The 72,089-nt window shown below is 41.4% G+C and overlaps 1 protein-coding gene across 1 annotated transcript; it reads right to left on the reverse strand.

The window, feature by feature from the left end:
• Positions 1–13,459: 13,459 nt before the first annotated feature.
• LOC124115124 (mothers against decapentaplegic homolog 6-like) lies at positions 13,460–52,422 on the reverse strand. Its single transcript, XM_046475952.2, has 4 exons — positions 51,457–52,422; positions 50,466–50,525; positions 47,478–47,549; positions 13,460–16,948 (listed from the first exon to the last, which is right to left on the reverse strand). The coding sequence occupies exons 1-4, from the start codon at positions 51,851–51,853 to the stop codon at positions 16,416–16,418; spliced, it is 1,062 nt and encodes a 353-aa protein (XP_046331908.1). The 5' UTR covers positions 51,854–52,422; the 3' UTR covers positions 13,460–16,415.
• Positions 52,423–72,089: the final 19,667 nt, after the last annotated feature.

Genomic DNA, 72,089 nt, shown 5'->3' on the forward strand with positions numbered 1-72,089 from the left:
CCAGGACAGTCAGCTTTATATGACTGTTCAGGTATGAATATACACCAGGACAGCCAGCTTTATATAACTGTTCAGATATGAATTTACACCAGGACAGCAAGTTGTATATGACTGTTCAGGTATGAATTTACACCAGCACAGCCAGCTTTATATAACTGTTCAGATATGAATTTACACCAGGACAACCAGTTTTATATGACTGTTCAGATATGAATATACACCAGGACAGCCAGCTTTATATGACTGTTCAGGTATGAATTTACACCAGGACAGCGAGCTTTATATGACTGTTCAGGCATGAATTTACACCAGGACAGCCAGCTTTATATGACTGTTCAGGTATGAATATACACCAGGACAGCCAGCTTTATATGACTGTTCAGATATGAATTTACACCAGGACTGCCAGCTTTATATGACTGTTCGGGTATGAATTTACACCAGGACAGACAGCTTTAGATAACTGTTCAGATATGAATTTACACCAGGACAGAAAGCTTTATATGACTGTTTAGGTATGAATTTACACCAGGACAGCCAGCTTTATATGACTGTTTAGGTATGAATTTACACCAGCACTGCCGGCTTTATATGACTGTTCAGATATGAATTTACACCAGGACAGCCAGCTTTATATAACTGTTAAAGTATGAATATACACCAGGACAGCCAGCTTTATATGACTGTTCAGATATGAATTTACACCAGGACAGACAGTTTTATATGACTGTTCAGGTATGAATTTACACCAGCACAGCCAGCTTTATATAACTGTTCAGATATGAATTTACACCAGGACAGCCAGCTTTATATGACTGTTCAGGCATGAATTTACACCAGGACAGCCAGTCCATAGCAGTTGGGACATGAATTTACATTAGGACAGCCAGCGCATAGCAGTTGGGTTATGAAATACTCAGGACAGCCAGTCCATAACAGTTGGGGTATGAATTTACACCAGGACAGCCAGTCCATAACAGATGGGGTATGAATTGGTACTAGGACAGCCAGCCTACAACAGTTGAGATGAATTTCCACTGGGATAGCCAGCCCATAACAGTTGGGGTATGAATTTCCACTAGGACAGTCAGCATATAATTTTTGGGTTGGCCAACCAGCTTTATATTACTGTTCAGATATGAATTTACACCAGGACAGCCAGCTTTATATGACTGTTCAGGTATGAATTTACACCAGGACAGCCGGCTTTATACGACTGTTAAGGCATGAATTTACACCAGGGCAGCCAGCTTTATATGACTGTTCGGGTATGAATTTACACCAGGACAGACAGCTTTGGATAACTGTTCAGATATGAATTTACACCAGGACAGCAAGCTTTATATAACTGTTCAGATATGAATTTACACCAGGAAAGCCAGCTTTATAATACTGTTCAGGTATGAATATACACCAGGACAGCCAGCTTTATATGACTGTTCAGATATGAATTTACACCAGGACAGCCAGCTTTATATGACTGTTCGGGTATGAATTTAAACCAGGATAGACAGCTTTAGATAACTGTTCAGATATGAATTTACACCAGGACAGAAAGCTTTATATGACTGTTTAGGTATGAATTTACACCAGGACAGCCAGCTTTATATGACTGTTTAGGTATGAATTTACACCAGCACTGCCGGCTTTATATGACTGTTCAGATATGAATTTACACCAGGACAGCCAGCTTTATATAACTGTTAAAGTATGAATATACACCAGGACAGCCAGCTTTATATGACTGTTCAGATATGAATTTACACCAGGACAGACAGTTTTATATGACTGTTCAGGTATGAATTTACACCAGCACAGCCAGCTTTATATAACTGTTCAGATATGAATTTACACCAGGACAGCCAGCTTTATATGACTGTTCAGGCATGAATTTACACCAGGACAGCCAGTCCATAGCAGTTGGGACATGAATTTACATTAGGACAGCCAGCGCATAGCAGTTGGGTTATGAAATACTCAGGACAGCCAGTCCATAACAGTTGGGGTATGAATTTACACCAGGACAGCCAGTCCATAACAGATGGGGTATGAATTGGTACTAGGACAGCCAGCCTACAACAGTTGAGATGAATTTCCACTGGGATAGCCAGCCCATAACAGTTGGGGTATGAATTTCCACTAGGACAGTCAGCATATAATTTTTGGGTTGGCCAACCAGCTTTATATTACTGTTCAGATATGAATTTACACCAGGACAGCCAGCTTTATATGACTGTTCAGGTATGAATTAACACCAGGACAGCCGGCTTTATACGACTGTTAAGGCATGAATTTACACCAGGGCAGCCAGCTTTATATGACTGTTCGGGTATGAATTTACACCAGGACAGACAGCTTTGGATAACTGTTCAGATATGAATTTACACCAGGACAGCAAGCTTTATATAACTGTTCAGATATGAATTTACACCAGGAAAGCCAGCTTTAATATACTGTTCAGGTATGAATATACACCAGGACAGCCAGCTTTATATGACTGTTCAGATATGAATTTACACCAGGACAGCCAGCTTTATATGACTGTTCGGGTATGAATTTAAACCAGGATAGACAGCTTTAGATAACTGTTCAGATATGAATTTACACCAGGACAGCAAGCTTTATATGACTGTTTAGGTATGAATTTACACCAGGACAGCCAGCTTTATAATACTGTTCAGGTATGAATATACACCAGGACAGCCAGCTTTATATGACTGTTCAGATATGAATTTACTCCAGGACAGTCAGCTTTATATGACTGTTCAGGTATGAATATACACCAGGACAGCCAGCTTTATATAACTGTTCAGATATGAATTTACACCAGGACAGCAAGTTGTATATGACTGTTCAGGTATGAATTTACACCAGCACAGCCAGCTTTATATAACTGTTCAGATATGAATTTACACCAGGACAACCAGTTTTATATGACTGTTCAGGTATGAATATACACCAGGACAGCCAGCTTTATATGACTGTTCGGGTATGAATTTACACCAGGACAGACAGCTTTAGATAACTGTTCAGATATGAATTAACCCGAGGACAGCCAGCTTTATATTACTGTTCGGATATGAATTTACACCAGGACAGCCAGCTTTATATGACTGTTCAGGTATGAATTTACACCAGGACAGCCAGCTTTATATGACTGTTCAGATATGAATTTACACCAGGACAGCCAGCTTTATATGACTGTTCAGGTATGAATTTACACCAGGACAGCCAGCTTTATATGACTGTTCAGATATGAATTTACACCAGGACAGCCAGCTTTATATGACTGTTTAGGTATGAATTTACACCAGCACTGCCGGCTTTATATGACTGTTCAGATATGAATTTACACCAGGACAGCCAGCTTTATATGACTGTTCAGGTATGAATTTACACCAGCACAGACAGTTTTATATGACTGTTCAGGTATGAATTTACACCAGCACAGCCAGCTTTATATAACTGTTCAGATATGAATTTACACCAGGACAGCCAGCTTTATATGACTGTTCAGGCCTGAATTTACACCAGGACAGCCAGTCCATAGCAGTTGGGACATGAATTTACATTAGGACAGCCAGCGCATAGCAGTTGGGTTATGAAATACTCAGGACAGCCAGTCCATAACAGTTGGGGTATGAATTTACACCAGGACAGCCAGTCCATAACAGATGGGGTATGAATTGGTACTAGGACAGCCAGCCTACAACAGTTGAGATGAATTTCCACTGGGATAGCCAGCCCATAACAGTTGGGGTATGAATTTCCACTAGGACAGTCAGCATATAATTTTTGGGTTGGCCAACCAGCTTTATATTACTGTTCAGATATGAATTTACACCAGGACAGCCAGCTTCATATGACTGTTCAGGTATGAATTTACACCAGGACAGCCGGCTTTATACGACTGTTAAGGCATGAATTTACACCAGGACAGCCAGCTTTATATGACTGTTCGGGTATGAATTTACACCAGGACAGACAGCTTTGGATAACTGTTCAGATATGAATTTACACCAGGACAGCAAGCTTTATATAACTGTTCAGATACGAATTTACACCAGGAAAGCCAGCTTTATAATACTGTTCAGGTATGAATATACACCAGGACAGCCAGCTTTATATGACTGTTCAGATATGAATTTACACCAGGACAGCCAGCTTTATATGACTGTTCGGGTATGAATTTAAACCAGGACAGACAGCTTTAGATAACTGTTCAGATATGAATTTACACCAGGACAGAAAGCTTTATATGACTGTTTAGGTATGAATTTACACCAGGACAGCCAGCTTTATATGACTGTTCAGGTATGAATTTACACCAGCACTGCCGGCTTTATATGACTGTTCAGATATGAATTTACACCAGGACAGCCAGCTTTATATAACTGTTAAAGTATGAATATACACCAGGACAGCCAGCTTTATATGACTGTTCAGATATGAATTTACACCAGGACAGACAGTTTTATATGACTGTTCAGGTATGAATTTACACCAGCACAGCCAGCTTTATATAACTGTTCAGATATGAATTTACACCAGGACAGCCAGCTTTATATGACTGTTCAGGCATGAATTTACACCAGGACAGCCAGTCCATAGCAGTTGGGACATGAATTTACATTAGGACAGCCAGCACATAGCAGTTGGGTTATGAAATACTCAGGACAGCCAGTCCATAACAGTTGGGGTATGAATTTACACCAGGACAGCCAGTCCATAACAGATGGGGTATGAATTGGTACTAGGACAGCCAGCCTACAACAGTTGAGATGAATTTCCACTGGGATAGCCAGCCCATAACAGTTGGGGTATGAATTTCCACTAGGACATTCAGCATATAATTTTTGGGTTGGCCAACCAGCTTTATATTACTGTTCAGATATGAATTTACACCAGGACAGCCAGCTTTATATGACTGTTCAGGTATGAATTTACACCAGGACAGCCGGCTTTATACGACTGTTAAGGCATGAATTTACACCAGGGCAGCCAGCTTTATATGACTGTTCGGGTATGAATTTACACCAGGACAGACAGCTTTGGATAACTGTTCAGATATGAATTTACACCAGGACAGCAAGCTTTATATAACTGTTCAGATATGAATTTACACCAGGAAAGCCAGCTTTAATATACTGTTCAGGTATGAATATACACCAGGACAGCCAGCTTTATATGACTGTTCAGGTATGAATTTACACCAGGACAGCCGGCTTTATACGACTGTTAAGGCATGAATTTACACCAGGACAGCCAGCTTTATATGACTGTTCGGGTATGAATTTACACCAGGACAGACAGCTTTGGATAACTGTTCAGATATGAATTTACACCAGGACATCAAGCTTTATATAACTGTTCAGATATGAATTTACACCAGGAAAGCCAGCTTTATAATACTGTTCAGGTATGAATATACACCAGGACAGCCAGCTTTATATGACTGTTCAGATATGAATTTACACCAGGACAGCCAGCTTTATATGACTGTTCGGGTATGAATTTAAACCAGGACAGACAGCTTTAGATAACTGTTCAGATATGAATTTACACCAGGACAGAAAGCTTTATATGACTGTTTAGGTATGAATTTACACCAGGACAGCCAGCTTTATATGACTGTTTAGGTATGAATTTACACCAGCACTGCCGGCTTTATATGACTGTTCAGATATGAATTTACACCAGGACAGCCAGCTTTATATAACTGTTAAAGTATGAATATACACCAGGACAGCCAGCTTTATATGACTGTTCAGATATGAATTTACACCAGGACAGACAGTTTTATATGACTGTTCAGGTATGAATTTACACCAGCACAGCCAGCTTTATATAACTGTTCAGATATGAATTTACACCAGGACAGCCAGCTTTATATGACTGTTCAGGCATGAATTTACACCAGGACAGCCAGTCCATAGCAGTTGGGACATGAATTTACATTAGGACAGCCAGCGCATAGCAGTTGGGTTATGAAATACTCAGGACAGCCAGTCCATAACAGTTGGGGTATGAATTTACACCAGGACAGCCAGTCCATAACAGATGGGGTATGAATTGGTACTAGGACAGCCAGCCTACAACAGTTGAGATGAATTTCCACTGGGATAGCCAGCCCATAACAGTTGGGGTATGAATTTCCACTAGGACATTCAGCATATAATTTTTGGGTTGGCCAACCAGCTTTATATTACTGTTCAGATATGAATTTACACCAGGACAGCCAGCTTTATATGACTGTTCAGGTATGAATTTACACCAGGACAGCCGGCTTTATACGACTGTTAAGGCATGAATTTACACCAGGGCAGCCAGCTTTATATGACTGTTTGGGTATGAATTTACACCAGGACAGACAGCTTTGGATAACTGTTCAGATATGAATTTACACCAGGACAGCAAGCTTTATATAACTGTTCAGATATGAATTTACACCAGGAAAGCCAGCTTTAATATACTGTTCAGGTATGAATATACACCAGGACAGCCAGCTTTATATGACTGTTCAGATATGAATTTACACCAGGACAGCAAGCTTTATATGACTGTTCGGGTATGAATTTAAACCAGGATAGACAGCTTTAGATAACTGTTCAGATATGAATTTACACCAGGACAGCAAGCTTTATATGACTGTTCAGATATGAATTTACACCAGGACAGCCAGCTTTATATGACTGTTCGGGTATGAATTTAAACCAGGATAGACAGCTTTAGATAACTGTTCAGATATGAATTTACACCAGGACAGCAAGCTTTATATGACTGTTTAGGTATGAATTTACACCAGGACAGCCAGCTTTATATGACTGTTCAGGTATGAATTTACACCAGGACAGCCGGCTTTATACGACTGTTAAGGCATGAATTTACACCAGGGCAGCCAGCTTTATATGACTGTTCGGGTATGAATTTACACCAGGACAGACAGCTTTGGATAACTGTTCAGATATGAATTTACACCAGGACAGCAAGCTTTATATAACTGTTCAGATATGAATTTACACCAGGAAAGCCAGCTTTAATATACTGTTCAGGTATGAATATACACCAGGACAGCCAGCTTTATATGACTGTTCAGATATGAATTTACACCAGGACAGCCAGCTTTATATGACTGTTCGGGTATGAATTTAAACCAGGATAGACAGCTTTAGATAACTGTTCAGATATGAATTTACACCAGGACAGCAAGCTTTATATGACTGTTTAGGTATGAATTTACACCAGGACAGCCAGCTTTATAATACTGTTCAGGTATGAATATACACCAGGACAGCCAGCTTTATATGACTGTTCAGATATGAATTTACTCCAGGACAGTCAGCTTTATATGACTGTTCAGGTATGAATATACACCAGGACAGCCAGCTTTATATAACTGTTCAGATATGAATTTACACCAGGACAGCCAGTTGTATATGACTGTTCAGGTATGAATTTACACCAGCACAGCCAGCTTTATATAACTGTTTCAGATATGAATTTACACCAGGACAGCCAGCTTTATATGACTGTTTAGGTATGAATTTACACCAGCACAGCCGGCTTTATTTGACTGTTCAGATATGAATTTACACCAGGACAGCCAGCTTTATATAACTTTCAGGTATGAATATACACCAGGACAGCCAGCTTTATATGACTGTTCAGGTATGAATTTACACCAGGACAGGCAGTTGTACATGACTGTTCAGGTATGAATTTACACCAGGACAGCCAGCTTTATATAACTGTTTCAGATATGAACTTACACCAGGACAGCCAGCTTTATATGACTGTTTAGGTATGAATTTACACCAGGACAGCCAGCTTTATATGACTGTTCAGATATGAATTTACACCAGGACGGCCAGCTTTATATAACTGTTCAGGTATGAATATACACCAGGACAGCCAGATTTATATGACTGTTCAGATATGAATTTACACCAGGACAACCTGTTTTATATGACTGTTCAGGTATGAATTTACACCAGCACAGCCAGCTTTATATGACTGTTCAGATATGAATTTACACCAGGACAGCCAGCTTTATATGACTGTTCAGGTATGGATTTACACCAGGACAGCCAGCTTAATATGACTGTTCAGGTATGAATTTACACCAGGACAGCAAGTTTTATATGACTGTTCAGGTATGAATTTACACCAGGACAGCCCTCTTATAACCGTTAAGGTATGAATATACACCAGGACAGTGACATTTATGGATTTATTGTTGTGACAACTTGACCCTACGAGATATATTTTATTACCAAGATGAATGAACCAAAGACCAACCATGGCATATTTAGTAGGAGAGTAAGACCTCTTGTAAAACCAAAAGAAAATAGAATTATTCAATTAATTTTCATACAATTTTTAAGCTGATCTTATATAATATACTTGTATTACTTTTAATCGTTTCGCCTCAAAAAGCAAGTGGTATAGACAGTAAGCGTTACACTCACCCTCAACACTTGGTCTCCATGTCTGGACTTGATACATGTGGCCAACATGGTGGTGTAATGCCACGTCAACCCTTATCAGCTGGTCATGGGTTCAAATCCAACACTCACCCTCAACACTTGGTCTCCATGTCTGGACTTGATACATGTGGCCAACATGGTGGTGTAATGCCACGTCAACCCTTATCAGCTGGTCATGGGTTCAAATCCCACACTCACCCTCAACACTTGGTCTCCATGTCTGGACTTGATACATGTGGCCAACATGGTGGTGTAGCAGTTAGGGTGGGTATAACACTGCACCAGGACACCTGGGCAACTGATCTTTGGTCTCCTTGTAACAGATGAAGTGGGATGAAATTGGGTTTAACGTCGCGTCCAAGATTATTGCACTAATATAGCTACGTGCATGAACGTGTGTGTCTGTGGCTGCTTCTACTAGTCCGGACCAATGCCGATTTATAGTGCCAGCTCACTGAGATACCATGCCACAGTTTAACATGAATACTCCACTCAGACAGAGTATACCAACTCCGAGCCGACCAGCCCTTGTTTTAGCCCCTTTATGTGGACAGCCAGCAAGGGTAACAACAGGTACCATCTTTTTCCTTGTAACAGTGTCTATCTGGGCTCCCTGGTTATATAAACTAGTAAATATACCAAATACCCGAGGACTGCTCTAAATATAAAGCTTTGATATGATGGCGAAGCAGCATTTATAAGGTTGGTCACACCCTGGTGACAACCCATCAATGTGCAATGAATGGGAGTGTGTGCTGCAATCTGATTGGTTGAACATAAACATTGTTAAATGGGAATAGAACCCAATATCTTCTCTACTTAATTACTTTTCTTGATAAGCATACCTTTTCTTTTTCTCAATCCAAAAAGAAATTTGAAAATAAATGTGCCATTAGGCTTGGTGAAATGGATATGCAGTATGCACTTCAATTTAGGTTTTTTCACATTCCGTAAACCAGGATGTTTCAGTGATCTTGGATATTACACCATCCATGGAGTCCTGATGTCATAGAACTCTGGCATCATGTCGGTCTCACAGCTGTCAGAGTTAACTTAGCGAGTGATACGGGTAGAATTTTTACATTTTTGTCCAAAGTGACACTAAACTAAATGTAAACAACACAAGACATATTTAAATTCACATTTTTGTTTTATTTCATAAATTTGGGGGAATCACTGCCCCATAACGTTCAGTAGTTTGAGTACTGACAGTTGATTGGTTGACTGTACAGATGCTACAATCCGATTGGCTGAAAACTCCCTCACTGCTGACAATACAATAAATATAGCACTAATAACAAGTTGCCATTTGCTTCTTCAGTCATCAGCAATCTTACTTTACATTGCCGTGTAATGCCAGCAAACAAATAAATATCAACACAATAATAACAAAAATACCGCCTTGTTTTACCAATGTCTTAACAACTGATAGCTACCCAATTCCATGGTTCCTAACTCTTGTTTTAATAAACTGCTATTGGTAGAGAAGAGAATTAAAGCTTTGGCGAGGTAGAGTATTTATCTCAGTGTGGACTCAAGTTGGTGCAAACTTTTAAAACAAGTCTGAGCCTGGCAAATCAACACATAAATAGAGTGAGTGACGTTGGTTTAACGCTGCTTTAAACAGTATTCCAGTTATATCACGGCGTGTCAGCTTAATGTGGGAGCAAAGATCAAAGTAGCGCAGGTCTTGGACATTTACTACTTCGGTGAAACCCACCAGCACGGGTATGGTGCTGACAAACCTTGAAACATATTCAGGGTGAATCCAAAATTGAACCCACAATCATAGGTTTCTGGTATGCCTAAGGGAGGCAACTCTGCACAGCAAATTGCAGCACCTTAGACAACCTGGGCCCCGCGCCCCCCTAGACCCACACATACACACATGTTCCAGGTTTTCTTGACACAACTGATGACAAGGATTACATCATCTACATGAATATCTGGTTGACTTTGATATAAGACATAAACATGTAATACATGCAATTTAATGAAGAGAACAGAATGATCAATTGTTGGCCATACCTTTTTCTTTGAACAGTGATCTTTATCCATTATCCATGAGAAAAAAGTAAACAGATTTCTGAATTAAACACAATTCTTTACTTTGCATGTTTTCTCTTTGGGCCTGGATAGTTATTTCGAAAATAAAAACATTAAGTTTCATTCTATAAAGATAGTTTGGGGTCAAATGTTTGAAAATATCATCATTGTTTTAATACTTGTAAAATAAAGTGTTCGCAAACAACAAAATAAAGTTTGACCATAAGATACAGGTATGTGGTTTTGAGGTCCTCAAGTCCGCTTAAATCTCAGAATCTTCAGAATAAGTAATTTTGATCACACAAAAAGAGTTATTTGTAAACATTTTTGTAAAATCATGTAAAAGTGATTTTATTTAAACAATATATCAAAACTGGCAATTTCCTTGAAATAATCAATCCTTCTCCAAGCTTAATATGGATGAGGATGTTGTCTATAACAGATATAATTCTTTTAAAGGATCTGATGAACACGATGAAAGTTTTGAGATGACTCCAAATGGGATGATCAACATTTGACAGTACAATAAACACCAATACAAGCACAACAAGCTTTGTATCAATACAAGGTACAAGACTTGTACCAACACAAAGTGTTGCTTACTTGTACCATGCTTGTATGAATACAATGAGGTACATCATTTGAATGGGAACAAGACTTGTACAGACACAAGTGTTGCTAATTGGTACCATGCTTGTATGAATACAATGAGGTACATCATTTGTGTAGGTACAAGATACAAGATACAATGAGGGAGTTTCTGGCCATGCTTCTCTGCCACCAGTACTGGGAACCCTGTGCCAAGACACCACACACCACGGGGGCACCACCGCCGCCGCCACACTTGAACCATCTCATAACACACTGACCTTCACATCAACTTAGAATGCATATCAATAATTGTTATCATGCATATCAGCTGTTATCTTGCTGTTAAGCCTCATGAATGCCTGTTATCCTCGTCAATACTTCACAGTCTTGTATATATTACGTTCTGGTATCATAGGATAAGATAGTTAACAAGTATGTAAAGTATTGACAGTGGTCTGTTGTGTATTCTGTACAGATTTTCATCTCCATATAAAGCACAAGTTTCATCTGGATACTTCATGTTAAAAAAAGAACAACTTAACAAACATTGAACCATCTCATGCTAGCATCCTTTTATCACATCTTCAAATAAACTTTAAAAAGTCAGATCTTTTCTGTTGGGTCTAAATTGTAATAAATATTGACATTTTCAAGATGAAAAGCTCAGAAACAATACATACTGTTGCATTCAAGTGCAGCCGCAATCAACTGTCCTGCCAATGTTTGGCTAGGGGTAAGATTACAGCGGAGTTATCTCCCCTGACCCAGGAGCCAGCAAGTCTGGCCTCTCCCCACGCCATTCAAGAGTGCAACAAACAACATTCCGGAGATAGTTCAAGTGTAGCGGCATTGTCTGTACCTTCAGTAGCTACTGCAGCTCTCTCACACAGACCACACTCTACAGCACTGCCAGCCAAACAAATAAATAGAACACAAAACAAAGTAACTTTAGGCAAATACTGGAACAACTAGCATTTAACTTTAACCTGACTCCACCTGGTCTACTAAATGCGCTTTTAAAACAATCACTTAAAGATCAGCCCCTAATTACAATCTGACTACTTTCAATGCTGCAGAAAGATTGTATTCAAATTCAAACTTTTAAAACAAAAACAATATTTTCTTCCATTCAAAAGATAATTAAAAATCAAATTCTGTTCAAATGTGAAACAAAATATACACAATGGCCTGTAAATTCAATTTAATTTTCTTTGTATGACTTAAAAACGAAATATTTGATGTAAGTGACTGCTGCCAGTTTTGCCCCCTAAAGCCTGCTAATCCCCTTCCCCCTGCCCAATCCCAAGCCTGCCCCCTCAAACCACGGGGGATCATGAAGCTAGCTCTATAATATTCTATTGTGTGAGTAGTCCATCATTTCTCTCACATCACTAGCCAAACATTTCACCCAAGACCCATTCTCCTGCAAATGGTTTTCCCTTATTGAAATATGAAAGCCATGTAAGACAGTGAACTGGCGGACGAGGAGGCCCCACACTAACTGCAGGCAATTCACTGTGAGGGGGAACAAGAGGCTTTCACAACAAGGAGAGTCAAGAAACCCAAAGTCATTGTCGGGAGTCACTATCAGGTAGTCCACCAGCGGGGAGATGGAGGAGGATTGGGGGGGGGGGGGGGGGGGGGGTTTCTAAATGTGTCTCACATGATGGAGGGCATCTTACACTTACAAGCAAAACTTGTCATATTCTCAGGCAAATCAGTCCATTATATTCTCAGATAAATCTGTCTATCAGTCTGTTAGTCTAGGTAAATCTGTGTCATATTCTCAGATAAATCAGTCTGTCATATTCTCAGGTAACTCCGTCCCTTCATACTGTCTGGTGAATCTAACTGTGGTGCACTCAGGTGTATTCAGGAACCTACTACTGACCCACCTGTATGATCTCAATTCTCAGAGTACATCTGTATTCAACCCCAAAACTTGCAGAACAATTCTAGAGGACAACATTAAACCTCCATGAACTACTCTTCTTTCAATTCAAAAACAAACATCATGGTACACATGAACTCAACAATCCCAGATATTAAATTTTTAACACAGACTTGTCCCTTGAAACATCTGAATGATAAATGAGGCCATCCAATGTTCAGTACTTTCATGTCGGACCTATAGAAGAGTGGAAACTGATGCCATTCAGCTAGTCAAATAGTGAAACAATCAAGACCAAATGACCCTCCCGTTACTCATACCTATGTATTTCAAATAATGTGATTTCAACATGTAAATATTTTTCAAGAGATAATGCAAACAAAGCTGTATAAAATATCCACCTACATTGACCAACTACATGTTTGTGTGTCTTTTTGCAAGAATCTAGTCAGCCTGGCGCAGGTCCTCTTAATCCCTGTAGATCAAGAGCCCTCATAAACTGCAGGAGACATCTATTCCTGCTCAGTCACCTTCTCATATTGTCCTATTTGCATTTAGGTTTCACGATCCCTGCTATCCAATGTCACTTTAAGTTGCGAGTTTCACCTGATCATGTCCCAATATGCAGATAGCAGATATAGATTTGCTCAAGTGGCTGGCTGGAGCATGGCCGACATCTCGCTGTGTTACCATCACTGCTTAATTATTCTGAAAATCTGTCATCTTGGGGAGAAGATACAACCTGGCTCATAATCTGCTGTGTTAGACTTCAAACTGCTTCAGACTGATCTCATTATGAACGGCCTTCTTAGGACACAACTACAGCAAACATTCATCTTACACCAGAATAAACTGAATTAAATTCATCATCACATCCACTGGACATTCAGCTCGATCTAGTGTAGCGCAATATCCTCGATGACCAAAATAGTTATATCATATTGTATATAAATATAAATTCTTGATCTGCACTGATAAACCTGCTCCTAAGCATCTACCCCTCCCCTCCCCTCCCTGGAGACACGGGGACAGAGGTCTATATACCTCCACATAAAACTGTCACCCTTGCTTCTCCTGCCCAACCCTTGTCACCCGTCCTCATGTCACCACCATCCTCCGTCATCAAGGCACCTAGTCACCAAGGCACCTATGATCAAGTCAAGTCACCAAGGCACCCATCGTCAAGTGTTCCCCCACCCGTCGCCATCACATCATCCCCCTCTCGCTGTCCCCATACACCGGCTCCCTCCCTTCCTCCCTTATGCTGGAAGACAACTGGCAGGTGAGTCCTGCCTGCCCTCCTGGCCCCATGTCAGTCACTGACCCTCCTGAACAGGGTTAACTGTCCTGTATCCTGTCCAGAAGCATCCTCTGACGATGAGGTTAACACAGCCAGGTATCCACACCAACGTCAGTGGCCAGTCCCCAACCAGCCAGGATCCTCTAAGCTTTCCCTATTCATCATTAACAATACTAAAACATTTTCTTATAGCTATCACTAAGAGGTATTAGATCCTTTTAATTCCTATTATGAAACCTTCTGTGCGTATCATTTGATTTCAGCATTACTTTATGTGTTAAGGAATATGGAGTCCTCATACATTCTATATTTCTAAATATGAAACGTTCCAGCATTTGCCGTAGTTACCATGAGGCCAGCCTGGAGGTAGCAGTGCTGTGCAGCCAGTCTGTGTGAAGGAGGCAGTCCATTTCACCATGCACACACCGTGCACCAACAACATCGAACTCATAACAGTTGCTTTGTACAATGTACAAAAAAAAACAATTTTCAAAATTTAAAATTCATTCAAACAGTTTTATCAAATCATTTCAAATTTGGACACCTTCAGCCACAATTTCTCTTACAGCCCACCCATGCTGGTGCCCTTGGGTGATAGGCAGAATGTGGCTGCCCCACCCCTCGGGGGCCTGCCGTGTGTGTGAGGTAACAAACATATAACATAGCAGTAACAGAACATTGACGCCAGCTAATGAGGTAGATTCATATTAAAATGCTGCTAAAACGTCAACAAACAGCCGAGTCAAGACTACAGAGGAAATATTATCATTAACACTGCAGTCTTTTGTAGTAAAACTCCTTGAAACTCCATCGGGAAATTCTAATCTTCAAGCACATTCATGACAACAATGACTTGAAGTCAGTTTTTCCCAATAACTTTTGAAAATGGACCTGTCAAATGGGTAGCATCTAAAACTCTTAACACAACACATGTAAAACAAATGTCAAAACAAAACAAAGCCTGATGTTAAAACCTTACCAAGTCTTGAATCGGCTGCTTGTGAGAGTTAAAAATACTTGCACATTGTCTCAGGTAGCGTTCCCATGGCAACAAAAACATTCCGTTACCATGGCAACCTTCAAACATAAAACTTCCCTTGGAAGTGTAGTAGAGCTGAAGAGGGCATAATTGAATTACACAACTCGTGTTGACAAAGAATTGCACACCATTGGTCTTGGCACAACATTCCCACAATTCCATATCTATTTTGTATTTCAACAGGATAAAAAGTGCCAAATGCATTGCACTTCTGATGTCATAAATTACATGATAAAAATGTCTGGACCGTATGTACAGAGACACGTATACACAGGCACATGGTATGCTTATATAAAATATTTATAACTGGGCTCATTTGTTTTTGCCCTCCGTTCACGTACCATTTCTTGGACCACTTCAGGCCCAGTTAATTTGATTTCTGCATATATACATATTTCATATAGGTATGTATGTAGGTAGTTCAGTATTCAAGGGAGGTAACTAGTATTTTCTTTTCCTGCTTCCGCCTGGGCATCTGTTATTGCATGATGGGAAATATTCACGATTTATAACACGGCCAGTTGACTTGTTTTCTGCATAGCGAGATGTACGTGACCTTGACATTGACAAAGAAGGCACTTTGTATGGAAATGAGGCTGGCGTCATCGGCCTGATCCACGCCCACCTCTGCACCATCATTTTATGCAGGTTTTTTTTCGGATACTTAAATCGTGGGCAAATCCCAATTTTCCACTTCTGACCCTGTCCAAGGACAGGGCCACACTGAAATGCTAACAATAATCCAGTAAGCAGTACGTTAGACCCGTTTCTTTCCGAAGACCCCAAGTGGGGCCGCCATTTTGGTATCATGCTATGGGACGCAGCTTGGAGGACCTGGGCCATGGAGGGTCAGTTAGGACCAGATGAGGTATCAGGTCCTCCTGGTGAGGAGGACTGAAAGCCGAGGCCCACGCAAGCCTCATCCCATGCACAATCATCACAAGCCTCCCCTGGAGCAGGTGCTTCTTCACCCCTGGGTGGAGGGGAGGGGGACACTTTTAGTTTGAATGCCCAGAGTTGTGACGCAATTCCAAGACCTTTCGGTCCCAATCCTAGCCACTATCACCTGTTAATGTTTAAAAGTATTTCCACCCAACATGGACATGAAGTCACAAACTGGCGGGAGTAACACGGGCCCCATCCCTTGGCAAAACTGATCCGAATTGAGCTTGGGTCATACGGCCCATCGTACTGCAGGGGGTCACGAGTTCGTTCCAACGCCTCCGCCTCCTCATAGTCGAACATTTTGATTGAATATCCTGGCATGACTTTCCGAACCACTAACATCCGAGAATTGGGAAGTTCCAGCGTTGGAGAGTTGACGAAGATCGGAAAGAGGGAGCGGTTATACACCCACACACCGTCCCCCTCCTGACTGAGGATAATACCAAATCCTATCTTCTCTCGAGTCCGTCGCACAGATTCTAAGTTCGAGTCCTGTTGTAGTATCTCCAGACACATGCCGTCTCCGTGTGGCAGAACTTGGAAGATGCTAATGCTGGGTTCGAATACTGTGAAGAGTCGGCCAACGCGTTGCCGCTGCTCCCAGTAGGCGATGTTGCACCAGTGAGGGCCGCTCATGGCATTCACGCTGTCTGAAATACACAGAAGAGCACAGTCAGTACAAGTCAAGATGAATAAAGGCTACAGCATGTGGCTATGGATAATAAGACTAGAACTGTGTGATAACATAACATACAACATGGTGGACAATACTGATACAGCCACAAAGTGGATAGGGATACACACTGGTGAGTGAGTGAGTGGTGGAGTGAGTGAGTGAGTGACGGAGTGAGTGAGAGAGAGAGAGTTAGAAAACAAGCATGAGAATGGGTAGATTATTATGCTGTTTTTAGCAATATTCCAGTTTATATCACAGCAGGGACACACCTGAATTCAGCTTCACATAAAGTGAATAGAGATACATCAGGAAAGTGAATAGAGACACAACAGGAAAGTGAATAGAGACACAACAGAAAAGTGAATAGAGACAGAACAGGAAAGTGAATAGAGACAGAACAGGAAAGTGAATAGAGACACAACAGAAAAGTGAATAGAGAAACAGGAAAGTGAATAGAGAAACAACAGAAAGTGAATAGAGATACAACAGAAAAGTGAATAGAGAAACAACAGGAAAGTGAATAGAGATACAAAAGTGAATAGAGATACAACAGAAAGTGAACAGAGAAACAACAGAAAAGTGAACAGAGATACAACAGGAAAGTGAACAGAGAAACAACAGGAAAGTGAATAGAGAAACAACAGGATAGTGAATAGAGAAACAACAGGAAAGTGAACAGAGATACAACAGAAAAGTGAATAGAGAAACAACAGGAAAGTGAATAGAGAAACAACAGTAAAGTGAATAGAGATACAACAGAAAAGTGAATAGAGATACAACAGAAAAGTGAATAGAGATACAACCGGAAAGTGAATAGTTAAACAACAGAAAAGTGAATAGAGATACAACAGAAAAGTGAATAGAGATACAAAAGTGAATAGAGATACAACAGAAAAGTGAATAGAGATACAACAGAAAAGTGAACAGAGATACACCATGAGAAGTAGGAGAAGAGCCTAACACTACCACACAAGACGACGTTTGAACGACTGACAGTAGCATACCTACATACTGACCAAAGAGCCCAACAACATGCACGCTGGACATCACTCCCACATGAGATACAGGGACCAGTCCACACGGACTGAAGACTTCCCCCATCCCACCCCCAGGTGGTATTGCCTTCCACACTTTTGTCAACTTTTACAAATTTATTCTACATCAAATTTTTGCTTTTTCTTGCCAAAACAATAACACGGAAAAACAACAAGTTTATAAACTATTTTATTTGCTACATAATTTTCCTAACTGTATCCAAATCGTTGTGCTATTGTCCTGTGAGATGCGTGTGGAAACTGTTCAACCTGCCCGGCCATCACAGATCAAGGATCCAGCTAGTTCAAGCCAAGGTATTCAAGTCCTAGTTTCAAAGTTGAAAGTTACAACATTTCCTGGATGAGATCGTAACACCTAGTAATCACACATTCTTGTGAGGAACAGAAGACACAGGCTCAGAAATTCTCCAACAAACAGACAATGTATGAATCATTTTCTTGGTACACACAGTTTGAACACTCAAGTTAAACAAGCAACATCTTCAATGTGCAATAACTCTGTCAATAAAGTATTTTTCACATAATAAAAATAACACACATTTAACTTAATCCACATTCTTCAATACTACAAAAGTTCTGATCATGTTAATGAAAATATAACAGCTTGTGTTATAATGAGTGAGAGGAGTGTGTCCCAGCTTGCACGCTATAAGAGGGCGACATAAGGGAAGAGAAGAGTGATAGCTACGCGACAGCGAGGCACCAGTCTGCAATAGGGTCTAGCGCTATCAGTGAATTTGAGACAGGGAACCTCAATGCTAGCTCTACTCCTAAAAGCCACAACGCTTATCACTCCCTGCCCATCGCAAGGAGCACCCCATGATGAATGTATACCTCAAGCCGGGTCTATTTGAGGAATGTGCAGGAGGGCCAACTTAACAGCTGCCAGCCAAACCACAAAGTCTATATCTCCTTCAAATATTTTCCTTGTATATCATAAATATATGATTTGGTGGATCTTGAATAATAGGTCCGGTATGAATTTGAAGTGAATACTGGTGGTTTGGGAGGTGTGATTGTCGAGGCCTGCGACCTATCCGCCCTCTCGGAGGTTGGAGTGGATCGGCCCGGGGAGCCACAGATCTGTGTATTCTCCAGCAGGCTGAGAGCAAGGGCCCCAGTATGTGTGCTATTTTCAACCTTTTGCCGATCCAATGTTAAAACTCACAATTAAACTCACGACAAACTTACAACGCTTTTTCTAGGAAGAGTTCTTTGGTTGTCCCAAATCTCAGGTTTAAACATTACCACACTGTTTTTCACACCTCACTTTCATATTGTTGATTCTCTCATTAGAGAGTGGGTGATTTCCTTCATCTCGTGCATGGTCAACGTTTAATTGTTTATTTGAACAGGGGCATATCTGAATGATTCTTAAACTCTGCCTCACCAGTAGGTCCACATGTTTGTTGTTTCTACCAGATACTTACATTCCATCTGTAGGACAGAGCATCACACAAATCACATCTCCGCCTAGTGTATACCTTCCATAATTTCATTCATGCTAACTACCGTGACTACAGTTCAAACACGGCTGTGTTATTAAACACGTAACTTTTTCAACCAAACAATGAATTATTTCCACATAATCGGTAGGTTACTTGGAGGGCTAGGATTAGTGTCTAGGCCGACCCTATCCTTGCATTGATAAGAAATAAAATATATACCGCTGTAGCGCCATATTGTAAAGGTGAAAGCCATTGTGCAGTTAATGATGTGTATAATAACGAGACCCGGCAATGCACATAGTGTGGATTCCCACTGTACACAGAACACTGTCTCAGGCAGGTCTATATGGCCTGCGGCAAACACAGGCATGAGGGGCCATGTGTCGTCGCTGGGGACCACTTATGACACAGGCATGTGGGTCCACGTGTCGTCACTGGGGACCACTTATGACACAGGTATGTTGGGCCATGTATCGTCACTGGGGACCACTTATGACACAGGCATGTTAGGCCATGTGTCGTCACTGGGGACCACTTATGACACAGGTATGTGGGGCCATGTGTCATCACTGGGGACCACTTATGACACAGGCATGTTAGGCCATGTCGTCACTGGGAACCACTTATGACACAGGTATGTGGGGTCATGTGTCATCACTGGGGACCACTTATGACACAGGTATGTGGGGCCATGTGTCATCACTGGGGACCACTTATGACACAGGTATGTGGGGCCATGTGTCATCACTGGTAACCACTTATGACACAGGTATGTGGGGCCATGTGTCATCACTGGGGACCACTTATGACACAGGTATGTGGGGCCAAGTGTCGTCATATTCATGATATATCGTTAATTTGTGACCCATTTCACAATGTCATGATTGGCCAACCACATGGTATAATGCCTCAAAGTAATTCTGTCACCTTTAACATGAATGTAAAATAAGATATATTCTAAAAAGAACCACATTTTGAGAATTCAAAAAAGAGGAATCTCCTGAACATTCTCTAGCAAAGGCAACACATCCCCCGTTATATTCTGTATGCCTCCACCACCATGACCTACAGTCCAGTTCATCTGATATGGCCCCGATGGGCAGGCCAGCAAGCAAATTAAGTCTCCGACAGAGACACTCCTTAGACAGGCTCCACAACATCTAAACAAAGGCCAGCCATGACGGGGTTTGAACAAGGGGGTCGTGGGCTGTAGAAACATATTATAAAACTGCCTATGCCGAGGACTTGAAGTTGACCTGGAGCCTCAGTGAGTCTCCGTCTAGACCTTGTGATTGTTAGTTGACTGCAGTCCCAGCATTAGTCAATATAATTACATACATCCCCCACCCACCTCCCCTTGTCATCTACAGGTTATTTCACATGTCGGCCCAATACTGGCCTTACAGACTTGTTATGGACACATGTGATGGCCAAATACTGGCCTTACAGACTTGTCATGGACACATGTGATGGCCAAATACTGGCCTTACAGACTTGTTATGGACACATGTGATGGCCAAATACTGGCCTTACAGACTTGTCATGGACACATGTGATGGCCAAATACTGGCCTTACAGACTTGTCATGGACACACGTGATGGCCAAATACTGGCCTTACAGACTTGTCATGGACACATGTGATGGCCAAATACTGGCCTTACAGACTTGTCATGGACACATGTGATGGCCAAATACTGGCCTTACGGGCTTGTCACGGACACATGTGATGGCCAAATACTGGCCTTACAGACTTGTCATGGACACATGTGATGGCCAAATACTGGCCTTACAGACTTGTCATGGACACATGTGATGGCCAAATACAGACCTTACACGCTTGTCACGGACACACGTGATGGCCAAATACTGGCCTTACGGGCTTGTCACGGACACATGTGATGGCCAAATACTGGCCTTACAGGATTGTCACATTTTGATCCTCGAAAAGATCTAAGAGCTAAGATGATCATCACTTCCCAACTTTAACATAGACTCACAACAATAATAGCTCTAAGATTGCTTAGTGGAGCGGGGCCCTGGGCGGACAAGCTTGCCACGGACGCATTCATACATCAGGTCCATGTGAATTGCTTACACCAGTGTTGATCCTACAGCAGATGGTCACTAATCACAACAAGCAGAATCCACCACATACTAATGACTGAAGAGGCTGAATGTTCTGAGACAATATGCCCGTTTTCCTAGATCAGCTCTGGATGTTATACTATAGATGTAATTAGTGTAATATGGTGATCGTGAAAGAGAACATGGACAATTTTCACTGATGATTTAATAACGTAGATAACCCTCAAGTTGACAATTACAGTAAAATCCCAACCAAAATTCAGATCAAAGGGACTAAGCAACATAAACTGACTATTAATAAGTCAAAACTAGATTACTGTGATTACATATACAGAGCTCCAGATAAGCTTTTGGTGTTGTAGGTATTTTACCCATGCATTTTAAAATCATTGGGTATCAGTAATTCTATCTGGGTATTCAAATTTCTGTTACCCACTAGTTTTTACACATGTGGGTAATGAACTTAAATATTTAAAAACACTATTCATCTAGTCCCTGCAAACTGGTGTTGTGTGGGTTCGAGAGCTTTATAGGACTCAAAAATACCATGATACTCCCACAAGAAAGTGTGATGGCAAATGATTGTGACGTAACTGTCATCATGGAGTGGACGGAATGCCCGTTTATAATTTCAAAATAAGTTGCCGATTTGCTAATCAATACTTCACAATATTTTGGTGATACGCACAAGTTTTATTTTTGTAGCTTATCTGTAATGTTCGTTGCGTATTTGATACGCTTGGATTTTATTTTACTGCATATTTCTGCATTTCTGATGCGTATTTTACGCAGATACGCAGCTTATCTGGAGCTCTGATATATAGCAACATAATCAATACTATCTTGTATGATTCTGGTTTGAGCATGACTAATATTCAAATAAATCTTCAAACAGATTATTCTTCTAACATGTCTATCAAGAAAACACTAAAGTGAGTGAGTCAAACATGTAAAGTGAGTGTGTCAAGCATGTAAAGTGAGTGAGACAAACATGTAAAGGGAGTGTGTCAAGCATGTAAAGTGAGTGTGTCTAGCATGTAGAGTGAGTGAGTCAAGCATGTAAAGTGAGTGAGTCAAGCATGTAATGTGATTGGGTCAAGCATGTAAAGTGAGTGAGACAAACATGTAAAGTGAGTGAGTCAAACATGTAAAGTGAGTGAGTCAAATATGTAAAGTGAGTGGGTAAAATATGTAGAGTGAGTGTCAAGCATGTAAAGTGAGTGAGACAAACATGTAAAGTGAGTGGGTAAAATATGTAGAGTGAGTGTCAAGCATGTAAAGTGAGTGAGTCAAATATGTAAAGTGAGTGGGTAAAAATATGTAGAGTGAGTGTCAAGCATGTAAAGTGAGTGAGACAAACATGTTAAGTGAGTGAGTCAAATATGTAAAGTGAGTGAGTCAAATATGTAAAGTGAGTGCGTCAAGCATGTAAAGTGAGTGAGTCAAACATGTAAAGTGAGTGTGTCAAATATGTAAAGTGAGTGTGTCAAGCATGTAAAGTGAGTGAGTCAAGCATGTTAAGTGATTGGGTCACGCATGTAAAGTGAGTGAGTCAAGCATGTACAGTGAGTGAGTCAAGCATGTAAAGTGAGTGAGTCAAGCATGCAAAGTGAGTCAAGCATGTAAAGTGAGTCAAGCATGTAAAGTGAGTCAAGCATTTTAAGTGAGTCAAGCCTGTAGAGTGAATGAGTCAAATATGTAAAGTGAGTGCATCAAGCATGTAAAGTGAGTGAGTCAAACATGTAAAGTGAGTGAGTCAAATATGTAAAGTGAGTGTGTCAAATATGTAAAGTGAGTGTGTCAAGCATGTAGAGTGAGTGTGTCAAGCATGTAGAGTGAGTGAGTCAAGCATGTAAAGTGAGTGAGTCAAGCATGTTAAGTGATTGGGTCACGCATGTAAAGTGAGTGAGTCAAGCATGTTCAGTGAGTGAGTCAAGCATGTACAATGAGTGAGTCAAACATGTAAAGTCAGTGAGTCAAGCATGTAAAGTGAGTCAAGCCTGTAGAGTGAGTGAGTCAAACATGTAAAGTGAGTCAAGCATGTACAGTGAGTAAGGCAAACATGTAAAGTGAGTGAGTCAGGCATGTAGAGTGAGTCAAGCATGTAAAGAGAGTGAGTCAAGCATGTAAAGTGAGTGAGTCAAGCATGTAAAGTGAGTGAGTCAAACATGTAAAGTCAGAGAGAAAACTCAATGTGAATTCAGCAATATGTGCATCTGTAAGCATCTATCAGTTCCACGGCTCTCTCTAAAAGGTAATACATCAATTACATAATCAGATTATCCAGATATTCACCAGGAATTATTTCCCACTCTGGAACATATCAACTGCCTGGTGTATAATCATGTTAACCTTAGCATAGTGCTGTAACTACATTTCCTGACTGACAAAACAAAATCACACACAAAACTGAAGTTGAAAATCATTTCAAATTGATCTATACACTTTGAGAAGGGTCTGTTTGCTTTCTGTCATGTGCTACTGAACATACATATTCTGTTCCGGGCAATGATAAAGTACAGTTTGAACAGAGTACTGTTTGAGTATATTCAACAGTCTATGGTTCTACATAGGTGTGCAATATAGTTTAAATATTCTCTATGAATGCTCACATCATTTTGTCAACTGGGACATTAGTTTATGACCCGCGACAACCTTGCAGTCAATTCATATGCTTCTATATGTAAGGGACCCTGTTAATATCACTTTGACAAAGTAAGCTAGGCCTGTCCCAACCAAATGGAGGCCAACTTCTAACCTTGGAAGGTTAGCTCACTCTATACTACAAGCAACAACAATGTTAGGAGAGAAAAAAGAGGGTGACATTGGCGCCTTATGCATAGAGCGGACTCACTCAAGCTATTTAGGTGAGAGTCTTTGCTTTCACACTCATATGAAAAGAGGCTGCGCCGGCAACAAAGGTCTTTTCGACTCGTTGTCGCTTGAACAACAATAAGCAATGTAGGGGAGTCTCACTGTCAACATAGGCAGAAAGGCAGCAGGAAGATAGTATATTTTGAAGGAGAAATTGTGAATGTCCAAGTCAAGAGCAGAAAGATACATCTATAGGTTTGATCCCGTACTAAGTACACAGTGTCGGAGATGGAACAAAACATATCAACAGGTTACGCCATCTGCAAGCTCCACACACTGTCAGGCACTGGTTCCTCCAACACCTCAATACGGAACTCAACATAGCGCTGTGTGTGGTATCACGATTTACACATACCCTGTAAATTGTATTGTAAGCTCCCTGCACCATCAAAAGGATGCACTCTGCAGTAATAACTAACTACCCATTGATACAGTGAGGGCAATGATCTAGTAATTGCCATTCCACACAGAAAGTTACCGACTCCAAAGCAGCTCTATGTGTGTTAATGGTTAAAAGATATAATACCTACAGTGTTGTATTAGGATATAACTCATGCACTATGAGTGTGCACTGGCCATGTGATTCATGACACACATCTCTACAATAAAGGAAACAGTCTAGTGGCAAGTCCTGATACAAGTGTTGGTCTTATCTACTGCAAATGGAAATACAAAATATTTATAACACTGGCTGAATTATGCTCATTCACCCTTTAACAACTTTAAATATCAAGTCCTTTATTAAATATATTTAACATAGCACTTTTAAACTGACATACAGCAATCGACACAGGGAAACCAAAATTAGCTTCACATATTTTATCCATTTGGGGAATCAAACCTGGGTTTCAGTGGATGAGTGATTGCCTTAACCACTGGACTAGCCTAACATTAAGAAGGGAAATAGCGAGTATCATCACTCCATATTTCATACAATATTGTCATATGGTGAAGGTGACAGAATCTGGCATGTGTTATGAATAAGTGGAGCTAAAAAGTCACAGGCTTGACCTTTCAAGTCAACAGTCAGTTGACCTCTACTAATCGCCAATACAGTTCATTCTTGTTATAACAGAAGCCCAACAAAAGGTCATGGGAGAAACCATTAAATTGAATTGTTGAAATTCCTCATCATATTTCACTGCAATTTTATCTCTCACGTGTGATGCAATTTACATACTATAAACATGTGTTTTAAAAGATATTTCTTTTCAAATCCCAAACAATCAATCAATTTTTCACTTTGATTTTTCATAACTTAATCTGTGATGCAAAATTGTAGTATTTTTTCCTGCTTGGCGAAGACATTACAGTGACAGAGTTCTATATCATAAAGTTATAAACTCACAAGGGATGGTAATTTCACACAAACTTGCTCAACTGCAGGTTTGCTGGCTGTTGGTGAAATCCCTGACGAGTCGACTTGTCTCCTGAACTAGCAGTCAAACCCAATTGTTAACATTAATCACTTATTTTTCAACCGACACAGACAAGTTAAAACCAAAGAAATCTGCTAGTATCATCCACAGAAAAGACACTTTTCTCCCAGTTCAGAGCAAATCAGAGATTACTTCCATGCAACTTTTTGCCTACTGTAATCAGTCCAGCAAGAAGCCACAATTACTTCTCCCAAACTTGTAATCATGGAAGACAATGTTCTGCCTTGTGTAGGAAAAAACAACAAAAGTACTGCTTGCTCTGCTAGTCTTGGCAGCCCTGGCAGCCCTGGCAGACTGGTGGTGGTGCTGGCCCTCACGTCCCTGTCAAGGTAATGTAATAAATAAACTGTACATGATTTCTGGTCATACCCTGTCCATCAGGCCCATGTCTGTAGTCACGACAACCACTCCATCACCCACCCCAACATCCACTTGTGTACAGAGTAGTTTTGCAAAGTATCCCGCCATGAGGCCTTAAGCACAATATTCCACATTCAACATACAGTGGACCAGCTCAAATTTTTTTTTTTTAAATGAATCAGAATTAATGGAAAATACAAAAAAAAAATGTAGTGTCCCTTAATTATTGATGCCACAATTTCTCCAGGAAAGAACTAAAACAATCTTTCGTCTCAGATTACAGCGACAGAGCCACCGTGTAAATGACAAAAACAATTTGCTCCCACCCCCACACAGCCCAACCCTGGCCCATGCTGCAGGCCTGTGAGGGCCCTATGATATACAAGAGCCATGTTAACCTGGTCGACCAGCAGCATTTCAATATCTCCACCGAGCCTTCAATATTTCAAAGCTAAGGCCCAGGCTAAAATGTCTTTTAACTTGCTCCATTACAGGGCTAAATTTGTCTTTGACATTTTGGAAAACATTCTTTCTCGGCAAACTGTTCAAATATTATGACCAGTTCGATGAACAAATAGAGGGTAACGTTTTTCAAAGTCACATGGGCCATTTTTCAAAGCGGCTAGCTGTACTAGGGGCTAGTGTGTTTCATCTCAGGGTAATATCACGTCTACACCTCCACTTCCGCAGCCTCGTTCCCTCCAGTTGGCCCCACTGCATCCGCCTTGAAATCCTCCTCAAATACACCCCAAGTAGCGCAAACACTCGCCTTTTCCTCCACTCTGTTGTGATTGGACAAAATAAAAGCCCAAGTTCGACTTTGACTCAAAATGGCCGCTACTGTTTGCCAATTTCTGTGGAAGAGGATTTAAGGTTGATCTCCTAACTGTAATTGCCAAAATGACACTAAACAGTGTTGCGTATATTCAAACACTCACTAGAGCAAGACCCAGTATATTTTGGGATGGATATCCAGTGGTGTAATTTATGCAGAACTATGATTGAGAGAGACAGTGCCTAAGAAAGATGCCAATACTGGAAGCAACAAGTTGACTGCTGTCTCTGTTGGAGCAGATGCCATTGGACCTACATGTCGTCCTTATATCATTCTCAACATTTGATCACCACCTTGTGATGATTTCTCCACAAACATTACTTCACACATTTGAAAAGTTTTGTTCACTTCAACCAGGATGTATAAGGCCCAAAACACACCAGCATTAGACTGAGGCTAGTGCCATGGTCTAAAAAACGCTGGCTTTAAAAAGAGGCATGTGTTGCTATGTGGTAGCTAGGGCCCCAAACACAATAGTGTTATAAAGAGGCATGTGTCACTATGTGGTAGGGCCCAAACTCACTAGGGTTATAAAGAGGTGAGGTGAGGTGAAATTGGGTTTAACGTCGCGTCCAAGATTATTGCACTTATATAGCGACGTGCATGCACGTGTATGTGTGTGTGTGGCTGCTTGTACTAGTCCGGACTGATGCCGATTTATAGTGCTAGCTCACTGAGATACCATGCCGCAGTTTAACATGAATACCCCACTCAGACACAGTATACTGACTCCGAGCCGACCAGTCCTTGTTTTAGCCCCTTAATGCCGAGCGCCAGACAGGGCAACAACAAGTACAATCTTTTAACGTCTTTTTGTATGACGCGGCCCGGGATCGAACCCTGGACCTTCCGCTCTCCGGGCGGACGCTCTACCACAAGACCACGGAGGCGGTCGGTTATAAAGAGGCATGTGTCACTATGTGGTAGGGCCCAAACTCACTAGGGTTATAAAGAGGCATGTGCCACTATGTGGTAGGGCCCAAACTCACTAGGGTTATAAAGAGGCATGTGTCACTATGTGGTAGGGCCCAAACTCACTAGGGTTATAAAGAGGCATGTGTCACGATGTGGTAGGGCTCAAACTCACTAGGGTTATAAAGAGGCATGTGCCACTATGTGGTAGGGTCCAAACTCACTAGGGTTATAAAGAGGCATGTGTTGCTATGTGGTAGCTAGGGCCCCAAACACAATAGTGTTATAAAGAGGCATGTGCCACTATGTGGTAGGGTCCAAACTCACTAGGGTTATAAAGAGGCATGTGCCACTATGTGGTAGGGTCCAAACTCACTAGGGTTATAAAGAGGCATGTGCCACTATGTGGTAGGGCCCAAACTCACTAGGGTTATAAAGAGGCATGTGCCACTATGTGGTAGGGCCCAAACTCACTAGGGTTATAAAGAGGCATGTGCCACTATGTGGTAGGGCCCAAACTCACTAGGGTTATAAAGAGGCATGTGCCACTATGTGGTAGGGCCCAAACTCACTAGGGTTATAAAGAGGCATGTGTCACTATGTGGTAGGGCCCAAACTCACTAGGGTTATAAAGAGGCATGTGCCACTATGTGGTAGGGCCCAAACTCACTAGGGTTATAAAGAGGCATGTGTCACTATGTGGTAGGGCCCAAACTCACTAGGGTTATAAAGAGGCATGTGTCACTATGTGGTAGGGCCCAAACTCACTAGTGTTATAAAGAGGCATGTGTCACTATGTGGTAGGGCCCAAACTCACTAGGGTTATAAAGAGGCATGTGCCACTATGTGGTAGGGCCCAAACTCACTAGGGTTATAAAGAGGCATGTGTCACTATGTGGTAGGGCCCAAACTCACTAGGGTTATAAAGAGGCATGTGCCACTATGTGGTAGAGCCCAAACTCACTAGGGTTATAAAGAGGCATGTGCCACTATGTGGTAGGGCCCAAACTCACTAGGGTTATAAAGAGGCATGTGCCACTATGTGGTAGGGCCCAAACTCACTAGGGTTATAAAGAGGCATGTGCCACTATGTGGTAGGGCCCAAACTCACTAGGGTTATAAAGAGGCATGTGCCACTATGTGGTAGGGCCCAAACTCACTAGGGTTATAAAGAGGCATGTGCCACTATGTGGTAGGGCCCAAACTCACTAGGGTTATAAAGAGGCATGTGCCACTATGTGGTAGGGCCCAAACTCACTAGGGTTATAAAGAGGCATGTGCCACTATGTGGTAGGGCCCAAACTCACTAGGGTTATAAAGAGGCATGTGTCACTATGTGGTAGGGCCCAAACTCACTAGGGTTATAAAGTGGCATGTGCCACTATGTGGTAGGGTCCAAACTCACTAGGGTTATAAAGAGGCATGTGCCACTATGTGGTAGGGCCCAAACTCACTAGGGTTATAAAGAGGCATGTGTCACTATGTGGTAGGGCCCAAACTCACTAGGGTTATAAAGAGGCATGTGTCACGATGTGGTAGGGCCCAAACTCACTAGGGTTATAAAGAGGCATGTGTCACTATGTGGTAGGGCCCAAACTCACTAGGGTTATAAAGAGGCATGTGCCACTATGTGGTAGGGCCCAAACTCACTAGGGTTATAAAGAGGCATGTGCCACTATGTGGTAGGGCCCAAACTCACTAGGGTTATAAAGAGGCATGTGTCACTATGTGGTAGGGTCCAAACTCACTAGGGTTATAAAGAGGCATGTGCCACTATGTGGTAGGGTCCAAACTCACTAGGGTTATAAAGAGACATGTGTCACTATGTGGTAGGGCCCAAACTCACTAGGGTTATAAAGAGGCATGTGTCACTATGTGGTAGGGTCCAAACTCACTAGGGTTATAAGAGGCATGTGCCACTATGTGGTAGGGCCCAAACTCACTAGGGTTATAAAGAGGCATGTGTCACTATGTGGTAGGGCCCAAACTCACTAGGGTTATAAAGAGGCATGTGTCACTATGTGGTAGGGTCCAAACTCACTAGGGTTATAAAGAGGCATGTGCCACTATGTGGTAGGGTCCAAACTCACTAGGGTTATAAAGAGGCATGTGTCACTATGTGGTAGGGCCCAAACTCACTAGGGTTATAAAGAGGCATGTGTCACTATGTGGTAGGGCCCAAACTCACTAGGGTTATAAAGAGGCATGTGTCACTATGTGGTAGGGCCCAAACTCACATCATAGAGAAGCATGTGTGCCCGTGTCACAACCTTGGTCCCACACTAGAGTTAGTAAGAGGCATGAGTTCCCATATGACATGGTCCTGGTGGCACACAAGCTTTATAATGAGGCATGTGTGCCCATGTGACAGGGTCCTGGTGGCACACTAGCCTTATATCGAGGCCTGTGTGGCATGCCCATGGACTACATGTTGCTGGACCTCCATGAATGATATCTGGAGATGATCTGTGCTGTCATGTCAACCACCACTGCAAAGCCTGTCTAAAGATAGGTGCAACCTGATGAGGGTAACTTAGCTTACCAGCGATACCTGGACCTTCTGTCTGGTCAAGTACCTGGGCCCGCCCTCCCGCCCTGCACACAGTCAGCCGACTGAAGGCTTACCTCCAACACTGGCTTTAGCTCAGTCAGTAGTGTAATGGGCTTCAACACTGAAACCAGCCATTCATGCATATGTCACAGCTATATCAAGCCATACCCCATGCCTACATATCACAAATAACTCCCACATGGATCACATGTACATCATGGAGTGTGTTGTGTATCAGTAACTCAGCTATACCATGTACCTGTAGAAAGTGGGGGCAGACAAATCCCATGATGAACACTCTCACGTATAAAGCAACTACACAAAGCATGCCCAATAAGTTTTATTACCAAAGAAACAGCCATCGATATTTCCTCTGATCATACTTCCTGTGCCAATGTGACAGGGACTACTGCACCACCTACACAAAACTTGCCCAATAAGTTTTATTACCAAAGAAACAGCCATCGATATTTCCCCTGATCATACTTCCTGTGCCAATGTGACAGGGACTACTGCACCACCTACACAAAACTTGCCCAATAAGTTTTATTACCAAAGAAACAGCCATCGATATTTCCTCTGATCATACTTCCTGTGCCAATGTGACAGGGACTACTGCACAAACTACACAAAACTTTGCCCAATAAGTTTTATAACCACAGAAACAGCCATCAATAATTCCCCTGATCCTACTTCCTGTGCCAATGTGACAGGGACTACTGCACCACCTACACAAAACTTGCCCAATAAGTTTTATAACCAAAGAAGCAGCCATCAATATTTCCCCTGATCATACTTCCTGTGCCAATGTGACAGGGACTACTGCACCACCTACACAAAACTTGCCCAATAAGTTTTATTAACAAAGAAACAGCCATCAATATTTCCCCTGATCATACTTCCTGTGCCAATGTGACAGGGACTACTGCACCACCTACACAAAACTTGCCCAATAAGTTTTATTACCAAAGAAACAGCCATCAATATTTCCTCTGATCATACTTCCTGTGCCAATGTGACAGGGACTACTGCACCACCTACACAAAACTTGCCCAATAAGTTTTATTAACAAAAAAACAGCCATCAATATTTCCCCTGATCATACTTCCTGTGCCAATGTGACAGGGACTACTGCACCACCTACACAAAACTTGCCCAATAAGTTTTATTACCAAAGAAACAGCCATCAATATTTCCTCTGATCATACTTCCTGTGCCAATGTGACAGGGACTACTGCACCACCTACACAAAACTTGCCCAATAAGTTTTATTAACAAAGAAACAGCCATCAATATTTCCCCTGATCATACTTCCTGTGCCAATGTGACAGGGACTACTGCACCACCTACACAAAACTTGCCCAATAAGTTTTATTACCAAAGAAACAGCCATCAATATTTCCTCTGATCATACTTCCTGTGCCAATGTGACAGGGACTACTGCACCACCTACACAAAACTTGCCCAATAAGTTTTATTACCAAAGAAACAGCCATCGATATTTCCCCTGATCATACTTCCTGTGCCAATGTGACAGGACCTACTGCGCCAACTACACAAAACTTGCCCAATAAGTTTTATTACCAAAGAAACAGCCATCGATATTTCCCCTGATCATACTTCCTGTGCCAATGTGACAGGACCTACTGCACCAGCAGCACATGAAACATAAAGTAGGTGTGAAGGCTCACACACAGCAAAGACGGGACTTTTCTTGTTGACTGACTAAAGACCATCAGACACTGGCAGTACAGAGTAACTACATGCTGCTGCTGCTGCTGCTACTCAGCATGGACAAAACTCAACTTTTACACCCCATGCAGTAAAAATAATTTGCCTCCACTTTCTGTGCATACAAGGCACACATTTTTGCTGCAATGGGTATATATCTACTTTTAGTGACAGTTAGAATTTCAAACTATTTCATTTGAAAATACAATGGTTTTGACTTTATCATTAAAAAAATGCTGACCCGTAAATTACAATGCTATTATATTAGTAAGACTGTGGTCATCCTTCATTCTGCCCTGTGAAAGCTGCGGTTGGTGTGGTTCTCATTCATGTTTTATGGAAGCAGTGTAACCAGCTGCTAACACAACACTGAGAAGTGGTGTCTTTACCCACCACAGCCGACACACACTATAATGTAGTGCTGACAATAGCCGGACAGCTTCATGTAACACGCTATCGTTTGGGACAAATGTAGTCACACTCGTAGAAAGAACCACTACTTGCTTGCATTTCCATTCTGTGAATGAATACAATTGGACACTCGACATCCCCACAAAAACAATAGCCTCTCCTTACATTTTTGCTAGTGTTGTGTTAATGTGAGGAAAAAAGAAGAGTCTATTCCATGAGAGGGTAAGCAGGTGAACAATGGTGGCACGCTTGGCCACCCCTTGCCAATGAGCTGCATGAAAGGCCGAGCGGATCAATTTGAAGATCCTTACATGTAATTCATTCACATTTTATCATCGATCCGGCAGCGGAGCTGAAGCACCGGGACCCATGCTCTGTAATCATTAAATACACCAGAATTCCCTAGCCTTGAAACGACCCCTACCTGCCCGCGTGGCTTTCTTTGGTCTGTCCTACAAGTTGCTTAAACTTTAATACAAATGTCACATTCAAAAGTGCCTAGCACACGGTTGAGGTCCGGTTGCAAATCAATACTAAATGTTCGTGATGCCCAAGTTTTGAGTTTAAAAAGACAAGTAATGTAATCACACGAAGCTGAAAGTCTCTGATGATAGGTAATTTGAAATATTTCCTCTCGGGAGAGTTAAATCTTCAGATCTAAGCAATCTCATTAAAACTGCAGCAACAGTATGCTATAAATGTCCATTTAAGTTACGAAGGTTCCCTTTCTCATCACGCAATCTTTACAAAAGACACTGATTGACTTGGGTCTTCAGAGCTCATGGTGATCCTACAGGCCATGATGCAATAAACATTAATTGGCCAACTAGTTATGAACTTTCTAAAACAAGCCCCAGTGTATAACAGACTTTCCATGCATTCAGATGGATGGTCCCATCACTCAGCAGTCCTATCTGACTGTACAAGCACATTACCACACCTTAAACACAGTCAACTCCGACCTGTCACTCATCGGCATTTCAAGAATTTGATTAGGTCTCCGTTATTTTTCGTTATGTTTAATAATTTCTCGTTAGCACCACAAACTATTCAACAGATAGGGGGGTCTGATCCATGAAATAAAAGCTAAACATTTGGTGGAAAAAGTCGGCAATTTTTCTTGGGTGGTTGTCTACACTGTAGAGAGTGTTTATTCTATCCGACTTGATACGAAATGGAAAAGAAAATAGCTGAGGAGATAAGATTGGTAGTAGACATGATAGCGCGAGTTGGAAGCAGGGTTCCCAGCTTCACAAGGCAGCCTTCATTGCTCCCTCAATGAAGCTTTGTTGATGCCACATGGGTTTCTTCCAACTTCTACCCTCCTTTGTGACTGGTGTGATGCTTTTACACCACAAATCGCTTCTCATTACCGACCAGATAATATTCTGGCATCCCATTTTAAGTACTTAGACTGAATACTTAGTGTGAAAAAGCATGTTGGCAGGAGATAAGCCAAATAACCCCTGATAACCACCAGGAATATCACACTCCTAGGTAAGGGTTACCACCGTCACTGTTCAAGATGAAACACCTTCCAATGACTTCCGTGTATACTCCAATAGAAATCAAGTCCAACTTCTTTACTTGACAAAACACAGGAAAAATGATGTATTTATTTATTTATTTGAGTTAAAGACTTTCACAATTTAATTTACTTATTCTTTAACAAATCATTTATCATTCAAATGTTTGGATAATATAGACTTTTCTATTCCTATCTTTCATCATGCCCGTTCCCCACAATATGCCAAACACATGACATAAGTATCACAAATTGTCACATCAATATTTAGGCTATTTACTGCACTATTTCACAAAGAAAATCAATCATGTTGCATTTCTCCACGACGCTTGTATAATTATCCTCAATTCTTCCTCACAGTAACTAGTACGGAAGTCATCGTAGCCCGACTGTCAGGTTTGGCAAGTACTGTCAAATTACAAGAAATCGCCTCTTCACTTCGTCTCCATTGCTTGAGCGCGCAGTCGTAACCTTCAAAAAGCAAACTAATTTTTTGCCATCATTTACAAAGAGCTTACCGCGAGACTGGTGGTGGTGGCCGAGTCAACACGGTGTAGAGAGAAGGGGGCAGGGGTGTCGCTGGTCGACCTGCCGTCCCCCTCAACACCACATACACAACAACAACAACGTTGTCACCGCCACTAGCTTTACACCACTTAATGAGTAAGCCTCACCATGCAAGTCCACCTCCAAGTTGTCGGCCTCAGCTGTCAGAATCTCATCAAGAATCAGGATGTTGGCATTTTGATGTTATCACACATGATACAGCCAATATATTGGCAAACATACTCCTCAACATGTTAGAGTCATTATTTTAACAAATGTCACCAGGTCGTTCCATAAAACTCCCAAGGAAAATCTCAAAGATCAAGGAATCAGTATTTCCTAATGGTCAAAAAGTGTTTTTTCCTAAAGGAAACAAAGATCTCATTCGGGATACAGTTTTTAATTTTAATCCAAGTTATTGGACACAAATGTTTAAACTTAAACAAGAATATTTCTTTCAAATTAAGCCTTGAACCAAGAAATCCTCCCTCCCCGAACCGGCCTTGTTGTCAGATGGTGTGTTTGGAGTACTGTGGAGACCTTCAGCTACAGAAAGCACTGCTTTCATACACAATCCCAAACAGGTGCTACTGTTGCAAACTCCCAAACATTTATCAAAGCCCATTATGACAACCAGGCTGTGTTAGCGCCGGGGTTGTCTCCCCTGGGGACTTTGGGGGAGTGCAGTGTCCGAGGAACAAAGTGCCAGAAAACATGGAAGCGGTAATTATTGAGAGAGCGCGGCAGCAGGACATTTGGCTCTCCTTGCTCAAGTCTCCAAGTTCCCCAGCTCCACAGAACGGCAGGTACCACAAGCACCTTCACAAAACAGAAACTGCCATTTGAGTAGCAATCTGACCAGGTGATTAGTTGGTAGAAATAGTCTGCTGAAGGAGATGATTTGGTATGTTGTTTATGTAAATGTGCCATGGTTACATGTCAGAGTTCCAGATTCATTTGAAATATTCAAAGTTTGGAAAGAAACAAACCAAGACTTGACTCTTAAAATAGAGAATCGTGAGAATAATGCGATCTGACTTCAGAAATGGCCAAAGCGATTCATATGGCTTTTATTACAACTAATAACACAGATAGAAACAAAATTATTTTGTCTTTTCAATAATGATTTGATTGCAACAGACAACAGTGGGTATGTTTCAGCCCATCTCCCCACCACCCTCCTATCTGTGTGTGCGTGTAGTGCAGTGATCGACCTGTCACCCCCCTTGTCACCTACTCCCCCCAACCTACCAGATCTCTCCAGGTCAACCCTGCTATCTGTTGCTTGTCCCTTTATGCCTGAAATTATATCTTGATGTATTTACAATAGCTGTGTAAATTTTCCTATCCATGAAGGAGCTTAGCAACCACCGAGTTGGCAGCCATAAACCTCTCTGTGTAGGGAGTCCTAGCGGCATGGGGGATCTGGTACTCCACACTGCCACAATGCTACAGGTACTCCACTGCCACGATACTACATACACTAACCCACTACAGGCGCTGCACTGCCACAACACTACAGGCACTGCACTGCCACAACACTACAGGCGCTGCACTGCCACAACACTACAGGCACTGCACTGCCACAACACTACAGGCACTGCACTACCACAACACTACAGGCACTGCACTGCAACAACACTACAGGCACTGCACTGCCACAACACTACAGGCACTGCACTGCCACAACACTACAGGGGCTCAAATGCCACAACACTACAGGCACTGCACTGCCACAACACTACAGGCACTGCACTGCCACAACACTACAGGCACTGCACTGCCACAACACTACAGGGGCTCCACTGCCACAACACTACAGGTGCTCCACTGCCACAACACTACAGGCTGACACTACACTGATATAAAACTATGTGATGACATCATACACTGCTACAAAACTAGTCAAGCACTGGTACATCAAAACTTCTGGTGAAAACCAAATATACCAGACCCAACCATAAATAGTCAATCACCAATAATCTAATCACAATATTTACTCCAACTTCACAGGTGATCTGAGTTGCTTCAGACAAGTACTAACCCCAAACTGTTAATGTGTATGTGATACATGCTAGTGTTTGTTCCAAGGGCGGTCAATGCTACAGAAAACCTCCCTCTCAGAATCTCCCTGTTTCTCCATTTCCTTTGAAGTTTACCATAACCAACTGTGTCTGGCTTGTGCGGGTTTTACTGTCGGCTGACAAATGAAAACACAATCATAAAAGTGACTTTACTTTGCCATGGAGACACATCTCCCATGTGTGGACCACGGTGCTACCATGTCTATAGCTCAGCTTGAGGAAGAATACCTCGTAAATTGGCGGTAGTTAGGCATACACCATGCAGGATCATTTTCTTATCATCATTCTTGAAAGTCTCATATTATTTGTCCTGATATTCAAAATGGGTAATGAATTGTTTGATGTGCAATGTAGACTGTCTGAGAAGGAATTGACAGGAAAACCGACGCCACCCAACCAGATCACATATTAATAGACTGAGGAAGTTTAAAACACTGACACTATCACAAGTTTATGTACTGGTCTCTAGATACCATGGTTACCATTTTCTACTTCATCGGAAATATAACATGGCATACACATCCGGGAAGATTTCTTCACCAGTATTGAATCAAGGTCCTTAAGTCTGACCTCGAAGACATATCTCCATCTACATCTAGAGAAATGTTTGACATCTGCCTCAAACAAGCAATCAAGTGGCAGTTGGCATCTACACCATCAGGCAAAATGTTATCCAAAATTTATGTTTCTTGGGGTAGAAGTCGAACACTAGTGAGAGGTGTTTAGTTGGTATTGATGGTATCAGGGAGTTTTATCTAGCTTCACAATTCTAATACGTCCCTATCAGCCCTTCCATAAACCAAGTATAGCCCACATTTGGAGGAGCAATTCCAGGGGCGCACATCGATCTCTCCAGTGCTGTCGGTGTGATAAGTCTGGAGTAGCTGCCACCAGCTACAGAGATATGATGTACCCCTACCCCTTTACACAGCCATATAGTGAAGCACTCAGCAACATGACAATAAAAGCATAAATCTCTGTGCATGGCCTGTCAATCTCTTCTCCTGACCATGTAGGACCTCATGTAAATATGAATAACCTCGTATCAACTGAAAGGTTCTCTAAACACCATTAATGGAGAGAGAGAGAGAGAGAGAGAGAGAGAGAGAGAGAGAGAGAGAGAGAGAGAGAGAGAGAGAGTCTGTTGTTCCTTCCTGCTGTCATCTTCCCGAGGCAAGAGTGTTAACTGTCTTTAAAAGTCGGGTTTCCAACCTTGCCGAACTAGGCTGTAATTCCTGGGCTCGATCCTAGCGCCACTAGTGGCTATTACAAGTTATGTCCCTCCTAAGGCTCTCCTATGACCAATCAGATTGGACCTCTCGTTTCACTTGCATTTGCTTCAAACAAAATGGAGGCGCCCAGTCAAGACGATCTGATCGATAATCAAGATTTATATTGTTATAAAACGGGTCTTACATCGTGAAGTGCATTGAATTATGTGAGCACCTTGATTAAAAACATGAAAAGATTGAGAAAATATCTGTTGACAACGAGTTGGAGGTGCACATGTTTTGCAAATCCTGCAATCGACCAAAATCTGCCCGACAGTTCAGAAACAGGATTTCAATTTCGTGGCGCGATTTTGATTGGACTATGCATAGACTCATTAGTCCAGCCAAAAATGTAACTCCATAATAAGTTCGGCAAGGGTGGAAACAGGACCCCAACACTCTGTGTAGATGGGGAACTCACAGCATCACAGGGATGGACAGACAGGCCCCCAACCATCTGTGTAGATGGCTTACTGTACACAAGAATGTGAGATCATTGTGAGGTTATCCCACAGACAAAAGACACAATAACTAAGACTTAAGAATGTGTCTCTAATTTCATTAGGAGAGGAGAGACTGATATGGCCATGATGCTGACCTACTTAAAACACAATTAAAGACTTTTTTGTCAGCATAGTTGTGTTGAGATGTGCAGCGTCAGGCTTGACGAGGGGTAAGCAGACCTTGGTATGTGGACATGGAGCATTAGCGTACACTGGCATCACTTGCACGGTCAATCAACTCGCTCAAATCTCACCTTGATCATCAGGGTAAATCAAGAGTCACGAAACACAACAGTTACAACAGAGTTGAAATTTATCTTTAGAAGGGTTTTAAATCAAAAATTATTTCTGCTACAAAATGGAGCATATAATTTGCAATAATGAAATTTCCACATCACACAACAGTGTGTCCATACACACAACTTGGGTACAGAAAAATATAATTGTGTCCCAAGGGACACATACAAATTATTTATTATTCATGGAGTATACCAATTACTTTTATCAGTGGTTTGGTAAGTCCCAGTCTCTGAATAAACACTACATTTATGATCATATCTTAACATTGAAGAACTTAAAGTTTTCAATATCACTGTGCAGTACGGATGGGCCCTCACCCATCTCATAGGGATCCTTAAATAATTCTGTCCTCGAAACCCCCATTTAACAAACACAGGTGAAACCCTGGTTAGTGAAATTTGATTTTCAACAATGTGAAAAGATGCACTTTCCCAAAGGAAACACCAGCAAATGCTAGTTTCCCACAAGATTGTTAGTATCCTACTCAACAGAAGTTACAGAACACCTGAAATTGTTCTTTGGCTCTGTTTGAGTTATATTTATATATATAAAGGTTCAGTCAACATGGTCAAAGCCAGAGAACTTATCCGAAACATACTTTTCCAAAGCTCAGTTTGTAAACAGCAAGGATCTAGCAAAACTACCACTTACTGGCTTATTTATCTTTTGAACAAAGAATTGTTCTGATCCCTTTACAAACTACAATTCCAGTGTTGTGCAATTATTTCAGAAAAGATTTAGAAAGTTAAAGTGATGTTGGCATAGATCTATTCCCAAAACACTTGAGGTTTTTACTAAAATAACCACATACAAGAACTGTTTGAACAGAGCACATTTGCAATCAAATACACCCACATAAAAAGTCATCTTTTTAAGCAAACACTCCAACAAAAAGCTGTAGCTCTTCAAAAGAACAAGTTTGGGGGAACACCTTATAAAGAGGAGGACCTGAATTCCTGCTCAAGTATGATGGTAATATTAGCCTTAAAGTGAGGCAAATATATGGCTGGGCTACAAGCATGGGCCATAACTGGTTGCTGGCACAGCCTGTAGTCACAGTGTCTCCAACAGCAAGAGACAGCTTTCATATCCAGTTTGTTCAACTATCCCCTGTCTAACTCCCTAGATCCCTATCTCGGAGCAGTGGAGACACCTAGATGCCCCATTGTTGCTTGCACAAAAGGTCAAGCTATTATTGCCAGGGGGGTGGCAGGTTGTGGCCTATATCCAGTGAGCCTGTCCCCCATGATGTCTCCTGTTGACAAAGGACTACTTGAGTAGGGTACCTGTCTGTTAATGAAGCAGTGCTTTATGGGCTAGTTTTTCACATTGATGAAATATCTTCATGTTTAGGTATTCCTTTTGAAATCTTGGCTGTGTAAATAGGAGATTATTTTGAGTGTGACTGCCTGAATGTCAGATGTCAAACCTAAACAGAAAACAGCACCAAGGAAACTTCCACAATAAGTAAAACGCTTCCCTCTCTTCCCAACCCGTGTGTACCTCTTTCCAAGTATATAGAATTAGGAGTAACTCAGCTTACATTCACCCATATCAACAAAATACACTTCAGAAAGGCCTAATTTGAACAAAGCTTGCCATTTTTAAATTTCATGAACAATTGAAGAACATTTGTTATTGGTTAAAATAACCTGTCCGATTCTATTTTAGATTTTTCATCAGTTACAATTGTGTTGATGTGTTTAAGAAGAAGAAAAAGGCTATTTCTATAGCTCCAAATTCCACATGACGGGGGACACTAGTTTTTCAGGTTTTTTTATAGGCTATACATAACAAATAGTTTGCCTTCAACATGTTCAAGTACATACAGTACATACATGGAATCCATATTTCAAGAATGACCTCAATATTCTTGAAGGTCTCAACATGAAATATATTGATAACAGAACAGTCATTTGTCATTTTCGTAGCCTCCATGAATATACAAACAAGAAAACAGCGGTACCACCATCCCCTGCCACGGGGTACAGTAGAAGTTGGTTTGTTCATATGAGAGTGAATATAAACTATAAAAAAGAGTCCCATAAAGCCTGAAGAAGAGATAGGCACTTGGGCTGCTTTATGTCATCAGAAACAATGATTAAAAGTGAAATTAATACACAGAAAATGTCCTCCCTCTGGAAAACTCATTCTTGATAATTATCTCTTAGATACGCTAACTTCAGTACTTTCTGAGAAAACTTGTCCACATTGCAGACACTGTACATCAAGTAAGATCGCATGGATCAAGGACTGTTACTCTATAAAACAATAATTGATGGGACCAATTTTCAAACTCTGTCTTGACAAGTATATCTTAGATAAGCGTGCAAACATTTCTTCATTTAACTTCAGTAGTTTCTGAGAAAACTTGTCCCCATTTCACGCAGTATGCACTAAGCTGAAAAGCACGGAGGAAGGGCCGTAAGAGATTTATGTCAACAATTTTCGAACTCATTTGTGATCATGACCAGTAACATCAACGTGTAAATTTCATTTCTCTGACTTTCAAACTCTGAGAGTTTTTTAGAAAATGTGTCCCTTTTGACAAGGACAGAACTATGCAAGGATACTCCGCCCCACTTCGTGGCAGGGGATAATAATCAGTTCAAAGAAACCACTCATTCAACATCTACCCCAGAACCCCCAGTGCGACTCTCTCCTCCTTCCTCTACTGAAGACCAACCACCTATCCTTGTACCCGACACACACACACTCACTCACTCGTCCTACTTCAAAACACTACCCCAGAAAACATTCCTATCCCTCTGAGAGCCAAGGTGAGGAGAAGTGGGGGTGATTTGGTAGATGCAGGGGTAGTTTGATAGACGTGGGGGTAGTTAGATAGAGATGGGGGTTGGTTGGTAGACGTGGGGGTAGTTTGATAGAGGTGGGGGTTGGTTGGTAGAGATAGGGGTAGTTTAATAGACGTGGGGGTTGGTTGGTAGACGTGGGAGTAGTTTGATAGAGGTGGGGGTTGGTTGGTAGAGATAGGGGTAGTTTGATAGACGTGGGGGTTGGTTGGAAGATGTGGGGGTTGGTTGGTAGACGTGGTGGTAGTTTGATAGACGTGGGGGTTGGTTGGTAGAGATAGGGGTAGTTTGATAGACGTGGGGGTTGGTTGGTAGAGATAGGGGTAGTTTAATAGACGTGGGGGTAGTTCGATAGACGTGGGGGTAGTTCGATAGATGTGGGGGTAGTTCGGTAGACTCGGGGGTAGGTCGGTAGACCTGGGGGTAGTTCGGTAGACTCGGGGGTAGTTCGGTAGACCTGGGGGTAGTTCGGTAGAGGTGGGGGTAGTTCGGTAGACATGGGGGTAGTTCGGTAGACCTGGGGGTAGTTCGGTAGACCTGGGGGTAGTTCGGTAGACCTTGGGGTAGTTCGGTAGACGTGGCGGTAGTTCAGTAGACCTGTGGGTAGTTCGGTAGACGTGGCAGTAGTCTGGTAGACCTGGGGGTTGTTCAGCATGAGGAGAACCAACCAGTACAGTGGTCACCATCACAACAGTCAGAAAATAAACTGCAACTATTAGTACTTGATTCAAAATACCCACTCTAAAATGAAACAAATGTTTGTGGTTACATCCTTTAATAAATATTTATTTCTATTCTATACGCAGCCAAGAGTTCATGCAACAGTAATACTAAACAACCCAGTCCAGTTTGCTGTTTGTGGTGGCATTAAGACATATGATTTCATAGAGGCCAACTACATCATTAATTATAAAACACAGGATAATGAAATTTGACTTAAAAGTCATTAAAAATGAATTTAGACTCGCCTAGACCCAGCAAACATTTAACCACTGAAAAGTACTGGGTATTCAAGTCAAGTACTTCCCCAGTTACAGAGTGGTTCACTTCTACAGGCTTAGTCCGTACAGGAGTCTGAAGAATGGAAAAAGCTCTCCTAGTCATACATGTGTTTTAATATTAGATTCCTACAGGGATTATTTTGAAAAAAAACAAAAACATGAATGGTTTAGTAAATACAAGGGTTGTTAAACATTAACATATTTCCTGTTTTGTTAACCAAAAGTCTAGTGAGGTAATGCCAACTACCAATGGAAGAAACTGTCATCCATTTAGTACCATAGAACTAAGGACAAATGATGTGAATCTAGAAGTTAATACCTTGTCACAGCCCCACATTTGGTTGGTTGGTCCAGTGAGTGAGTTAAAATTTAAAGTTGCATCAGGCTTTTTCAAGGTAAGACATTACTTCAAAATAGACCACATAAACTTTCAATGATTTCACAAGAAGGGGCTCATGTTTCTGGAGAATGCTTTTTTCAGAATCGTAAACTAGATTCAACAAATAGGGAGTGTAGCGTAAATATGGTATCTGGAAATGAACAGTTCCCAGGGCACACTATCCACCTTCAGACTGTTACATTGTCAGGGGTGTAAAGACACACTTTGTTGTGTCACGATACCTATGTCAGTACTATAGCAGGGCCGTGTAAGGCTGCACTATACCTGAAATACTGGACATGTTACAACATGGTGTGGAAACATTTGAATAGCAGGTTGGCCTGTTTCAAACGAGGAGGAAATAGTATTTCACAATTTTTGCTTATTCCTTTTTACATATTATGTTTATGATATTTTTGTGTCTTGATGTATCAATACATGAACTACCAATACCATATTTGTACAGAGAATTGCGATGCACAGAACACAATGTGAATTGCTACACCCCTATTGTCAATACTGATATTCCTCCTGACTACAGACAAGCATTAAACTGTTTCATGCAACTTCAAACAATGATCCTGTATTCAAAAACATAGAATATGTACATTCCAATGCAGAATTCAAACAGGTTTTATTAAAGTACAAAATTTGAAAGAACCCCAAGCCATCCTACATACGAGTGTCCAAACACCTGTCAGAGCGGACATCCCAGTGTATCTAACGACCCGGTCTCCAGCAGCTTCAGGCACACTAGCAGATAAATAGCAAATAAATCAATCCAACTTGTGACAACAGGAGACAAGTATATGTCTTCCATCTAAACATAACATCTATCTCCGCTCCCTGAAAACAGGTAGCAGTAGCAGTAGCAGGATGGCTGGAGTCGGCAGGCATGCTTTTCTCAGTGTAAGGAGCTCTATGTTTAACAGATTTCAAGATCAATGAAGATAGGTAGTTTCAAATTCCTTATAGTTACAGCCATAATCTCAGGGTGTTAAATTCCTTGTACAAGAGTTGCCAATTTTTGGCATGATTAAGATCATAATAACACAGCTAAAGTAAGCTCTTGGTGGCACACAGAAATGTTTTTTAACAAAATATTACATAACATGAAGCTAGTAATAAATACACTTCCTCAAGTCAACTGGACAAACACATGAACTAAATTCACAACGGGATCCACAAAATAAACCTGGGGATTGGAGATAGAAAAAAGTATTATCGGTCTCAATATCAAGGAAGGGGCAAACTTTCCAAATTATTCCTGCTTATCTAGTTATCTAGTTCATGGTAAGATGACAGTCACCAATAGTGAAGATGGATCAGAAGTAGTATTCTGGTTGGCACACTAAATGCCAAAGGGCACACTTAATACTGCTTAACACCCTTCATACCCTGTAGCACATCTGATAAAACACATTCTGCCAGCGTACCTCTACTGATCACAATGCAAACATTATTGCTTAAACATGCACTCATAGTAATTTTCCTTTTCAAATATTGTAAATGCTATCACTATCAACATTTCCATGTCAATTTGTTTTTTGGAAAGTTGAGGTACACAACTAATGTTTCCACTTTGATCAACTAATAACCATCCAACGTTGATGCCATGATGGTGCCGGGATGTCACACTCCGACGTGACCATCCAACGTTGATGCCATAATGGTGCCGAGATGTCATACTCCGACGTGACCATCCTTGTGATGCCATAATTGTGCCGGGATGACACACTCTGACGTGACCATCCTTGTGATGCCATAATGGTGCTGGGATGTCATACTCCGACGTGACCATCCTTGTGATGCCTTAATGGTGCCGGGATGTCATACTCTGACGTGACCATCCTCGTGATGCCATAATGGTGCCGGGATGTGACACTCTGACGTGACCAACCTCGTGATGCCATAATGGTGCCAGGATGACACACTCTGAAGTGACCATCCTCGTGATGCCATAATGGTGCCGGGATGACACACTCCGACGTGACCATCCTCCTGATGCAATAATGGTGCCGGGATGACACACTCCGACGTGACCATCCTCCTGATGCCATAATGGTACCAGGATGTCACTCTGACGTGACCATCCTCGTGATGCCATAATGGTGCCGGGATGTGACCCTCAGACGTGACCATCCTTGTGATGCCTTAATGGTGCCGGGATGTCATACTCCGACGTGACCATCCTTGTGATGCCTTAATGGTGCCGGGATGTCATACTCCGACGTGACCATCCTTGTGATGCCATAATGGTGCTGGGATGTGACACTCCGACGTGACCATCCTTGTGATGCCATAATGGTGCCGGGATGTCACTCCGACGTGACCATCCTCGTGATGCCTTAATGGTGCCGGGATGTGACACTCCGAAGTGACCATCCTCGTGATACCATAATGGTGCCGGGATGTGACACTCCGACGTGACCATCCTTGTGATGCCCAAGTCAGGTGGTTGTGGTGTTACACATATAGATGATGGCCACAGACAGTAAGCCAGGAGGTAAAATGCAAGTGTGTATCTTTGATAAATTGTCTAAGATTCTCCAATATATTGCATCATGTCTGCCACATATGTTGTCTAAGCACAAGGATACAATTCAGTTCACTCAAAACACAGTCATCCTTTAGCATTCTAAGTCAGGTTCTACCCAACTGTTCTGTCCATCACAAGTTGTAAGTTGTAAGACTATACACTAGTGTCATATTGAACATGTTGAACTTAACAATAACATTAATGCAGGACACTTTCACGTTTATCCAACACCTTCATTCAGATTCTCCTACATTATCTTCTTGATATCTACACCACTATGGAGTCCTCTGTCAGTCCCATACTCCATCTGTTCATGTACTCAATGCGTTTTCAAGTGAAACTTTCACCGATATTGGATACAAAATACAGAGCTACAGACAAGCAGCATATTTGTGTAAAATACACCCCAAAAATATTCAAAACCCAATCAATTTCAATTAACTTGCGTACAGAAACGCATGCATTAAATGAAAAACACAAATTTATAAAAACAGCACCCGTAAATACCCAATGTAGCTTTTTCAGGATGCGTACAAAGGAGCGAATTTCCGAAACAAAATTACGAGCTAATTTACTTTCCGAGTCAACCCTATATATTTAGAACAGTTATATACATCTAAAACATTATTTAATTTTTTTTAATCTGAAAATGTGCACTAATTTTAGGAAAAACCTAATAGAGTGATGAATAATAGATGAGTGAAAAAATATTGGTTACCCAATGAAAAATGTAGTAACCCAATTAAAATAGAAACACTGGAGTAAAAACTCAATTGCTCAAAAAGTTATCTGGAGCTCTGCAAAATAGCAATCGTGACAAAACAAGTATTTCTTAGTCTGTGTTATGTCGGAAGTTAACAGAACTCGGTAGTTTCTCTCGGCAGAGTACTGTGACACTCTGATATTGTGGAGCACTATTGACAGACAAGATGTATTTCTGACCTAGCAAATTGTGCCTAAGCAGAGTTCTCAAACTAATAGGATAACATAAATGGGAGATGTGAAGACTCAGAGACTCTGAGACTGCTGGAAATCAGGCTCTCATTCTATCTACTTCCCATTTTTCATCCATGAATATCAAGTCTGGATGAATGTACAGGTCTTAAGGGGCAGTGACAGTCCAATGCTTGCATATTCCGTGAGTCCTGCTGAAGACCAGCCTTCTTCATGACGACCTAACACTTCACTTTGCTATCTGCAAGCTCATCTGGACATGGCAGAACTCTTGCGAACTTGTAAGCATCACCTTAAACCTCACCCTTAAATTACCTGGGTACTGTCAACAGTTTTCATAATTAAAAAAAACCCGTTATCAGCAATCTAGACAATTCTTTTCCCCAGCCAAGTTTTGCTATTTCAATTTCACCTATACGAGAGCAACTTTTCACATTTCACAACCATGCCAACAGTTCAAATGGAAAGATTTGTGCTGAGAAAGCCACTCGGAAATTCAAAGCTCTCTACATGATCCAGGTACACCTCTAAATACAGCCTGCCGATGGAGACATATCGACAGCGGTAGAAACTAACAGTTTCAATCCACTAGTCCTTATAATGATAGCATATAGCAAAACCTTTAAAAATGTCAAAATTCTACAAGTCCTTAGGATACCTTTACTATTGGGCAGTTTGGCAAGGACTACAGGACTAGTGCCAATTTCTAACCCTGATCGCTAGAGACATATGATACATGTTGTGCCTTTAACTTCTTGTAAGTATCCATGGAGTCTGGGCACTGACTTCCAACCCTGTATAATTATTTCATGACGAGCTGGTAAAAGTGAAGTCAGGGGACATGTATTGCATTGTTACGGTCCCATCATGTTAATGAAGTACTCACCTGAATAGGTACACCTTCTTGTGGTCGGCGTCATACCCGTTTCTGTTGACTCGTTAACACGTAGAAGCTCATCTGTAATGAGAAGCAGCTATTTAGTTAGCATCAGTTATATATTCATCATACCTGAATAGAAATTAATCAAAGAGAAAACATCTTAAAAAATTAGTATCACAAATTATGTTTATACCAAGAGAGTCCAAATGAAAAATATTGAAACACTTTACAAAATTAAATAAGAATTATTTTCTGTGGACAATACTCAAAATTTAGGGTTTAGGAACAAATTGAAGGAAATAATCTAACAGGCTTTTCATATCATTACAACCTTAACTTAGTTAACAAAACACAAGCAGAAAAACTTAAATCAAAACAGAACCGAACTCACTCTTACAATATCCAGCTCCAAACCTAGTTTTCAAATTAAAATAACTCAAATAGAACTAGCCCCCCCGATATTGGTGTTGATTAGTGAATGAAGGCAAAGGTAAGCTAAATTCCCCTATGCTGCCGAGTACAGCACCCCTACCCTCCCTCCAGGGCTGAGCAGGCAGGCAGTTTAACACAATTACAAGGGCTCACCCTAGAGTCCTACAGTCTATTGGTAATAAAGAGTTGAAGCCACATTTCCTATGATCGGACATAGATCATTTTAAGAGTCAAGTGCTGCACTTCCGTCAGTGATAATCACATCACCGATGTCTACATAGCTGTCGGAACAAGTAGCTTGGCGCTCCACTCCAATAACCTGCCGTCCCCTGGATCTGACAGGAGCGTGATAAGATCATTAGAGACATTGGTCTCATACACAGCTGAGTATGGTTAGACAGAGCAAACCATACAAACTCCCTTTCTCTATTTTCATCACTAATTATGTCATATTTATCCTCAATATTAAATAAAGCCTGCCGGATAATAGTGACGGCAAACCATTTACATCACATACCAAAGTGAATTATATTCCTTCATGTTTTCAAATCAACTCCATCTGTGAAGGCCTGCTATACTGATTTACTATTTTAGAAAAAATCATTATAAACAATTAACTAACCATTACAAATAGAAAGAAGCCTTTCAAAATATTCTTCAAAGAAAGAAGAAAATGTTCCTTTATAAATTGTATTTAAGGCATAATTTGAGGTAACATTCACCAACTCCATGTAAAGCTTATCACTCAGATGATATATTGCTGATGTGATGTCAACTTTTAATTCTCTCACCAAGTATATTATCAAACAGTTACAGACTACAAAAGTGTCCAAAGTGCAACAATGATTTTCAACCTAATATAACAAGGAAGATGACCATCTGAGAAGAGCTGTAGACGATGTATGGTGATCTCATTACAAGAGATTGATGATCATGTATGTAAATGGTCCTATTTAAAAAATTAATGGAATATTGAATTTCTGTCAAGTTACCAAATAATTCATCCTTAACTCTGTTTTACCGAAATGGTCTATTTGTACAGAGGACACAAGTTGACAAAAATAAAAATATTGATAAACACAAAATCAATAAATAATCGGGGGTTTTCCTGATCACATCTTAAAATAATTATTTCAAGACTAAGAAAATCAATCTGCAATTTACATAGCATAACAAAACTGTCCTTGAGTGCAGGAATGCCTCTCATAATTACTAGAATGGTAATTTCAAAATTGTGTTTTATTGACGAATACATTTATCCTGTTAACGGATTGAGTTAAAAGCAAATCTCAGCACTAACAAAAATAAGAGAGTATTTCAAATATGTCTCATCAACCTTGAAGTTTAAAATCAGCGACTTCAAAACCACAGGCTTCTTGAAACACAAGGATTGAAAGCGAGCCCTTCGTATTCCATGTTTTCTTATCACTTGAGTAAACTGATTTTTTTAGGATTTAAGGGCAATCTATCGTCGTTGAGTAGTGTATTAATCGAGGCTCAGTGGCTCTTCAGTTAGTACGCATAGAGGCCTGGGCTAAACGGAGCGTGGCATGCTTTCTCTAGCTTGGCTATCCCCAAATATTGTTTGGTGTTCATTCGGGTGAATAACCTATTTAAAATATGCCGCAAATCTAACTTATATGAGAAAGACGTTGATTGTGAATATCACGAGTCAGCTCTACCGCTGTGTATTCCTGTGTAAACATGAGGATGGTTTAACAAACTCACTTACCACATCACAAATTGCTGGAATTTCAATGTAAACAAAATGGGTTTTTAAACTAATAAATAACAACATGTGTGGACTGACACATTCATTGCACACGTAGTATTTCCAGTGAGACACTGTATCAAAGAGGTCATCATCCTGGAGCCCATCATTTGAAGAACTCGATTCTTAGTATGTGGTTTGAAATATAAATATAATCATCTGTAGTTACATATATTGTGACACTGTTACAATTATCTAACAAATAGGAACTATGTCTATTTGATTAGAACATAATTTCAAGTGTTCTGTTCATGAAATTTTCTGCAACTTAGAGGAAGGTAGTTTCTACACCAATACAAACCATTGGATAAATGTTATATCATTTAATATCCAAACCTTGGTTGCATGTTTTATTTATACAATGTTCTTTTTGACTAGTAGAGTCAAAGGTAGTGTTCTTTCTCTTCCTATAGCATTGCATCATAGAGCTGGTGATAAAAATTGCATTTTTGGTTATACTTGCCTCAGGTATAGCGTATCCTTAAATGTTGACTATTATTTCTTGTAGGGGATATATTTAAACAATCACGAGGAACCTAAATATTAATAAATTCCTGTAGATCTTTTTCATCTTAGCAATCATTGTAAACATGTCTGTTACAATGAAAGTCATTTTAATTTGAAGATTTAAATAATATCAAAACACGACTGTGTTTGAAAAATCCAACATTTATTTAATTTTGAAATCAAAACAATTCTGTTGAACTACACATGACTGTTAAATCGAGAAATAAAATAATCAATAATAATGTCGATATGCAGTTTAATTAATTTTTAATTTTTCCCCTCACCTGTAATTTTTACTCGTTCAATCTGTTCGTGTGTTCGAGTTTGGTCTGCGACCGTGGTATCTGAAAGAAAGCAGTCGGGTTGGTAAAAGCCCAGAGATGAAGTCACGCCAATATGCTGGCAAGACATGTGATAAACAGTGTAAGAGCTCTACTGGCGCCACACTATAATTGCTTGTCTGTTGGGAGGCTTAGCCTACGAGACGTGTGTCCAGTCGAATTCAGACCCGAGACTCCCAGCCTACGGCGGGTTACTGCATTTAGAACACAGTCTCAAAACTAAGTGGAAAAAAATAAAGAAGTTATGAAGTATTTTTGAAATTACCCGCTGTAAGAATGCCGAGCATGGGGTCTACTATTTAGCCATTGATGTTATCATTAATTCAGTCCGACTGTGGCCCGTCAAGAGAAATCAGCTTACCCGTAATTTACAACAATCGCAAGTTTTACCTAATAAGCCTATAGCTCGACGTGGGAAAATGTTACAATTCGAAGATAATCAATAAAATATGCGTAAACTTTTCCAGATTCGGAACGCTGAGAAAAAAATGTTTCGTTTACTATAACAATACTTGTCAAAATTTGACAGCGAGTTGTTTTGAAGCAATTCGCGAATTGAATTTGTTGCGTTTTGCGTTTAGATTGAATCACAAGCGAGATGCAGCCTGAAAGTACCACGAGGTTGCTCTCAAGAATGTGTAATTCACAAGAAAACGACAAAATACAAGATTTGTAAATTTTGACGCAATGTGAAAAGGAATACGCGGTCGCCTGACAAGCGTCTCATAGCGGCCCCTCGTCAATGTTAGACAAATAACTAAGTTATGTACATACATAAGAGAGCGTTGTCGAGAAAAGGCAAAGTCTTGGAGTGTTATATTATGATAAACCTTGGGTCTAAACCTTGCATTCAACCACTCATAGCACAAGTAAAAACAAATATGGCCGCGCTGAGCGGAGGTCGCTGACGGGGCGGTGAGGACTGACATCATACCTGGTTTGAGAAGCAGACTCCAATGATACGGGTTACAACAGACGTAGCCTGGATCATTCACGGTATTGCAACAAGACAATCTTTTCAATTCTGCCTCTTGGCTAAGGTCCGGCCATCGCCAAAGTCGACAACACAGGTTGTGATGAGAGAACGACCGCCGTCCGACTCGAACGTGTTCTTTCGGTAACAACACACATTCCGTATTTTCACCACCCTTGCTTTCAACAGACTGGACAAGGATATCCAGCTGTTTTTCCTTGAGTCTTTTGAGCATTGTGTGGGCCACAGATTTTAATTCCAATTCCTCTGGAGTTTCAGTCGCACTTTGGGTTTCATCGTTAATAAGACGGTGTTTCCACAGCCGTTTCACGAGGGAGTGTCTTTTAGACCGAAACATACAGCATAAGGCATAGGTTATCCCACGCTATGCCTAGCATCATAGCCGCCAACACTCCACTACAGTCTCCCAACTTGCTCTACACTATTGGTAAATAACAACAACGATCACCCTTGATCCTTCCAACCCAACCGGTGAAATGTGCTCACATTTGCCTGGCTGTAGGCTCACTGACCAGCAAACAACTCCCACGATATACTCCCATTGAATCCTCCACAGAATCAACCCAAAACACACGTTAACTCCTTTTTTTCCTTCCTCGGTCCTGTTACTGAAAATATTTCACAATAAACAGTTGAAATCCAACAATTTGTTGCCTTCTTCTACGTAAACCCTCATAACACTGCAATGTACAGTGGCCACAGCCGAGTCGACTACACCTTCAGGGTAGACAGGTAAAACTACCTCAGTGGGTCACTGTCAAGTCACCTCTGCACGCAGAAAGGGATAATTCCGCCTTGCATATGCGCACATACAACTAAGAACAGTTGATTAGGTTCCGTAATGAGCATGATCTTATAAATGCACGATTTTATGTTAAAACAACAACCACCACCTCCCCTTTGTCATTGCTAAGTAAACCCTTCTCACTCTCATACGGCTTCACAAAAGCTGCACGCTGATTGGCCAAGATGTAGCACGTGGGTGTCTAGACTTTTTGGCGCGGCTGATGTCGACTATGATTGTTGCGCAAATAACATATCAAATTACTGCTTCTATCGGCCTAACTTGAGTTCGAAGCAAGTATTTTCCATGGGACAGTGTTTTAGAGAGCACAATTTTCATTTTGAAGTGCAATTTGCTATGGATATAACCGTGTGAGAGAAGAAAGTGTGTGGCTACTTCTCGCTATCTCGCCATGTTTACGGCTAGCTGAACACATGGTCGAAGGACGTGCCGCCTCAGGGAGAAATCATTGTGCGAAACGGTCCCCCACCGTTGTCGCATCTTACCCCTTTATCTTGTAGACTCGGACGTAGCTTTACCTGGGAGATCGTATTACCTACCAGAAGCCCGAGATTTCTATGAGTTGGCTCGCCATGGACTTAGTAGATTTGTGATAACGTCATATCAATGTGTTACACACCCTCCTTCTATCACAAAGTGGATTCGTCTGTTTCTTGACTTCAAGCAGACGACAGATTTCAGCTTGCGATACATACCACTAGAGGATACAGCGCAGAGGTTTATGAACCGCAAATTCGCGATTCTTCCAAGGAATATTCGTTTATAACCATAATTCTATTTACGAACTTGTTTTAATTCTCTTACTGAAATTGCAGATTTAAATCCAGATTTAACACGAAATGAGTCGAATCTCGTTTTCAGGTAGACCAACTGTCTCAACCGAGAAAGTTGACTTTTGGCATGACGAGACATTAAAATAGTGACCCCAGTTAATTCGCATGGTTTAACTACCCTCTTCTGAGTCCAGGCGAACAAGGGGGCTGGCTGGCGACCTACAGAGTACGTTTAATGACGCTGTATGCCTGCAGGGACTATATATCATACGAAGGTAGAAGTAGCGTCACAACAGCGACCCACTGACGCCACTGCACACTAGAGGAGCCACGGCCAACACGCCGGGACCGCTCGCACGCCAAGATTTATCGTCGGCCTGTCACACGCTCCTGCCTCGGTATAACGCGCATGTTTACGCCTGTTTGGACATATTATGACCCGTTTGTTTATAGGGAGTGAATTTCAGCTAACCCTTGGTGAATTACAGTTTTGGAGGTTAATAAATCGAGCTTGGACGCCACTTGTCTAGACTCCCGCTGAGTAAAACAAAGTAAAATGGCCAAAGTTCACGCTGCGATGCTCCGTGGTTTCGCTTAATTTATTTTGTTTACTTATTTATCTATTTTTAGAGAATAAAATATGGAAATCATGTTTGTAATAATGTTTGATTTCTCCACATGGGCTTTTTTGTGTCGTTATGATTGTGAATAATAACACTCTAACTAATAACAGGAGCATTAGACCAAGAGATGCTGGTAATAAACAACCGCCGAGTGTGGTTACGGACAATTGAACGATGCACAATCGGGATTGGTTTCACTGAAAAAACGGGTGTACAAACAGTACAACAACCCCCACCCCCCCCCCCCCCCCCCCCCCCCTCCCTAGTAGACGATATCATTTTCTGTAGGAGTCGACATTGGGGATTGGCTGGCTTTACAAGGTTTGGTAACTTGCCGTCGACTCCCCTGTGGAGTTTCCGGGGAAGAATTGGTCCCAAGTGTGCTCTCCATGCTTTTCCCGCAGTGTTGACGCAGATTGTCTAGTTACATATTGTCTGAATTGTGCATCATACCCCGACACCATGGCTTTGGTATAGTTAACGGCATCAGCCACATGGTCCCTCTGATCCAGATTCGATAATATTACATGTGGGCCATCGGGATAAATCTGTAACACTCCCACTGTTCGCATGGCACTTTCCCCGTTGTCGAACTATAATTCATAATAATATAAATATACGATTACTTTTTTCTTTTACTTCAGAATTTCGATCTATATATTAGTATTCAATATGGCCACAGCTACTAATAATAAGTATTCTTTGTTTGTTGTTTAACGCCACACTCCGCAATTCCAGGTACCTGACGGTGGTGTGTAAATAATCCGTCTTGACGGACAATCCAGTGATCAATATCATGAGCACTGATATATGCAAATGGGATACGACACATAGACATTCCATCAACCAAGTCGTCGAACATACGATCCACAGTTGGGTCGCTTGAGACCTTTATCCTGAACTGTGAGGGGAGGTGGTATGGGGTACTAATGCCGATTTTATAATGCTAGTCCACTGAGATTCCATACCGCAGTTTAACATGAATACCAAACTCAGACACCATACACTGACTCCGAGCCAACCAGTCCTTGTTTTATCCTCTTAATGCCGAGCGCCAGGCAGGGTAACAACAAGTACTATCTTTAACGTATTTTGGTATGACGCAGCCGGGGACCGGGCACACGACCTACCGCTCTCCGGGCGGACGCTCTACGACTGGACCACGGAAACGGTCTCCCTGACCTGTAACCACCACATAGGAAACACGTATGCCTATCGTCAGGGGTTTTACAGCAACCTTCAGGTAATTTCTCTATTTGTCAAATGTTCCCTCAGAATCGGTATCCATTACGTCAAACTTCTGGGTCAGTGAGTATTGGATGGCTAACAATGACTGCAGAGTATGGGTACTGATCACGGTTCTAATGTGGCTTGGAGAGAGAGAGAGAGAGAGAGAGAGAGAGACATGTTAAACCCATGTAAGTGTAACGACACTGCGTATTTAACCCATATGGCCTCTTCAGCTCCAGCTTTTATCGAATTAACAAAATAATGACCTGGACAATTTTTTAACAAAACATTATGCTTCAGACTATTGAAAAAAATTGTTTGCCACAAAAATAACATCGATTTAAGGTGTTCAATAAATTATTCAAGCTGATAGTTGTAACTAAAAAAACATATCTGGTCTTGCAACTGAAGCTGAAAAAATGTCCACACACACACACATACACACACACACAGAATATCAAATGGTCGGTCCTTTAACTGAAGGAATGTAGCCATCACAGTCATACTGCAGTGAGTATTGTACAAGAGCGCTATATATACTATACAACATGCTTATAGTAACTTGTTGACATGATTGTATACATCGTAATATTTGAGTTTACGCAAGATCTGACACACTTTAGGCAGGACAAAATTTAGAAACTGCCCCCACGGAAGTGAAAATATCTTGAATACCCTAGGAAAAATAAATGTCTTCGATACACCACTAGCTGTTGAAAGAGCACTGAATGTTACCCCGCATGGTCGCAAGTACTGGGTCACGTCGTATGAATCAAAGACGACATTTAGAGGATATTATATAATCCGTTTCTGTATTTCAACACATGCATGTCACTTTCCAGGTATGTACATATACGCACCCCCTTAAACCTAAATTGCCTTGGCCATTTTCGAATCAAGGACAGCAAAATTGACAGCTTGTCAAATGTATATTTCATGGCACCTGTTCGCTGATTTTTTGTTTCCCAGACGTATAAACTTCATACAACAAATTTCCTACATCTTTATTCCCCTCTCAGCTCAACGATACGCTTTTAACGGCGTTCAGCATATTTGCGATCCACAAACGGTTTCGTCATCACCGCATTCTTGGCTTAGCGTGACTGCGCGTTATAGCGAGGTGTAACGGAAGACAGTTAGGTGTGCTCATGAAGGTGTGTTTCCGAGCGGACGTTAGTATTGTTTCTACACATATACTTCGTTTTTTCCCTTTTTTGAAATTCAAATTCTGGAATAGTAATGAAACGAAAATGATTTAGAATGATATAAGGTGAAGGTTCGTCAACACGTCTTGGATTTCGCTTTTGACGGACAATATAAATGTCTTACTTGAGGCTCCGCGTTTCTGTAATGATTTAATTCTGAATAAACTTGCTTGTTTATAACACGCATACAGATCTTGAAGCAGTAACTGAAATAGTTGAATATATTGACTGATATCTCCTAAAGCAAACGAATTAAGCAAATGCATCCTTGTAAGTCAGATGGATGTTGAAAAAGACGCATTCAAAAATGTTAAGATGAATTTTAAGGATTCGAGATTTAGAACTGAAAATGAAACTTAAGAATGAATACTACTAATATAACAAGCATGAAGTACTCACACGCCCCGTCACTATTACATGGCCGGGGGTGTGCAAGGCAAAACATATGGTACGGTTTTCAAGATCTGCTCCGGAAAGGAGAACTACCACCATTTTCGGTCTAAGTCAAAGTCGTTGCTATGTATGGAAACTCGAAAAATAAATTTTGTAAAAATCCCAAACTATCAAGCCACCAGTTCAACACTAGACCTATCTATGTGCCAGGTTTGGTTAAGATATATCTCATGTTTTTTTTAGTTCTGCTCCGGAAGCGAAACGTGACGGGTGGACGGACAGCACCCATTCCTATATCCTCTGGGAATATGTTTCTGTTTTGTCTCAAACTCGAATAATTATATCATCATTATCATTATGACCAGAGAGAGAACCAAATGGTTAATGCGTTCTTCACATTGCAGTCCGGTACACAAACGCTTAGCCCGTGAGAGTTATTTTAAAAGGAGTCCTAGTGAGATGGGAGATTAAGATGGAAAATCTAGACTTGCTTCTATAAAGTCTATAGCACTGCAATGAGTGCTGGGCGAAAGGAAAAGTAATATGATTCAGGGACTGTGACATACTAGGCAGTCCTCGTTCTGTTGTACACACACACACACTATATATATATATATATATATATATATATATATATATATATATACAAGTACATGTATGTTGGCGTACGTTGTTAGCAGCGTAAACACCGACGTGGCCGTGAGAGCTGGAACGTCGTTTGTCTCACATAACCCCAGTAATATATATTACTGGGGTTATGTGAGACATACGACGTTCCATATATGTATATATTGTTATGTATATGTTCGGATCCATGTGTTTCTGAAGGTGAAGCCCCGGGGGTGAGAGAGAATAGGTCCAAGTATACCCGTGCTTGTCTTAGGAAGTGACTACACTGGGGGTCAGGCGGTCAGCCTGTGACTGAGGTGTTGTGCCTACCCGATCACGTGGGTTGTTGATATTTGCTCTGTCACTAAATTTTGGGATGCTCCAAGCTCGATTATGTACAGACCGCCGTGATAAAACGGGAATAATGCTGACTGCGGCATTAAATAATATTTACTCACGTTACATTTATAGGTTTATGTTCCGATAAATGAAAAACTAATAACGTAAATACGACATCGTTCAGCCGCCGCATCGGCACACACACAATTCACGCACAAATTTGAAAATAACATGGACAAACAAGTCATACCCTTGTGTTGAATTATTGAAATACAATTAAATTTATTGAACTAACTAACAAGTGACCAGCTCCCTTCCAATCTTTGTCTAATTCCCAACCATCATCTCCACTTTCCTTCACAAGCATCCCGTATCACCTCTGCTCCTGGGGTGGAGAGCGCGTAACAGCAAATACCTGGTGGAAAACTCGCAGTCTACAATGAATTACGGCGTGAATATTTCACCCTAATGAAACAGGACGTTATCAGTAAAGCCTGTCTGATACGATAAGTATATTAATGTGATATGTCAGTGTGATCTACGCGTTCTGTGACGTAATCAGGCGACTGTCGAGAGTTATTACACACCTCCGACAACCGTCCGCCACAGGCAAATACCCACAATGCCTTGCGGCTGTTTGCCTTCCGTTACGTAATAACATAACAGCGCCGGTGGCTGTTGAGATATCAGACGGAATAATAGACTAAAACTGCCTCAGGACCAATATATATTCAGTTAGACTGCCATTGGCTTGAAAGAATTGATTTGTTTGGATACAATGTGCATACGTTATCGTTGAGTGAGGGCGAAAGAATAAAGGATCATTTCATCTCAATGACAAAATTCAAGCAAGGTATAATTTCCAATGAATTTATTAACCAAAAATACTTCTTGTTTTTGTCTCGTCCCGGATCTGTCATAAATAACAACGGGTGTCATATTTCGCCCATTTATTTACACAAGAGCAGGTAACTCCAAAAATATTTCTGAAGCGGTATTCTGGGACAATGGACTTAAACTGTTTTCCCAATATGTCGCCTACTTGCGATTTGTCTGCTCTTGCACCGAAAAGTAGGGGGAAATATTATGTCTGGTACAATTAAAGTCGCGGAAATACCCCCTTTCTATATGTCTGTTCACTTTACACATTCTGTTTATAAGCAGCTTCCACCTTCTATAGTGGCTACACAGAGCGTCTGTTCAGGGAGCAGAACGTCGATGATTTAAGACTTTATATAAAACAAGGACTGGTCGTCTCCGAGTCCGTACACTGTGTCTGAGTAGGTATCTGAATGGTATCTGAATTGACTAGCTTTACTAACTAGTACAAACACACACACACACACACACACACACACACACACACACACGTGTGTACACACTCTCTCACACATACGCACGCACGCACGCACGCACGCGCGTCGCTATAATAAGTAACATGTACTTGAACCCATTTCACCTCACCATTCTTTTATGGAAAAGCTATGATGCTGCTCAAGGACTATTTATCAACAGAAATAATCCAGTGCAAGAACTGAGAGATCTCTGCACACCCATTTGATGTTCTACAACCTTGCAACAATATAATTTTTGTGGCAGGCATTTCTTTTTCAACAGTCTCAAGCACGATTATTTTCTGGAAGATATTTTTATAATAAAATTCCATCCCTTACTCCCCGAATATCAAATGGTCGGTCCCTAACATTGTACAATAGCATCTTTACGACCGCCACGGGGAGAAGTGTGTGGGGTGGACTGTATATACTGAACAGACTTGTCCCCCCAGGACCTCACGTCACGGAGACTCAGTCAGCCCGCAACACCTCGCCCGGCAGACAACGTCGTCCCCTAATCCGATTAGTCTCTGACGCCGCCGTACAAAAACACTAGATCAGATTATCCTTGACGTTTTCATCTATAATTACAGTATCATTCTTCATAAGTAGAATCAGCCAGCGGACTTTCTAATACCCCGCTTTCATGTTGAGGGAATGTTGGCTCTTTGGAATGAGGACTTGAAGAATGGTATATACTGATTTGGCGGCGTTTTGGTTAAAAGGATATCACGAGTGATATATTTTATACTGATTTGGCACTTTGGTTATAAGGGTATCAGGAGTGATATATATATAAGAAATTCACAAATTAGTTATGATGATACGAAGATGACACATACAATCAAACAAGCCACCACATCCACTTAATCGACTCTTAAAACAAGCACAGGACCTAGATCCATTAATGATTAAATTCAGAACAAGACTGGAGTATAATCAGTCTCGATTATCTTCGGAAAGATTGCATAGGGCGTCAAGGGCCAGTTTCAATGAAAATGAAAATAGGTGATGACACCAGGTGTTCGCGAAATGGGTTCGCATGTCCTCCTCTGCCGGTGGCACCCGCCCCACATACTATTTGCATTAGAAGAAAGCGTTTGTCGCCGCACACAACATTACTCAGACGGGTCATGTCTGGTTATCACTATTTGGAGTGAGTGAGTAATATTGCGTAACGAAGCCGCATCAGCACTATTCGCGGCGCAAACCAATATGTTTTGGTTAGCGGTCACGCCGAAGACCCGGGTTCGATTCCCCGCATGGATACAAGATGTGAAGCCCATTACTTGTGTTCCCCACCGCTGAGTTGCTGGTATATTGCCAAAACTCACTCAATCACTCTGGCTGAAGCGTACACGCCCTTTCCCCAAAAATGCATAGTCGTCAGTCTGAACATGCTTCCAATTCACCTGTACAGAAAATCTCAGCATTAGAAACATTTAAATTACACGTAAAGATCGGCACAGAGGTGTCAAATCATACTAAATAATTGTCATTTACATAATTTTACAAGTCAATTTTTTCCCTTCAATTAAATTCCGTTGTCATAATGTGCATTAAATAAACTAATAATTTACCATAATCAGTTCAAAGGTTTTCGTAACACAAACGAAATCTTATTATATGAATGGAGGTCGTGTCAAAAAATACAGAAAAAACTATGTAACGAATCACAAGATCTGAGCCATTGAACAGAAAGGTCGTAAATCTTGGACGTTAATTTGTCCACTTCATTGAATCTATTTGAATACACTGAAATGACAAGTGGAGTCACGGTCTCACATACTTGTCCTATGTGAGGATTACTGACACACTGAACAACAAAACTTCCAACAGTTTGTTCGGCCATTGTTACCAACGACTTTTACGACATCAGTTTACGACATTGGTTTACGGCTTCGTCTCGCCATCACTTGTGTTTTTTGACACCAGGTTACGCTGCCAGGATTTAACACCGACTACGATGGGCAATTGTTTGGCCCTTATGAATTGGTGTCCACTTCGCAGACTGACCAATGCATTGTTTACCAACCCGTAATGTCGCGCCTGTCTGTCTGAGTGGTTAATCACGTGACGCGACTGCGCGTGCGTCGTATTGTTTTCGGCAGACGCTTCCCGCTGTGCGTGAGATTTTGCGAGGCTTGAGCGACGTGTAGAGAGGTTGTGAACTGTAGAACGCGACTCCTCTACCCGCCTTAATGAGCGGGTTTGCGCAGCCCGACTGTTAGCCACTGGACGCACAATGGCTGTCATTAATTGGGGCAATGGTCGAATTTAATACAGGCGACAAGATGTCCTGGGTTTGTGGCTCACATCTGCTGGTACAGTTTCAGTAAGGCAGGACACAGTTATTACAACAGTGTAGACATGACAAGCGGGTACTCCAACAATAGCCCATGCCCCCTTAACTCAGGCAGGAATACTACAATTACTCTGTCAATAGTCTTGATTATGCTCAGAACTGTAATTTATAATGTAGGTCAACACGGGTGTAAGGAGTTGGTAGGCACTGTGTTGTTTCCTGAAAAACAACAATTGATAGAGTGGAGAGTGTGTTTGGTTTAACGACGCTTTGAACATTTTTTCATTTGGTGATAACAAAAAAGTCAACGTGGAAAATAATGTCTCATGATAAAGATTCTTAAGAACTGAAATAGATTAATTGTTTTCGAGTTAAAGGGATACTTGGGATAAACAGGTTGGCCCAGACTCTTGAAAAACAAGGGATTAAATACGATTGGGCTTCCACTCCGTGTGAATGTGAATGTGTTTTGTGACTTTTTCTCACACCAAAATCAGTGACGTTTCCTATCACGGCGTGTCAGATTAATGTGGAAAGCATCAAGTGATGCAGACGTATACTTATTCATGAATATCAGGGGTAGAACAGGTTTTCAGCAACCCATGCTTGTCTCCCCGTGAAGATGGGGGTTAGAATAGGTATTCAGCAACCCATGCTTGTCTCCCCGTGAATATCGGGGTTAGAAAAGGTCTTCAGCAACCTATGCTTGTCTCCCCGTGAAGATCTGGGTTAGAATAGGTCTTCAGCAACTCATGCTTGCCGTAAGAGGTGACTATTCTTGTGAAAAGAGACTATTCAACTGGATCAGGTGGTCAAGCTCGCTGAGTTGGCTGATGTGTGTCATCGTATCCCCATTGCGTAGATCAATGTTCATGATACGAATCACAGGATTGTTTGGTCCAGACTCGGTTATTTACAGACCGCCGTCATAAAGCTGCCACATTGCTGAGAGCGGCCTTCACGAACAAACCAACCAAAACGTGTACCACTTTGAAACTCACGTGCACGGGGATTGTGCTGACGAACCCAGAAACGAGAAACTGAGGACTGACCGTTCTCTTGATTGCCATCTTTGTTGTATTTCAAATGACAGGTCACTAGTTGAAGAATGCCTGACGTCGATATGACTCTACTACAGAAAGGGTGATAGTAACTTCCTGGTGAGAGTCAACGTGTGGCTGGGACCTGACAATTCCCCACATGGACACTCACTGGGTATTTAAACAATTGTCCAAATGAGCTTACTGAGTATAGATACGGTACCATTGATACCAAAGATAACAGTTTATTAATAGAGGAAATTTGTAGCGAATACTTAATGCCATCTAGCTAGTATATCTTTTTAGTCCTTTCTTGCTCGATCTGTGGACAGTCCTTTGACGCTGAAGGAAGACTCACTCAACAAGTTTATGTATTTCATGTTAAAGAAAATCAGACTTGATTAGATCCGTGTTTATCTGCGACAGCTTTCAGTGAACTTGACAATTTATTATGAATTTTAATATTCATATTGTTATAGTTTGACAAATTGTGAATAAAACTGTAATTACCTATCTATTCAATGTGGGGAAAAGTCCAGTAGGGAAATGTAAGTGTGGAGTTTTGTCCAAGTGGGGAGTTATCCCGAGGGGTAGGTCCTGCACTCACGGTCACGGTCGTAGTGAGACATGCCCCCTCATGGTTTATTTTCCCTGCAGTGTTTTATTGTACGATAAACAACTCCCACTCTTCGTTTATTTCGTAAATAATAATGGAAACGTATCTAGTATACATAAGGTAACGTCCCAGGTATAACGAATGCCAGACTAACATGGACTATAAGAGATTTAATTTCCCAATCAGTTTCTCTGTGTAACAATTGTTGTTAACATTCCAATGCTATTTAGTTGACAAGTGCCAGCTAGACTTCCCTATAGTCTGTCTTAATTACATTATATGCAGACAGACTTCAGTCACGGTGCAGGACTCACAACACACCAATAGCATCGCAACAGTGTGCTGAAACCAAAGAAAACACAAAATCAATTTACAAAGTTTGTTAAACCAAAAATGCATCGTCAAAGTTGCCAGAAGAACACAGTTTTGACTGTCACACCATATTACGAGGCTTCCCACACTAAATCAAACGGCCTAGCACTGACCCACTGGGCCACCACGCCCACCACGCCACTATTACCATCCACGTATCACCAAACCCAAATAGACACGGACTACACAATTATTAACAAACACTCTCAAGCTCAAGTATACTGAGCAGCAAAATAATACCGAGTTTGTTTTTATGTAATTTAAGTTTAAAAGAACTGTTAACTTTGATTGTGTCTATTTTACCATCACTCACTCCTGCAACAGGTTGTCAAATGCTGTTGCAATGAAGACTGGGAAAAGAAATGAATTTGCAACCACATGACCCCTACGGTGTTTGAAATGTAAATTTGTGCAATAAAAAGCAAACATTGATGTTTAAAGAAAACATGTCTGTGATACCTACCGGAAAGGTGTGTATGATGCGGGTTTTTTTTATAATTTAAAAGTTTTAAATCAATTTATATGTTTTTAAATGAAACCATGTATGATTATTCTTTGAATGATGACTAAGCGCCGGAATACAGTTTATATTTTGGATATATACTCCTAAAGGAAACGCAAAGCCAGAATTGTGTGAGGTAGGAAAATACATTTATACGAGGAACAGTAGAAGGTATTCCAAAACTAAAATGTTGTGGAGAGAACACTTGGTGATAGTAGTCAATTTTAGTTATCGGTACATAGGAAAAGTCCGAGGTGAAGGTCAGCTACTATCAATAACGCGTATGTCCCCCTTCGGAATCGATAACGGCCTGACATCTCCTGTCCATGGAAGAGAAGAGTATGCGAATCACATCCTGGGGAATGGTAGCCCACTCGGCCTGCAACGCAAAAGCCAACTGCTGCAACGTCTGGGGTTGTGGTTGACGTCTATCCAATCCATCCCACAGGTGCTCAATCGGGTTCAAATCCGGGGATCTGAAGGGCCAGGGGAGAACATCAACGTTGTTGTTGTTGTTGTTGTTGTGTAGACAGACTCTTGTGACCCGTGCTGTATGCGGTCGAGCGTTGTCCTGCTGGAATACACCGTTGCTGTTGTCTGTAATTGGGAGGACTCGTGGAAGGAGAATTTCGTTGATGTATCGTTGAGTCGTAAGATTGCCCTGGATATGGACCAAACCTGTCCTGCCATGATGAGGGATAGGCGTCCACATCATAACGCTACCCCCACCAAACCTGTACGCAGTTTCCGGCGTAACGTTCTCCCCGACGTCTGTCGACCCGTGCTCTTCCATCCCCTCGACGGAGGAGAAATCTTGATTCGTCGCTGAAACAGACATCTCTCCATCGCAGTTGAGGCCATACCCTGTTTTGACGACACCAATGCAGTCGTTATTGACGATGACAGGACGTCTTGCTCGTAGACCTGCTGCTCTTAAACGGTTTCGTACTGTCTGGTCGGAGATTCTACGCAGACCGGGTATTTTGGATGCGGTTGAGGTGGCTTTGGTCGTCCTTTCACGTAGGTGGCGCAGTCGGACGTAGCAATCTTGGGCGGGGATGGTTACCCTTGGACGTCCCGACCTTGGCCCATCACGTGTTGACCTATGCTGTTGAAAGCGATCTCATAGCCTTGTGATGGTGCTGGGCGCTACATTAAAAACCCTGGCTACAGCTGATCGGGATTCCCCTGCCTGCAAGCGGCATTTGACGTAGTTTCTTTGCACTTCTGTTAATCTTGGCATGTTGTTGAACTGTCACTGTTCGATTGGCGCAGATGTCAGGCAATCAAAAACCCTGCACTTGATACCGTTCATAGTGCTGCTTCACGTGCAGTACGTGTAGCTCCATGGCCCTTTTGTTAATGCGTCTGGTGCGTTTTTCCGAATCGTACGTGTTTCCCGACTAATGGTTTGCATGTCCTTGTTGTGATCATTTTGATCCAGGAAATTTGTCACACTATAACACATTAAACTTCTTCATTTTGCACCTCTTGGTCCGCTAATTTTGCTTTTATGGCCCAAAATATACGTTTTGCATTTTTTATTTGAAGAGTATAATATCAGATATAACTTCAGATGTTTTCAATTGAAAATCAAGCTCATGATAAATCAACTGAGGTGTAAAGTTTCTTTTGTTCTTCAGTATGTATTTACTGCAACGTCAGTAACTAAAATGTCAAACTAACAGGTAATGATATATATTATAAACCCCTATAATAGCCAAGCTATAGAGGTTTATCTTCAACATACCCACCGGGTGACCTATATAATAATACTTAACAAGCTGCCAGAATAAGACAATGCGTGATGCATGGAACGTTATGTTATGTAGAATATGACGTAACTTGCAACATGTTTGTTGTTTGACGCCACACTCAACAATATTCCAGCTTTATTCGACAAAGTATTCAGTTTCGGCAATTACATCGTCTGTTCCAATTGATAGGAGATAAAATTGTTATTTATACACCATGGGCAGAGTAACGCTTAGTCTCTGAAAATAAATTATTTTGATAGAAACAAATAAATCCATTTAAATTGAAAAGGAGACCCAGTGAGATGGGAGCTTCAGAACCTGAACCTGAGCAAAATCTAGACTTGCTTCATTTGGGACTGTTATGCATTACAGAAAGGGCTGGGCAGAAGGGAAAGTAATATGGTTCTGGGACTGTGAGATAGACTACACCATGGCTTCGATATCAATACTGTATCATTCGGTAATTTACGTTCATCAGATACACTGATACCAGTATTCACTTTGGCGTACCAGACCCGAATAGATCCTGGCTTTGCTCCCATTTGGTTTCTATAGGTTTGTGAGTACCGACTGTGCTCATGGTGAACTCATCACTTTTCCTCACGCCGTGATATAACTGTAATACTGTTCAAAGCAGCGTTAAACCACAATCACTCACTCACTCTAACATACCATACCGGCACTGGTACAAAGCATCGCAGCCCTACTATAGCAACCTCCATACTTTATCATAGATTTAGGCAACGACCATGTGATATTCTGTGGGTGATGGGTGGGGGATTTTGTGTTGTATTTTTCGGCTACAGCTGCAAAACCAGATATGTTTTATTTAAAACTATGAGTCTGAATTGTGTAAAGATAAACACCTTGCAACACTGTGATGAATGTGGCAGGCAGCAATTTCTCTTTTTCAACAGCCTGAAGCATAATTATCTTTTATAGAATTTTCGGAGACAATATATTTTGTTTGATAAAATCCCAGCCCCCACAGAATATCAAATGGTCAGTTCCATTTACAATAGTAGTAGCGCTTACATTGCTCTGTGCAACGAGCCCTGGTCTTAACGACCCACGGTTACAGATAATGTACCAGATGCACATGTACGTCAAACTATGGGAGCGACATGGGAGTGTGCCACGAGTCAAGGAGAGCATCGCTACAGCTGTAGGTGGTCATCCATACAAAACAGTCATACGTAGAGGACATTGTGACCACCCAATCACCAATTCCAGGGTCGATGGTTGTTTTTACGGCTGTAAACCGGCTGTGAATCCATAGCTATTGTTTCAGGCAAGTACATGCCTATACATACTACAGTATTAAGGACTGACTGACTGTTTCGTGTATTGGGTGTGCGCGTCATCTGTCCGCCAGGTCGAATCTGGTACAGACAAACCATTTGTCGATAGGATACGACAACACACAATCAGCCAGGCCACACGATCCCGTGGTTGTGACACGTTTGAAATCTCGGTACACACTTATAAGCTACTCTGAGAGCCAATCCGCACTGCAGTCGTTGAGACCGCCCCAAGACACTAAGGGATAGAACTTCGGCGAATGTCCAGCACTTGCAGGGATGTTTCGTAATTCATTCTGGTCAACTCGGGTAATCTCGGGTCCTCTCGGCTTATTCCTGCACTGAACTGTATATATCCCCAAGATCGTAGACAGCATATTGAGGTTAAATTTAGGTAAACAACATATTGCAAATGGCGACGGGTTATCATATACTTGAACTTGTCACTTTCAATGTGATAGTAGTTTCCTTTTCGTAATGACGCACATTTCTAGATTGGAAAAGTCATACCATTTTCTACAACCAATAGGAACTGTGTACACACACTGCTCCGCGAGGTGTTCAAATGTTCTAAGGGGGCACGGGTGGCCCAGTCGTCTGAGGTGCCGCGGTTCGCTGTGCAGAGTTGCGTCCCTTGGACACGCCAGAAACCTATGGTTGTGGGTTCAAATCCCGGTTCGCCCCAGTTATGTTTCTAGGTTTGTCAGCACCATACCCGTGCTCGTGGGTTTCACTGAAGTGGTAAACGTCTGAGGCCTGCATCACTTCGAGCTTTCCTCCCACATTAAGCTGACACGCCGCGATATAACTGGAATACTGTTAAAAGCGGCGTTAAACCCAACTCACTCACTCAAATGTTCTAAACATATAACGACTGCAAAACCAAGGCAATATTCAACGAGAAAGCATTGCCATGGTGTTCTGAATACTTATACATGTTTCACAATAATTTTCTTTACAGACCACAAGGTATTATCCTCGATTATCCGGGTATTTTAAAATCACACTTTTGACAACTACCAGAGTTAACTACCATAGCTATGTTTTGAGCCCTATTCGAATGAAATGACGCTCAAATAGCAGTCCAATCAAATTACTCTCACGAGCGAGCGGAATGCTGAGCGAGGTGAGAGATAGGCGAGATTGAAATGTCCCTCGCCAAACGAGGCTATGGCACCAGGGTGTTTATCACAATATGGTGGTCAGAAAACACGCTGCAAAACCGAGTAGGACAACTGCCATTGACTGACATAGAGAACTTTGCTTTTGTGGGGCTCTGACGCTTGCGAACCATTTGGATGACCAGGTCAAACATGATATGACCCCTTTACAACTGTTTTGAAGCTTTGATGAGACCCGCGCATATCCAGATTACAATAGGTCTTCAGCAACCCATGCCTGTCGTAAGAGGCGACCAACGGGATCGGGTGGTCAGGCTCGCTGACTTGGTTGATGCATGTCATCGTATTCCAAATGCGTAGATCAATGCTCATGATGACAATCACTGGATTGTCTGGTCCAGGCTCGATTATTTACAAACCGCCGTCATATAGCTGGAATATTGCTGAGTGCGGAGTTAAACAACAAACACACAAACAAAGAAGGACGCTCTGCTGGCCTGTATTCCCTAGCAAGTTGTTCTGTAGAACGGGGTATGACCAACTATGTGATGTCCACGTAACTTTGTTTTGGCCACAGGCAGTGGCATATGAAGATCCGACATATATATGTTTAAATTGTATGGAAGCAGGGAAGATTATTTACAATTTACAACAATACAGTGTATATACTGATTGTCCAGGGGACTTATATGCTAGCATTTGAATTATGATTGCACAAAACTTACATAACTTGGAACTCACACTTTGGACTTTTAACACATTTGACTGGTTGTTATAACATCTAGGTAACAAATCTTCAGCTTTTGAAATACTTACCATGGAAAAGTGAATGAAACGTCGCTGATATCACATAAATTACATTACTTTCAATTAATGGGTACGTCCTGCCACCTACTGCATCTGTTAGCCTATGTCATGATGTTGTATACTGGATTAGAGAGAATCATTGGTTTTTACACAATTTATTAAAATATTGTTCAACTACAAGTTCGGATTATATTTGTTACAGCTTTTGATGATTCAAACCTGTCAGGTGACCATATTAGTAAATACCGATCGCGTAATCTACTTGACACAATACATTGTAATGATGGGACAGAATCAAGACAATGTGAATGCCATATATACACCAATCCACTGTTCATAAAGATAGATTCGATTGACAATAACTATTTATTCGTATTACCTTTAGCAAGATTATCACCTTAAAACAATTTATACAATATACATGAAACTTTTGTTGTTATTCCTGACACGACACGAGCCCAAAAATGACACCACTCGTACGTGCATATAATTTGGATATAAAGCAGGTTTCTTCAAAGTTACCCGTGTATCAAATGTGATGGAGTGCCGTTTTTGAAAGGACGAAGTTTACGTAAAAATATTAAATAAACCTCTTTAATGCATTTCCAATCTTCAAAGCCCCCATACTTCACACCCACATGGTAAGCTCGGCACAACCATCGCATAAAACAACGTTACTGACATGTAATTGATAAAACACATTCTCTGCCTTTCTTAAGAACAAAATAAACGGCCTCTGTTGCCAGGTCTGCCAGAAACTATTTTGCTATGTTGAATTTATTTAATCCATAATTTAATCCAAGATAGTGATTTATTTAATATATCTGACGTGCCACCATGTCTTGGTCAGTAAAATGGGTAAAGTAAAACTATTCACACCAGATATTCATCTATTACAATATCAATTAAGTTTACTCTTAATTCTATTTGCGCTCTGAACACAACATTTTAAACCTTGATACATAGTATATACTAATATTAAGCGAAAGAAATTTTAATTTACCCCAATAATCTTCTCCGCAATCCCAGCTCAGACGTACATGAGGTGAGCGGAGATCCAGGCCAGACTTACATGTGGTGAGCGGAGATCCAGCTCAGACGTACATGAGGTAAGCGGAGATCCAGGCCAGACTTACATGTGGTGAGCGGAGATCCAGCTCAGACGTACATGAGGTGAGCGGAGATCCAGGCCAGACTTACATGTGGTGAGCGGAGATCCAGGCCAGACTTACATGAGGTGAGCGGAGATCCAGCTCAGACATACATGTGGTGAGCGGAGATCCAGCTCAGACATACATGTGGTGAGCGGAGATCAAGCTCAGACATACATGTGGTGAGCGGAGATCCAGCTCAGACATACATGTGGTGAGCGGAGATCCAGGCCAGACTTACATGAGGTGAGCGGAGATCCAGGCCAGACTTACATGAGGTGAGCGGAGATCCAGGCCAGACTTACATGAGGTGAGCGGAGATCCAGGCCAGACTTACATGAGGTGAGCGGAGATCCAGGCCAGACTTACATGAGGTGAGCGGAGATCCAGCTCAAACATACAAGTGGTGAGCGGAGATCCAGGCCAGACTTACATGAGGTAAGCGGAGATCCAGGCCAGACTTACATGAGGTAAGCGGAGATCCAGCTCAGACTTACATGAGGTAAGCGGAGATCCAGGCCAGACTTACGTGTGGTGAGCGGAGATCCAGCTCAAACATACATGTGGTGAGCGGAGATCCAGGCCAGACTTACATGAGGTAAGCGGAGATCCAGCTCAGACATACATGAGGTGAGCGGAGATCCAGCTCAGACATACATGAGGTAAGCGGAGATCCAGCTCCTCACTCTCAGCCCGCGGTCACACACAATGAGTCGGTACACCAGAGTCTCGTATCTCCATGACGTTAGGCATTTTATACATTTACACGAAGTTCACACATAGACATAAACACTCGTTGCTCGTTTAACGTGTGCAGAGTGGATCACCCTGCATAATGGATGGGGATTAACCATATAACAATACGAGTGGCCCTATTGACTTTAGCTATTGTACAGGAAGGGTTGCCTAACAATTGGCTGATTGACAAGGAAGCACAACCATATAACTGATTAAAGTTGACACGAACCCTCCTAACACAACACCAATAAATTAAAGAAGGGAATATTTGAACAAAAAGGTTTAGGTGTCACACTTTGACATAATGATAAAATTTTCTGACAAAACACATTTGTTGTAATAAATGTACACAACTGTGAAACAGAACTCGCGGAGAAGGTGGTATGACATACACATCTGACAAGCTGTCCATTTGTTGACATGCAACCATGAACATAGGCTGAAGGGCTATACCCAGCAAAACGTGGAGGTTTTTTTTGGTATGAACATTCAATCACTTTTTGCCGTGTAAACCTTAATTCGAAAATGACCTGGACATGTATTCGGTGAAGGAGGATGTTTATACACGTGGGAAGTGACTGCTGGTGTTGAAATACAGAAACTGAAACGGATCATCTTATGACCATCTTGGTAAATGTTCCTTGGAAATAAAATGTTTGACAATCCTGTTTCCTATGATTCAGTACTTGCGCCCGTCTGACGAAACACAACCACTTGTATCGGACATCTGTCAGGACTATATCAATGTCCTTATTTGTCCTATGTAGATATTTCAACAAGATAACAGGTTGGCGATGTATGACGCGGGGATGTGATGGTGCTTGTAGATTTATTGTTGGAGTTCCCAAGGCAGACAGCAGACATAATATACAGTAATGGCGTCCTCTTTCAGTTACCCCGTGTAATATGCCATGTGTCTCTCACCCACTTCAACAAACGAGTGGGAGAATATTACCTGAACAAAATCTGAGAATTGGCAAATATTTGACAGATGAACTTCAATCCCTAAAAAACTGAAACCATGTTGTTTACTCGCAAAATTAACACTAAACCAAACTTGTTCATGAGTGGTAGCGCTATCCACATTTCAAGTCCTTGGCAGATAGGAATCACCCTGCAAAGTCGTTGTTCATGGGATGTTCAGCTACACGATGTTGTTAAAAGAGTTGGGTTATATGATCAACTGCCTTGAATGGTTGGAATATCACCCATGAAGGTAAGCCATAGGAGCTATGTGTAGATTATGTTTGGGAGAACTGTACAAAACAACCATCACTCTCCCTAGAAACGTGACATTTAGATGCATTACGTGCTGCAGTTGCTGTACCAAGTCGTGATGAATATGTTGCGAATCTAACAACTCTCTTAAGCGAATGAAGAAATCGCTTCAGATTGAAAACCTACTTTAAAATGTATAAACATCACCTTCCTGAACAATTATGCAAACTTCTACCGCCACCAGCAGCAGAATCAAGTCGCCATATATTACGGAATAGTACCAGTTTACACACTATCAATTGTAAAAGTCATGCAAAATCATTTATGCAGGTAT

Source organism: Haliotis rufescens, unplaced genomic scaffold (genome assembly GCF_023055435.1).
Source record: "Haliotis rufescens isolate VD_foot unplaced genomic scaffold, xgHalRufe1.0.p SCAF_14, whole genome shotgun sequence".
NCBI lineage: Eukaryota > Metazoa > Mollusca > Gastropoda > Lepetellida > Haliotidae > Haliotis > Haliotis rufescens.

Excerpts from the sequence above, each read along its gene's own strand:
- LOC124115124 (XM_046475952.2), bottom strand. The coding sequence starts at position 51,853 with ATGTTTCGGTCTAAAAGACACTCCCTCGTGAAACGGCTGTGGAAACAC. Across the intron at positions 47,550-50,465 it reads TGAACGAGTAAAAATTACAG|ATGAGCTTCTACGTGTTAAC; the intron begins GTGAGGGGAAAA and ends TTCTCATTACAG. Across the intron at positions 16,949-47,477 it reads AAGAAGGTGTACCTATTCAG|ACAGCGTGAATGCCATGAGC; the intron begins GTGAGTACTTCA and ends TGTGTATTTCAG.